At 33.4% G+C, this 72,089-nt stretch overlaps 3 protein-coding genes and 1 long non-coding RNA gene across 7 annotated transcripts; 2 read left to right on the plus strand and 2 right to left on the minus strand.

Moving 5' to 3' along the window:
* Nucleotides 1–5,403: 5,403 nt before the first annotated feature.
* Nucleotides 5,404–26,626, plus strand: LOC132701075 (cytochrome P450 6a2-like). 3 transcript variants are annotated; one of them, XM_060668738.1, is made up of 6 exons: nt 5,803–5,917; nt 18,101–18,531; nt 21,456–22,151; nt 23,593–23,844; nt 23,900–24,089; nt 25,979–26,626. In XM_060668738.1, exons 1-5 carry the CDS (start codon nt 5,901–5,903, stop codon nt 24,067–24,069), a joined length of 1,566 nt encoding a protein of 521 aa, XP_060524721.1. In that variant the 5' UTR covers nt 5,803–5,900; the 3' UTR covers nt 24,070–24,089; nt 25,979–26,626. The 3 variants fall into 3 exon arrangements, with proteins under 3 accessions (XP_060524722.1, XP_060524721.1, XP_060524720.1); XM_060668739.1 differs by lacking the exons at nt 5,803–5,917; nt 25,979–26,626 and adding an exon at nt 5,404–5,570 and having other exon boundaries at nt 23,900–24,201; XM_060668737.1 differs by lacking the exon at nt 25,979–26,626 and having other exon boundaries at nt 23,900–24,201.
* Nucleotides 24,166–28,099, minus strand: LOC132701076 (uncharacterized). Its single transcript, XM_060668740.1, has 5 exons — nt 26,556–28,099; nt 25,364–25,510; nt 25,221–25,304; nt 24,904–25,162; nt 24,166–24,378 (listed from the first exon to the last, which is right to left on the minus strand). The coding sequence occupies exons 1-5, from the start codon at nt 26,757–26,759 to the stop codon at nt 24,215–24,217; spliced, it is 858 nt and encodes a 285-aa protein (XP_060524723.1). The 5' UTR covers nt 26,760–28,099; the 3' UTR covers nt 24,166–24,214.
* Nucleotides 28,100–28,281: 182 nt separating this feature from the next.
* Nucleotides 28,282–32,321, plus strand: LOC132701074 (glutamate dehydrogenase, mitochondrial-like). 2 transcript variants are annotated; one of them, XM_060668736.1, is made up of 2 exons: nt 28,282–29,896; nt 30,470–32,321. In XM_060668736.1, exon 2 carries the CDS (start codon nt 30,580–30,582, stop codon nt 31,900–31,902), a length of 1,323 nt encoding a protein of 440 aa, XP_060524719.1. In that variant the 5' UTR covers nt 28,282–29,896; nt 30,470–30,579; the 3' UTR covers nt 31,903–32,321. The 2 variants fall into 2 exon arrangements, with proteins under 2 accessions (XP_060524719.1, XP_060524718.1); XM_060668735.1 differs by lacking the exon at nt 28,282–29,896 and having other exon boundaries at nt 30,272–32,319.
* Nucleotides 32,322–44,365: 12,044 nt separating this feature from the next.
* LOC132701181 (uncharacterized) lies at nt 44,366–46,003 on the minus strand. Its single transcript, XR_009618724.1, has 3 exons — nt 44,793–46,003; nt 44,619–44,733; nt 44,366–44,555 (listed from the first exon to the last, which is right to left on the minus strand). It is a non-coding gene; the product is annotated as an uncharacterized LOC132701181 (long non-coding RNA).
* Between the last annotated feature and the right edge of the window lie 26,086 nt (nt 46,004–72,089).

Genomic DNA, 72,089 nt, shown 5'->3' on the forward strand with positions numbered 1-72,089 from the left:
AATTTGTTGAATATGGTAATAGCACTGCAGAATTTTTTTAGTACGTCTATATTAAAAAGTCTCAAGCGTTTTAAAGATGGTATCTATCAAAGTCCGCTCTTCAAACCCGTAATACAATGTCCTCATTCGAGACAGCAACGTATTTCTCGAGTGTCGATAAGCGATAAGCAATGAATTTTATTTTTGCAATGGTGCTCTGACTTGTTAAGTTGAAACACGAACCTCCTGTATGTTATCCTGGCCTCTAGTTGGCTGAAGTTGATCCTGAAATCATACCCCAAAAGAACAACAATTTGATCATTGAAACTGCGATTCTATAAAAAATAATTTTCTTAGATTCTTTTCAAGATATTTAATGTAAGATGTTTATGTATACACTCTAGGGTGCTTTATTTTTAGGCATTTTAGGCGTTTTTCTCTGTGCTACCTGAAAATCTGATACTTTATAGAAAATAAAAAATTATGCCGCCGGGTAAAAGGCTTTAAGTGCAATAGCGGCTTAGCTCATTTAAAAATTCCTATTTAAATAACAGAAAATTTTTTTATTTCAGTTTTCAGTCATAATATATAATTTCGAGAAAATCTGAACTTTTAGTTCTTATTTATTTTGGTAAAATTTTATCTTATCGTAAATTACCAACTAATTAGGAAGTTTTGGGTTTATTGATGTCCAATTATAAATCTCTTGGTAAAGCACTGAATCAAAGTTTAAAAATTGTTATCCATGAAGTGAATAGTGTTTGGAGTAAAACGAAAATGCCACTGATGCAAGTACGAAACAGTGTTGAAAAGTTACGAAATTTATATAATAAATAGAATAAAATAAAAAAAATCATCAAGTACTAAATCAGTTGCTCAAAAAGTTAAGGAAAATTATTTAAAGCTTTTGTCTAAAAAAACTATTAGACATTGCTCGTCTTGCTTGCTTGCATTGCTTGACGTAAAAAAAACGTATTCTGACTCTGAAGAATCAGAAACATTTTGTCATTTTTTGTTATAGAATTAAGTAAATCTTTATCAAACTGCACCATCTCATTTGAATCCCGCATTCTGAGTTCACATTCTTTGAAACGAACGCCATCGAATTTTGAAGATGAACTTTCTGCAAGCTCGGCCCTTTAAAAACGAAATATTTGTACACCTGAGGTAACATTTGCTCTGGATCGTACGAATGTGACAGATAGAGATGCAACACTTACTATGTCAGCTGCTCTAGAAAGCTACGGTGTTCCTCTTGAAACTGTTAATATTTGGCCAAGTTTAGTTCGTAGGCAGAGAATTAAAAATAGAAAAAGGTTTGGAGAAAATTTGAAGAAAAATTTCAAAGCTCCGGATTCGATAACTCTTCATTGCGACGGGAAGCTTTTACCTCCTCAAAAGTTCCGAAATTAACTAAATTTTAATCAGACTGAGGTGATATTTAAATTGGTGCAGGAATGGAATTTAACTGATAAAGTTGGAGCGTTATGTTTTGACACTACTAGTGTCAATACTGGTATACTATTTTTGAGATAATCTTTTGCTTTGACACATTTATGTGAAACGTTCTAATTCTGATAGGTGTTAAAAGTGGTGTTTGTAGTCTTATTGAAAAGAAAATTGGAAGAAATTTGTTGAATTTAGAATGCAGGAATCATGTGTATGAACTGGTTCTACATTGTGTTTTTTTTTAATATATTATCCAGTAACTGCAGGTCCAAAAGTAAAATAAATCAATGAGTTTCAATGGAAATGACCAGAAATAAACAAAAATGATTATAAAACAGGCTTGGATGATCCTTTGATAGCTCCAGTTATAAATGACAAAAAAGATTGTATCCCACTTTTTATTTCTCATCAGTTGAGGGTACTTAAAAAAACACTTTTTTTATTCTTCTATAAATGCAAAATCATTAAAAAAAATACTTTTTTCTTGAATTGGCATCAGTGTCTTTGGGAAATCGTTTTTCAGGAAATAGAACTTATTTGTTTATCACTTTTCGATGATGGAGTCAGCTCAAAAATAAAAATCATAGAATGAATTAATCAAAAAAATAGCCAAATTACAAATTTCAAACGCGTCGAAGTTAAAAATATCAAGATTAGTTCTTTCATGACAAAAAATTTGTATGATTTTGCATCAAGGCAGTCAATAGTTTTATTTGATAGATTTAAGCTGCCGACTGAATTTTTAAAATTACATCCAAATGAGTGGAGATCTGATAAAGATTATGATAAGTGTTTAAAAGTTCTGAGAAGTTTACATGTCGTGAACGATGCTGCTGAAAGACAATGGATAGATACATTTAATCGGATGAAGAACAGAAACAATATTTATTACAAGTTGTGGCAATGCATAGAAAGCAATTTCCTAATGCTAATAAAAAACTTTAATGTCAACAGAAACTCCAAAATAACATAAAAATTACAATTCTACATATCATTATTTATTAATAAAAATTTATATTCGTTCACTAAATTTTAGAGTTGGTCACTGGATTACAAACATGAATAGTTTCTCAATGTCTATTATTATTTATTATTAATTAAACTTAATATTTTTTAATAATTGAATTTTCGTTTTCTCTACTTGATTCCAAAATAATTTTGGAAATTAGAAACTTGCATCTTCTGTTTATAATTAATTGCTATTTAATGTAAAAATAATAAATAATAATTTAGAAATGATTTGATATCAATTATAATGAACATTTATTTTCAGAGCTCTATAACTTAAAAGCTGTTGGTCGAGGAGAATGTCCGCATAGGAACTTTTTATAGCAAATTTTATGCTCTACAAAAGCTATACACGCGTTTGTCCCAAAAAAAAATTCTTCACTTCGAAAAATCAAGTGAAATCCGCAATTTTTTTTTCTGTGTTGTTTAAATAGGAAATTGAATTTGTAATGAACTTAAAGCCTTTTACCCGGCGGCATAATTTTTTATTTTCTATCACGTATCAGATTTTCAGGTAGCACAGAGAAAAAAAATATCGCCTAAAAATGAAGCACCCTAATACGCTCGTGTGAAATTTGTCATAATAATAATATGTAACAATAATAATAGCTTAATTGCTCAATAAAAAATAATCCATTTACTGAGCAATGTATAGAAATATTAAAACAAAAATAATATTTAGTAACCAAATTAACCAAATTTTCCAATAACAATATCACCTTGGTACACAATTAAGACAGCGCGCAATCGACGTTTAGATTGTACACAGCTAACGTGAAATTAAAACATATGTTGCCAATTCCAATTTATTCCATATTGCAGGCTTATATAATAAAATAAAATAAAAGCATTTATAAACAAAACAGAGATAAGGTAATAAATTTACAGATTTTTCTCATAAAACAAGGATAATTTGTATTCTAAATTTTACCGACTGAAATTTTACAACTGCTAGGCAAAACACAAATTTATAATCATGAAAATTTATATAAGATAGTAAGAAGCTATCCAAGAAAATATTTATTGGCACATAGGAATCCATAATATTTTTTGTATCTTGTATCTTTGTATCTTTTAACGTAAAAAAAAGTTTTCATTCGTCAGATGCGTATATCGAATGTAATACGGACTATGTTTCTAAGAACTTGCACCCATGCCTTGGCATTGCAAAAAAGTCAGTGATAATACTATTCGCGACGGTACTGGACATTTCGTACAATATATCGTAAAAAATCCGTTTATTTTTATAGTGAGCATCCCATATATTGGAAGCATTTCCAGACCTACGTTTACATGTTTTTTGACACATCTCCAACCTTTATCCTTATGTTAGATAATATCTTCATTTCGGTTGCCTGTCCCGGCCTTTCTAAGAGAAGGAAAAATTTCATCGAAAAGATTTCTTATAATTAATGCTTCAATTAAAAAATCCGGGTAAGGTGGCAGAAGATTAACGTTATGACGTGGAGCTTGTTCGAGTTAGCTCTGAACCATGAAGTACAAGACAGACTTCGACAGGCTATAAACGAAGTTTTGGAAAATAACAGCGTCTAAATGACATATGACCCAATCCAGGATATGATATACTTAGAAAATATGATCAACGATAACCTAAATTTGTCATCTGCCATATTTATTTCATTAATTTCTAGCGCAGGCTATGCGAAAATATCATATATTGCCGTTCTTGCCAAGAAAATGTTGCAAAACTTACACGCACCTGACACTTGAGGCGGTGGCAGATTTACATTGTTATCCAGAATATTATCCGAATCCAGAGCAGTTTGGTTCAGATAGTTTTAATAAGAATAAGGTTTTAGATCGAATACAGTGTACTTACCTTTTAGTGAAGGTCCAAGAATGTATAGGTAAAATCCCAGTAATACAATAGTTATCAACTTTTGAAATTAGGCCTAAGATTCGGCCTATTACAAAGCAAAATTGACTTAGTTTCCATATTAAAGGATTATAGGGTCACGCTAAATGCAAAAACAACAGCGTCCATGGCATTTAAAGCAACTTTTTTAACCACCGCCAAATAAGACATTTATCTTAATTTTGAGACGATATAGGTAGTCGACATTTAATGCATTCTTTTGTTCGACTTAGTGTATGAAATTATGCTGCCTTACATTGTTTATCTCTGTTTCTGCTCTTATCTGCTATTATGGAATATTACTTTTTCGACCAACTTCTTTGTCCTATCGGTCTATATTGATAACTTCACACAAAAAAAAAATTATGCCATTTACATTTGGCGTGCTGTTTTTAAGTAAGGTTGTTATACGAGGTAGTTATATACGAGTGGTCGTTTAATGAGAGTGGTGACTAACAGAGGTTTTATTGTATATCTATTGATTTATCCAACTGAAAGCCTTTTTTATGTAATTTAGTTGTTTTCCTTACAGAAGTGGGTCCCTACTTTGGAAATATATTTTGAAATTTTAGAAATAAATCAATACAGAATGATCAAAATTTGAAAGGATTTTTTTAAATAGAAGCACTCTGTTTTTTTTATAAATATAAAAGCATGAAATTCACGGGACTAAATTGGTTAAAAACCTAGAAAAACTATAAAACATTTTTTTCTTTCGATGATGGTAATACAGGAATAGAGAAATTTCAACAAAATCTACTTTTTTCATGTTGCAACTTTTATATAGAAGCGGCAACACTGCACATACAGGTAGGTAGTTTCAATTAAAAAAAGAAAGTTGGTACTAACCCACGCAAATATAAGCATCTTTTTTAGTTAAATATGAACGTGTCCCGCGGTAGATAAACTAGCTCTACATTCCTTACAGGTTATAGGGAAGCCGTAAACGATGACCTCATTTCAATCGTCCTTAATAATTCTATCTATAGCAGTCGACAACCAGGCCTGGTCAGTTTTTATCTCGCTTGTACAAATTCAAATTGTACGAGAAGTATGAGAAAATTGCTGTAATTTTCCTGCGAATTAATCAATATTGCAGCGCAGAAGTGGCTACGCCGGTGAAATGACTCGATAAATTCACGGTCACTGTTCATTCCAAAGTGTGTTTATTCCGCTCGTATCCACGTTGCACCAATTTGGAATATAGAAAACCGCGTGGAGTAGTTTGGGCTTCATTCCACACCCCATTGAAGAAAAGGTATTGTCACTAAGATAATCTTGTTTTCCAATTCACTATAATAAAATTATTATTATTGTGTACTAGCTTTATGGACGCACAAAAAATGTCGGCGTCATTTATTACTCCTACAGATAAATTTGTTGACGCACACAAATTCCAAGTGCATTGAAATCATTTATCTAGGCAACCGACTTCAAATCCTGGTCGCAATTTATAATAATCATTCCTATATTTATTTTGTTAAATCATAAACATACAAAAACGCATTACTAAATTTCAAATTATCACCGGTTTGATATGACTTGTGTGTGAATACGGTTTTTCAACGATATGGTCTTCCTTCTTTGAATGCTGCAAGGTAGAATGTGAGTAAAAAAAATAATTTCATGCAATTATTTACCATAAAGGTTGCATTTGCTTATATCGACTTAAACTTTGGTTTGAATGTTAGTGCTGTGCTTTATGTCGAACTGCCAAATAGCGTAGAGAAATTTTAGACATAGAGAGATATTTAAGTTCTCGAGGAGAATTGCTGTACATTGCCAATATATACCACGGAGTATTCAAAGTAAGGATCTGGCAAACAACTTGAGATATTTGCAAAGCACGTTTTGCACGTAGACATATTTGCTCTGTTCCAGTATGAAGTCAAATAACGTCAAACTTTATGAACAAAAAATTATAAAAATTAATTAGAGTTCATCATTAAGTATGAAAAGACGCACTAGGTTAATTTAACACTTATTATACCATTACCGTGTTTGAGATTCTCAGCCTAAAAAATATTACTTATCACACTAAATTTTGATATTACTTTTAGCTCTCTAGTATGACATATATATGGCACTATATTCATTGAACAACTCTTCTTATATGAAATACATCTAGACTTATCGAGGAAATAAAAATGGTATATTATGCAACAAGTGCGATAAACGGCATTTGGCTCACGAGTTTATTTGACACGAGCTGAGCGCAGCGGAGAGAGTGTTTAATAAACGAGTGAGTTAAAAAGTTTACCGAACATGTTGCATACTATAAACGAATTCATTCACTGATATGATCGTCAGAATTGACAAACGTCAAAATTCAAACCGTGTGGTAAAATCTCCGAAAGCATCCGTTGCTGAAATGTCCGAAATGGCTCGGAGCCGTGGGAAAAGAAAGTGTGTTCTAAAGTTTAAAATACAGTCATCAGATACGAAACTTCTCGATTCTTCCTGCGTTCGTTGTTGTTGAATCGAACTTGCTGACGTTTCGCCAATCGTCCTGTTGGCTTCTCAGAGCTAAACTGAAACTGGCTTGCATCCTTCCCTGTGCCTGCTTATATATTGTTTGAGGGAGGGCGAAGCTAAAGGAGAGGCATGAATATTGTCTCGGAGTCGCGGTGAAGTTTATTTGGTTGCTTACAGATTTCTATAAATTCTCGGATTTTTCGTTGAAAGAAGAATTGATTGCATGCAAGAATTTTAGTTTTATGGAATAGAATTTGATGTCCCGTTTTGTTATTGTATTCGGCAACTGCTAATGAGTTTATTTATGGTTGCCTTAAGGCTCGTTCATGTTCTCTAAGCCTAGTTTATATTTTTCGTCCGGTCTCTCCAATGTATTCTTTGCAGCATATGCATGGAAATCTGTAAACTGCTGGTATCTCAAACGGAATTTTTGTCTTGCAGGGATCGAAGACGTTGAGAGATTTTTGGACAAGTGGTAAATCTGGTTTTGGTTAGTTTTGTTTAGTTTTATTTCTAAGGAACTTTTGACATGTGTTAGGTGATGTTTTCAATGTACAGAAGGACAACAGTGACCAGTGTGGGGTGGCTTTCGGACTTATTGCCTTTGGTTGTTGTGAAGTGTATTTTGCGATGGAACACTTAAAATCTCTAACGTGGAAATTATTAGAGAGAAGAGCTCTTCGAATCAGCCATCTGAGACAGACATCTTTTAGCTTCGTCTCCCTCTAACAATATATTAGGTGGTACAGGCTAGAATACGAGCCAGTTTCAGTTGAGCAATGAAGAAGCCAAGAAGATTATTGGCGAAACGTCAGCAAGTCCGATTCATCAACTAACCGACCCAGGCGGAATCCAGTAGGTAGCCACCGTAACTCTATACACCATTACGTTTTACGATTGAAATGGAATTGAATGGAAAAATTGGAGATTAATAATCTCCAATTTTTAGATGTTAATTATCAATAGAAAAACAGACCTAACATTGGGTCATTCTTAATGCATTGTCACATCACCATTCGGCTCCTAAATAATCTGTTATCAACTCTTTTGTTTACAAAGCCACAACACTATCCCAACCCGGTCACTAGACCCAGAATTAAAACACCTTACGTCTGCTTTTCTCTCTAATAATTTAAACATTCGATATATTAAGCGTTCCATTACAAAATACACTTTACACCTTCTAAATACAATGAGTCCGAAAGGAACCCCCACACTTGCGATGGTTGTCCTTCCTTAGGTCAAAACCAGATTAACCACTTGTCCAAAAATCTTTTAACATCTTCGATCTCTCAAAGACAAAATTTTATTCAGCGAAATTAAAATTCTTGCATGTCATTAATTATTCTACCAACGAAAAATACGAGAATCTATGGAAATCTATAAACAACCAAACAATCCTAATAGCGACTAAGGTCTTTACCCTTCACCGATAAGGAAATCAGTCATCTCAGACAATGTTCAAGCCCCTCCTTTAGTTCGGGCTCCTCCTTAAAGAATATGTAAGTAGGTACAGAGTAGAATGCAGTTTAACTCAGAACAACAACCGACGCAGAAGGAATCCAGAAGTTTTGTAAATAGTATTACAGTAGCCTATGATGTTTGCAAAAAATAGCAATTTTACTCAAGCTTCATCAGGGCCCTATATAATACGGAGAAAAACATTTCATCAGAGTTCAACAATGAAAATATGTATGAAAAACTTAAACAACGTGCCTCTTTCAACCTCTACACCAGAGAGATGACAAGAAATTTGAAATTAAATTATAAATGTACATGCTGTCGGCACATAACCTCCAACAAATAATCCAGGCAAAACAGTCTACTCATGTTATTATACGAAAATAATTACACCGATATAACATTAACACGGACCAAGTCAAACACAAGACGTAAAAATTATTAAAAAATCATTAATGGTAAAAAAATATTCTTTCCTAAAAATCGCCCATTTTGATGATAAAACCATAGATAGCCAAGGCAAAAAATGCTACCAACCCAGAAACATGAACATCCCAAAAATGTCTATGTTCTGTGCCGACAACAGACAAGCAATATTCAATGAAGTTAAAAATCAATTTAGCTGTGGAACTGAGAAGACTGTAATTAAAGTCGAAAAAGAAAAATTATTAAATAATGAAGGCACAATATATATATATATATATATATATATATATATATATATATATATATATATATATATATATATATATATATATATATATATATATATATATATATATATATATATATATATATATATATATATATATATATATATATATATATATATATATATATATATATATGCCTGGATTATTTGTTGGAGGTTATGTGCCGACAGCATGTACATTTATAATTTAATTTCAAATTTCTTGTCATCTCTCTGGTGTAGAGGTTGAAAGAGGCACGTTGTTTAAGTTTTTCATACATATTTTCATTGTTGAACTCTGATGAAATGTTTTTCTCCGTATTATATAGGGCCCTGATGAAGCTTGAGTAAAATTGCTATTTTTTGCAAACATCATAGGCTACTGTAATACTATTTACAAAACTTCTGGATTCCTTCTGCGTCGGTTGTTGTTCTGAGTTAAACTGCATTCTACTCTGTACCTACTTACATATTCTTTAAGGAGGAGCCCGAACTAAAGGAGGGGCTTGAACATTGTCTGAGATGACTGATTTCCTTATCGGTGAAGGGTAAAGACCTTAGTCGCTATTAGGATTGTTTGGTTGTTTATAGATTTCCATAGATTCTCGTATTTTTCGTTGGTAGAATAATTAATGACATGCAAGAATTTTAATTTCGCTGAATAAAATTTTGTCTTTGAGAGATCGAAGATGTTAAAAGATTTTTGGACAAGTGGTTAATCTGGTTTTGACCTAAGGAAGGACAACCATCGCAAGTGTGGGGGTTCCTTTCGGACTCATTGTATTTAGAAGGTGTAAAGTGTATTTTGTAATGGAACGCTTAATATATCGAATGTTTAAATTATTAGAGAGAAAAGCAGACGTAAGGTGTTTTAATTCTGGGTCTAGTGACCGGGTTGGGATAGTGTTGTGGCTTTGTAAACAAAAGAGTTGATAACAGATTATTTAGGAGCCGAATGGTGATGTGACAATGCATTAAGAATGACCCAATGTTAGGTCTGTTTTTCTATTGATAATTAACATCTAAAAATTGGAGATTATTAATCTCCAATTTTTCCATTCAATTCCATTTCAATCGTAAAACGTAATGGTGTATAGAGTTACGGTGGCTACCTACTGGATTCCGCCTGGGTCGGTTAGTTGATGAATCGGACTTGCTGACGTTTCGCCAATAATCTTCTTGGCTTCTTCATTGCTCAACTGAAACTGGCTCGTATTCTAGCCTGTACCACCTAATATATTGTTAGAGGGAGACGAAGCTAAAAGATGTCTGTCTCAGATGGCTGATTCGAAGAGCTCTTCTCTCTAATAATTTCCACGTTAGAGATTTTAAGTGTTCCATCGCAAAATACACTTCACAACAACCAAAGGCAATAAGTCCGAAAGTCACCCCACACTGGTCACTGTTGTCCTTCTGTACATTGAAAACATCACCTAACACATGTCAAAAGTTCCTTAGAAATAAAACTAAACAAAACTAACCAAAACCAGATTTACCACTTGTCCAAAAATCTCTCAACGTCTTCGATCCCTGCAAGACAAAAATTCCGTTTGAGATACCAGCAGTTTACAGATTTCCATGCATATGCTGCAAAGAATACATTGGAGAGACCGGACGAAAAATATAAACTAGGCTTAGAGAACATGAACGAGCCTTAAGGCAACCATAAATAAACTCATTAGCAGTTGCCGAATACAATAACAAAACGGGACATCAAATTCTATTCCATAAAACTAAAATTCTTGCATGCAATCAATTCTTCTTTCAACGAAAAATCCGAGAATTTATAGAAATCTGTAAGCAACCAAATAAACTTCACCGCGACTCCGAGACAATATTCATGCCTCTCCTTTAGCTTCGCCCTCCCTCAAACAATATATAAGCAGGCACAGGGAAGGATGCAAGCCAGTTTCAAATCATTAATGGTAAAAAAATATTCTTTCCTAAAAATCGCCCATTTTGATGATAAAACCATAGATAGCCAAGGCAAAAAATGCTACCAACCCAGAAACATGAACATCCCAAAAATGTCTATGTTCTGTGCCGACAACAGACAAGCAATATTCAATGAAGTTAAAAATCAATTTAGCTGTGGAACTGAGAAGACTGTAATTAAAGTCGAAAAAGAAAAATTATTAAATAATGAAGGCACATATATATATATATATATATATATATATATATATATATATATATATATATATATATATATATATATATATATATATATATATATATATATATATATATATATATATATATATATATATATATATATATATATACATACCGTTTATACAGTCCAACTTCGCTATACTCAGTAAACAGACCAAAGTCGACGTTACCAGTAACGTTTTTAATGGTTTTCACAAGCCTTGTGTAATACACCGTGTCAAATTTCGAGGTATGTTAAAATGCTCTGAAAAATCGGTAAAATCGCGCGTTTTATACAGTCTGGACGGCGCTCGAGGCAGCCGAAATCTGTGTATAAGTACAGATAAATGAGTCCGACGTTGTGTAACCGGAGATTTGGCAACTGTGGATTCTATTTTTAGAATGTCGACGGAATTTAATAATTTAACATCTTTTGTTATTTTTGCTAAGCAGTTGATTTTTGGCGCGTTTTTTAATTTGGGAAATTGAAGTTATGGTAAACGCGAGGTCAAAAATGCTTCGTTTTCGAGATACAGTTTTTTTTTCAGGTCATTAATATTTGTAGCTAGTAAGTAATAGCTAAATTAAAGCAACTTTTAATAAAACTGCAAGCACCAAGTATCAGCAATTTATGCAGAAGAAAGAAAAATATCTACAAATGAAATTGTGACTCCCTGTATTTAGCAATTTAGGCCAAGCTTCTGCATCTTTTTGTTTGTAACTTTTCAACAAAACAAAGAAGCTAAGAAAATTTTAAATATTAGCAAATTCTTTTTTTTTTTTTCATATTTTTCAATAGAACAAAGTATACTTAAAGGATGGTTACATTTTGGCAGGTAAAACAATTGAATAACATCTCCGGTTTTCCTGGAATTACTCTATGTTTTTCTATTTTTATATTCTGCGGGCAAATTCAAGCCGAAAATGTTCTTCGACAAAACCGGAAATGCCATCAACTTTCTTTTTGTACTCTACGGAAAAAAATAATTAGCACATGTTTATCTTTTTTCGATAGCTCTAGTAATTTACGAGAAAATGTTTATCAAAAATTATAATATGTAATTTTTTCCAGTCAATCTACATAAAAAGACATATATTCTAACCAAAAAATCGACAGATAGACTACTTTTTATACAAAACCATGTCATAAATGTAAGAAAAACCTCCGCTTTTACCAGAAGTACACGCTGAACTTCGTAAAGCCACATTCATCCGAAAAATAGAATTGAACATTTTCAAAAATTAAAAAAACATTTCCAACATTTATATCCATAGAATAAAAATTACAGAATAATTCCAATAAAAACCAGGAATGCTATTCAATTGTTTTATATGTCGAAATTTAGCCAAGCGTTATATAGAACATCCCTAAATGTCAAATTTATTCATTTTTTTACATATACTTACATACTGGCTAGTAAATTCATTAACACATTGTATTATTATAATTTGACAGATATATTCTTGAAACATGATTTTTTTGTTACTCCAAATGTAAATGTCATTTGTTGTATTGACAAATATGAAAAAAAAAAGAATTTACTATTTACTGCGAGGTTTGGAACTTGTCTCTGAGCGCATCGCCATTCAATTATATTGTGACTATAGAAACAAATATTAGTATAGCGGTGATTTAATAAGTACTTGATATTTCACAGTGTCATTTTTTACAGGTATTTCTGAGATGAAAAATTACAATCAGAAAGTTACAAACACGTGGTCTAAATTTTTATTTTTGTCAGTAAGTAAGATCTCCTAAAACATCCGATTGCTCCCAAACCCAAACCCGTGCGGCAATATCCCGGAAATATACGAGGGGGTTCGAATCAGTGGGACACGAAACTGACTCTGTAAGATGACACTTTCCACAAGCAAGATCGCCGTATAATTAGCTATTTTACATAAGGAAGTAAAGAAATAGTAATTACCATGGAAATTTTCGTTGTATTTAATAATTTAACGTCTGTCAGAACGCGATGTATCTCTTAAATAATAGCTGAAGAAAATCAGTTTTATTAAGATGCCATTGATATGTCTAATACCATTTGTTTTAAATATAAACTCTAAAAACTGTTGACATAATGCAACAGAGGGTGTTTAAATAATCAATGCGAAAAACTCGGGGGTGATTCCTTGCTGAACAAAAGTACTATGCTATATAAACGTTAGGGCAAAAAATAACTATTAAGGTTTATCCCGCTACAAATATGACGGAAAAGAAATAGATAGAACAATAAAATATTATGAATGCATAACCATTATAAAGTGGCACATTTTGAGAGAGATTGAATTACAGTACCCCTATCAGTCTTTATAACTAAATATAAAGAAAAAAATACGCCATGACACAATAAATATATATTTTTAATATGTCATTTAGAATCTATTCTCTTCTACAATTTGAAGAGAAGTGTACTTCACTACACTTTTATCGCGCCACACTTGAACAAAACTATGTGGCAACTGCGCGTGGTTCGGTAACGTCGGTGCAATATGTGAATTTGTGTAAAGAACGGTCTGAAAAAGGAGTTCAACTTTGTTTGGTTTTATTTTCCGCTTAAGAAGTTATAGTCATTTAGAGTATTTTTTCATCTTATATACTCCATTTCCTTATTTATTACTATATTACTAGGTGGTCTGAGTTTGCCTGTGGCATGTATCTGGTCCGGAAACGATGGTCGTGTAATATATATATATATATATATATATATATATATATATATATATATATATATATATATATATATATATATATATATATATATATATATATATATATATATATATATATATATATATATATATATATATATATATATATATATATATATATATATATATATATATATATATATATATATATATATATATATATATATATATATATATATATATATATATATATATATATATATATATATATATATATATATATATATAGGGTCAAGGTGGCAACAATGGATCAACTTTTGTTTGACACGCTGTAGCACAAAAGTTATGAAAGTTATAACTTTTCATTTTATTTTCAACAAACTATCGCTCCACTACTTTAATTACCCACAATTACTTTTTGACATAATAGGTTGGTTGCATCATGACGACCATTTTTTTTTAAGTTTGCAAATGATCCATTGTGTACTAAGGTTAGTGTACAATGGCTCACCCCTAAGTAAACAATGGATCACTGGAGTACACAATGGATAATTATTTTTATATGTTTTAAAGAATGGACATACTAAAATGGATATAATTTTTTATTTATATTTATAAAAATAAAACAAATTCAGGTATATAAGTAATTGGTTGACAAATCCCTTATTCGCTAGATTATAATTAGCAACTATATTTTGAGACTAGGTACTAATAAGTCAAGTACGAATAGGTAAATGATAACTCACTCTTTTAGTAATAACAAAATAATAGATGGACTCAAAAATGATTTATGACGACAATATTAATAATATTGTAACAAACTCAATATCAGGCAATCAAAAGTTTTTGCGCCTGATAGGGCTCTGTCAACGCTCCATATCTCATTCATTCTAAGCAAACTCAGCTCTCACTCTTCTCTCCGGAACTCGCGTTATCAAACATATATTGAATATTTAGAAAACGTACAAAGTAATTATTTAACATATCTCTCACAAAAAACACAAATGGTGATTATGACTCTTCTTTTCTTGCAGTTACTTTACGGTTTGATAAACAGTTCATAGCTTTTATCAAGCGGAAGTTTTTGGTTTCTTCAACGACAGCGCCATCAGCAAACCTTTTTCATTACAGATCAACAAACTCAGGACTAAATTCTGTTTTAGTGAAAATGGCAAGACTTTATAACGAGCATGCAACAATATAGATATATTTAACTTAAGTCTAAATTGTTAAGTTTTTCTTTCGTATTGATAGCTGTACTTCCACATTATTTTCTTCCTATTTTGGTTAAGTTTAATTTAAGCATATTGAAGCTAATAGCGGATACTTGTTATGGATTTTTGTTATACGTTAGTATTGCAAATAAATAAATAAATAAGAAAAATAAATGTTCACCATCTTGTTCAATGCATGTATTGGTTACATTGGCCAATTGACATATTATATTCCCTATCACTTCTGGTGAAATTTACTGGCTTCTTTCTGAAATTAAACGGCTCTTTGTGGTAAAGTTTTTGTTTCAAGTAGCCCCACAGAAAGTAATCAAAAAGGATAAGGTCAGGGGATTTAGCAGGTCACAAAAGATAAGAATATATGTTGATAGCATTTTCACGGAACATGTGTTGGAGATATTTGCTAACATTCGCTGTCTTGTTGGTACCAAATAAAATGAGTTCGTTGCTAAGGTTAGTCTTAAATGGGAGGTTGTGAACCCTATCTCTCCATGGTTGTAAAAAAAAGCACCTTTCATTAATCTATTTTTATAAATGCCAACTGCTGACATTAAATTAGCTATTTACAAATAATTTTGTAATATGATGCAATCATTTCGAATTTCTGATAGTAATAGACACTTTTTATAACAAAATTAGTGAATACAACTATACCGTAATAATTATGCCATAAAATAATATCCTGCTATATAGAGCGTTAATGTGTGTGCAAAATAACGCTTAAAAACAGGCAGAAACCTAAATAAAAAAGCTAAAAACGGTTAAAATCTGCTCTTTTTTTAAAAACAGTTTTTTAAATACCTATATATGAGAAAATGTGTCTTAATATGGCGCTAAATGAATAAATTAAATTTTCATTGAGACTTGTGGTTTGTGAGTAAATTAACTAAAGTAACTGTAAAGGAAGCACAAATGTGGCTAGTATATTTGAATTATCTCCGGCGCATATTTGCTTTGCCTTCTACTTCCAACAGAATTGATGCTGATCTAATAAGTTTTGTAATGGTACTTTAACTTTAGCATTTCCATACTTTTGATATATGTAGGAAACAAACATATTAATCCTTTATTAACAACTAAATCCCTTAATACCTAGATATTGGTGGCGAGTAAATTTAAAACTTACAAATAAAGCTAATGCCCTTTCTGGCGAAAATACCACTAGCTAATGCTTTTCCTACTTGTACTCTATCTGCTTAAGGCGAGTTGCGCTATTCGGTAAACATCTTATTTTTTTCAGTATATTTGCAGATTGGCGATCTTTATTTTCCCGTAACTTCATGTCAGCCACTGAACAAACTTTGTCTTCTGTTTTTTTTTAACAAGTCTTGTTGCAGGCGTCTGCGTTTTGTCTGCAAAGACGCTTCAGAAAACTCCAACACCATTTTTTTTTGCAGCCTCGAACTTTTTTTATTTTTAAAAAGTTATCAATTACTTTTAAAATTAATTTCTTTTAGTCAATTTTCCTGGTTCACCAACGTTCACCAAGTTCACCATATTAATAATCACGGCGTTCTCTAAAAAAATAAAATTTTATCTAAAGGGTGGCGAGATGAAAATTCTTCTAACTGTCGTTGGGAAGTACATTAGATCACAAGACATAACAATTTCGAAGCCCTTCGAGGTCCAGCAAAATCTTTTTTTAATTTAATCATATATACATATATGATTTCCTTTAGCTTAGCGTTACGCGATTTCGTATTTTTGTAATTCAGTGATATATCTAACTGCGCATCCTGTTCAACTGAATCCATTACGGCCAATCAGTTCCCTCAAAATTCAAAATTTTCTAAATTTTTGAACTGCGTGTCTTGACCTTGACGTTAAGCCATTCGATGTTTGAAAATGATAATTATTTAGAGAGAGATTTCAATTTTAATGTCAATACGCGGACAGTGTGCTTAAATGCAATTGTTTAATTATAAAAAAATCAACGTTAATTTATCAAAATTTAATAAATGTCTCAGTCTAGATAAAAAAAAGCTTTTGCCAACTTTTAGGTCTAAAATTGAGAAGCTGCCCGAAAACTAGTTTGGTCAAACGAAAAAACCATAGAAATCTTTGTTTTGACAATAATAAGAGCTGACTTCGGACAAGAGCATTTCTGTTGACGTTAATTGCAAAATATTCTTCCAAACTAATAATATAATTATCGATCCCAAAGTTTAAATTTAAATTGCAAGAAACTGCCAGGAGAAAATGACATTTAACCGGTATCTTGTTTCAAAACAACTTAAGAGAACTTTCAGGGAATAAAACTGAAGCGCATTTTTAACAAAAGGGAACGGGATAAAAAGCGGAGAACGCACAGCACTGGCGTCAAATATTCCTAGCCAATCGGTGATTACTGATTACTTATGTTGTAATAGTCTTGAACTTTTAACTTTTTTCGATGACGGAAAAACGAAAAAGGTCTTCCCATTGCGTTCTCACTAAAATGAGTTAGTTATGTTTGATTTAATCAATTTACGAAGAGAAATGTTCTTGACAATCATTTGGGTAAAGTTGACCAATATTTCAGATGTCGATCTAAAGAATGTGAAGTTTATTATCTCTTTTGGCATGTTTTTTATATTTTGAATGGGTTCATCAGTAAAGTTAGGACCCCTTTGAATTTTTTGGTTTTGAAAATAATCGATGCACCGCAGTTCCTAATGGATAAAATCAGATATATACATATATATATATATATATATATATATATATATATATATATATATATATATATATATATATATATATATATATATATATATATGTATATATATATATATGTATATATATACTATACTAAACTATATTCCGGGATATCATCCGTTCGCTTGTTGAACTCCGACTGGAATCCTGCATCCGACTGGAATCCTGGAGACGTTTCGCCAAAATCTCACTTTGCATCTTCAATGCTCGCGCTCCGAAAACACTTCGAACACTGGGCCCAAAACGCACGTTTTCAATATATTTAGTATGTATTGTTGTAGGCTTAACACCATATAAATGAAAAATAAGGCGTTAACAATATTGATTGACTTTCATTCTATCGAGATCAAGGATAAGGGTCGGGGACCATCCCAATCCTTTAATCCTTATGAGAGTACTGTAAAAAAACTGTGATGTCTGTTTCAGATCATTTACGACAATGTTCGTAATCTTAGCCATCATATTGGTTATTCTCGTCGTGATTTACGTAAAATGGACGAGGAATTATTGGAGAAGACACAACGTACAACAACTCAGTTCTACGCACATACTTTTTGGCGACTTCAAACCCATCATATTCCAAACGCAGCCGTTATTCGATTATTCTCGACATATTTACAATTATTTTAAAGAAAAAAACGTCAGATATGGTGGACTGTATTCGATTTCCAGGAAAATATTTTTCACTGTTGATCCTGAATTAGTGAAACACGTACTGGTCAAAGACTTCGATTATTTTATGGATCACGGATTGCAGCACAACGAGCAGCTAGAGCCACTATCTGCCAACTTGTTTAACCTGGAAGGAGCCCGATGGAAAGCGATGAGGCAAAAACTTACTCCGACATTTACGTCAGGTTAATTTTAATAATTACATGATGACACTCATTTAGTAATTTATGAAGTGGATGAAATGCATAGAATATTTGTGTTTGTAAAACGTCTTTTAAATATTAGGTTGCCCTTGCCCTCCATTAGTTCTGAGCCCGTTCGACATAATATGAATCAGTTTTGTAGTGAACAATATTGGAATATTATCTTATCCATTTGAATATGACTGAGGAGGGATACGCAGTTGTTGCCTAACTTTAGATATCGGCATATGATAGGGGTAGTTCAAATTCAAAAGTAGTAACTACACATAAAGTATACACTTTAAAAAAAGAGTGAGAATTCGATGACTGTGGATTATTGGGTTAGGCGAAGTTGAAATGCCAAATTGACAAAATATTTGTCAAGCTTCCTTATAACTTTTTTACATGTTTGAGGATAATGATGAACTCGTCTTCTTTTCCGTCTTTTTCAAGTGCCTATTCATTTCAAATATTGGCGATTATTCTTGTTAAAGTGATCTTGTTTCCGGCTGCAACTTCTTTCATGATATCCTACGCGTCAGATATTCAAGTTTTCTTCTATTTATAGTATTTATCACTTTCCTTCCTTTGTTCATTCTTTCCAATACTGATTTCTCAGACACACTGTTCGTCAACGTCCATGACTCTATTGAGTAGAAGAGCGTCAAAAGAAAGTAACGTCTAATGATTATTAAGGTTTAAATTGCGACTTTTAAAATGTTTTGACATTTTGATAAAAAATTGTCTTGCCTTGCTATTCTACATCAGCGGAAAGAGACCAGAGATTACAACCCTGCCTAATTTCAAGTGGTGTGGCTTTACCCTGTTCCTCTGTATTCAGCTTTATGGTTCACAACTCAGGTCGCGGCATCGCTGAAACAGAACTTGCAAACTAAACATACTAAAACAAGGCTTTAGTAGGTACTCAAGAAAAATCGAAATCACTCAGTAATACAAAACTAATTTTTCAAAATCTAAAGAAAAAATCTCAGAAAGAAAAAACTAATTAGCGCGATGTAATTTAAGTTTTATTAAGTTTTTTTGTCCTCCTAAAAAAATAAGATTAAGTGTTGGTGTTAATTATTCCTTTGTCAGTGCATCCGTATGTTTTGGATCATTACCAACAAGGTGATCCCTGATGCCATCTATAAAAGTGAGATTCGCATAGAAGATGCTGACATGCATCCGAAATTAAGACGCTGGATTCATCATGTCCTATCGTGGGGCCATACTTTTTCGCAAAATCCAATTCTTGTTTAAAAATCAAATGTTTTTTTGACTATTGCGCCCAGCTTTGTTTAAACTTCTTCTCACGGTTTGACCACCTTTAAGAAATTATCCCTTCGTGGCACCGACAGGCCTTTATTTTTTACGAATGTGATGTTAAATTGCTTTTCGATGTAGTGAATTGGTAGACATGTTTTACGGTAAGTTATAGCAGTTGTGTCCATCGGTCCAAAACAATATTTCGCAGTGGTTTTGGAATTTCACAGTTTCTTTCACTCATTTTCGATTAATTCGTTTTTACTATTGACAACTACTAATTAAACGACACATAACAAACGGAGAATTTTAATTTTTGTTACAAAAATGGGTGACAAGCTTAATAGCCCTAATTGATAAATTGCTAGATGCCGCAATAATGGTATCCCGATTTTTTGTTATAATTTAATTTATTATTTTTATTTTATTTATTTTTTTTTTTATTTTATTATTTTTATAATTTGTGCAAAAAAAACGCTAATTTTACATGATTACATTTACTCACTATAGAACCAGTTACCGCAATTCATTCTAATTGTTTGTCAAAGAAAGTAAAAGTTTTTTGATATATGGTAAATAAATCCAATGTGACACAAAATTTTTTGTAAAATGGACGAGGAGAGGACACAACGTACAACAACTCAGTTCTACGCACATGCTTTTTGGCGACTCTCGACATATTTACAATTATTTTAAAGAAAAAAACGTCAAATATGGCGGATTATATTCGATTTCCAACTAACTGAAAAAAACTTCGAAGTTCGACTTTCGATAGAAAATATGGAAGAAAAAATAACCAAAAGTAATCAAAATTTCGAAAATATTCAAGAAAATTACAAACTGCTGCGACATGATATTTTTTTTCATATCAGAAGCTTGATATTATTTATGCTTTTGCTCAAGCAAATTTTGGACCTGTGACATCCCAAACACAACTATGCCCAAATCGAAGGCAACCTATCTTCAACTTTCTAGAAATTCTTACAACCATTTAGGTGAAATTGAGTCATTTCGCCCTAAATGAAATAATAGTGCTCAATTCTAACATTTGAATTACTATTACTATTGCCAAAATTATTATTGCTTTTACATTTTAAGTATTTATAAAAAAAAAAACACAAAAAGTACTATCAACTTTTTAAATAAAAATAACTCAAAACCCGACAGAGTTAGACCTGAAAAATTGAATATTCTTTCAGATTCTCAACAATATCTCGACAGATATAAAATATGATTCGTTTCAAAATGGTAATGTCATATCAGAAACCATACATTACATACAGTTTCTCAAGTAAGTCAGAATAAAATTTAAATTTGAACGGCTTCCATCTCCATTCCTTCCATCCCAAAATGTAGCATTCCTTATGATTCACTCTGTATATAAAATAAGACTTCTTCAAGGATAATAAATAATATATGAGGAGTTAAAAAAAGTGACTCCCGGTATATTGACATCTCAAAAATATTTTTGTCCCACACAAAATTTTGAAATTTTCGCTGTTTAATATCTTTTCCATGATAAATTAACGAATTTTCCGATGGGAAACAAAATTAAACAAGAATATTAAAGAAAGTGTTCATAATAAAACTTTTTTTCGAAAATTTAGGAAAAGCACTAAACTGACCTATTATAAATTAAAGCGAATTGATTGTAAATGTTTAAGGAAAAATGAAGATGATGTTCCCAACAGTTATGTCTTGTGCGGCCGGACTGAAGAACATTATTGAAGAACATGCGGTATCCCGAGAACCAATAGAGATCAAAGATGTGCTCGCGAGGTTCACGACGGATATAATAGGCAACTGCGCATTCGGTATCGAATGCAACAGTATGAAAGATCCCAACTCCGAATTCAGGATGTTTGGGAAAAAGATATTTGAGAGAAGTCTGTTTCATTCCATTAAAGCGTCTTTGGTGCAAGCATTTCCCCAAAGCGTGGCCACCTCTTTGGGTATACGAATCATGGACCACAATGTCGAAAAATTCTTCCTTGACATGGTTATAAATAACGCCGAGTACAGGGAGAAAAATCAAATATTTCGGAAAGACTTTTTCCAGCTAATGCTACAGTTGAAGAATCTAGGAAAAGTCACTGACGACGAGACGATTACTTCACCTAATAAGTCTGGCGAATCCTTTTTGAGTATGAACGAGGTAGCGGCTCAATGCTTCGTCTTTTTCGCCGGAGGATTTGAGACGTCGTCTAACGTTATGGCTTTCACTTTGTATGAATTAGCTCTCAATCAAGAAATACAGAGCAAAGTAAGAGAGACTGTCAACAAAGTATTGGACGGCCACAACGGTGAAATTACATATGAATCTATTCAAGAGATGACATATTTGGAAAACGCAATCAATGGTAATTTTCACTTCCCCGTATTAAAAGGAGAACTGACATGCTGTAATAGAAATTTTTGATTAATATGCGGGACCATCTAAACTTTTAATGCATTGACGTTTCTTTAAAATTTAATAACATATTGCAGCCCATATGCGAAATGAAACGTACCAACCAGAAACGTTTGTATTTACCAGAAAAATTAGATAAATTTAGCAGCCGAAAAAAGTAGTTAACTAATTAGTATTTAATCTTTCTCTTCCTTACTTATATAAATGAAATGATTTAAACTTTATCATTTGGTGATCAAAATAGAATGTTCTTTAAATATTTGAATAAATTATTATTTAATTATTTTTTAATATTTGATTTTATTTTATTAAATTAATTAGTTAAAGAGCTTTCAAAATATTTAACTTTTTAACAGCAATTAATGGTTAGAACTTAGCAGAATATTTAGTATTCTAGTGAAGTTTAAAAAAGGCTTAAATTCTCATTAATTTAGATTTGAAAAAGAAAAAGAAACTAAATGAACAGGTGACTACCAAAAAAAACCTGTTATTATTTCTCTTTATTATCTTCTTTAATATGTTCATAGGGCACTAATTACACCGGTACATGACAGATATTGACATGCTTAGCTTCTTAAATATTTATTATTAACCGCTAACTCGGTTGTGGCACATTTTATTAATAATTGATTTATTTAAGTAATAAAATGCTGTTTTCTCAAGGTGGTCTTTATTTTACTATCTAATGATATAGAAGTTGAAGTTGCAAAATTCAATATAACAACTAAGCCTTATGGAAACCATTTTAGATAGTTCAAAATAATTTCCATTATTTTCTCTTGGCCTATTTTTTTCCCAAATTTGTAAGTCCTTAATATCAAACGTATCGTATCGTACGGCCCTTATTCTGAAACTGGTTATAAATGACTGTAACCGTGTGAAATTATGAATAGATTACATACAAGGTTGTCACCCCGGAAATATCAAAAATTCCACAACTACTTTGTTCAAATAAGGTTAAAGGATTAAAATTATTTCCCAACCCTGTAACAAATTATTTACTCCTGAAAAACAATTAAAAAAATGAAAAACAATACAAACAATCTGCTTATTACTGTTACCTCCCATTATAATTAATAACAACGTGTATGAGATATATTTATTATTTTTCTTAATTATTTCAATTCGAGTTTGTGTATCAAAACGAATTTAGCAACTGACCTTTTGAGAACGCCTGAATCTGCTTAATGAGAAATTCATCCTCTGTAAAAAGAAAATCACGGAATAAGCACCGTTGGTCACTATTAATGGTTGGTTCAGACTATAAAAGTTGAGATTTTGTAAATTGTTCTCATTTTATCAATGAAACGTCCGGTCTCCTTTATGTATAATGTTGGCAATCCGTTCCATCGAATGTTACGTAGTTAGATGATCATTTTGTTTCTGGACAGAGGCTATGAGAAAATACCCAGTATTGCCGATACTGCCCAGAATATCGACCAAACGTTACAAGATTCCAGATAGCGACTTGGTGCTTGAGGCAGGTACCAGGGTTTGGATACCAGTTGCTGGTTTACATTGGGATCCGAACATTTATCCGGATCCAGAACGATATGATCCAGACCGATTCAGCGAACAAAACCAGGCCCTCAAATCCAACCCCGTGTATCTGCCGTTCGGAGAAGGTCCTAGACAATGTATTGGTATGTTGTTACATTTTTAATTAGATATTTAATAATACGTTGTCTGTTTTCTTAGGATTGAGGTTTGGCATGCTGCAAAGTAAGATTGGACTTGCTTCCATATTGAGAAACTTCAAGGTCACTTTAAATGCACAAACGGCGACCCCTCTTGCGATCAAACCTGTTTTCCTTACTACTGCTAGAGACGACATTTATCTCGACTTTGAAAAAATTGAGTTAAACTAAACTAAAATAATATGTTTAGTGTAAGTTTTGAAAGAGAATATATCAACTAAGTTTTATTGAATGCGGGAAAGTATTTTGGAACAACTAAGAATAATAATCAAGCATAAAATACCAAAGTTAAATAAACACTTCATAAACAAAAAGTTTATAAAAATCTCTTCTGCAACAGGTCGCAGTATCTATTTATTGCCCTAGAAACTGTCATTAATGATGAGCTGATCTGGATTAGCCCCTCTGGAACGTGCTCATTGGAATTTTGGCGGCACGTTTGGACTGAGGCATCGCGATTTTTAAAATATCTGTCACCATCTAAAAGCAATGGAAAAGAGAAAAATTAAACGGCCACACAACGGTTATTTCAAAACTAGTGAACGTATAGCTGAACCGGCAAAAATAAAATTTCTCTACGTCAGGAAATCTTGAAAATTTGGCAAATTAAAAAAAAAACTACTAAACTATTTACAAAATACAAAATGTGCATGATACATTAAATTTACAATCGATGCCGTTTTAGAATTATAAGGATGCGAAGTAGCTTTCATTTATTTTTGAAAAATCTAACACTGCTTTCCTTTTCACCTGCTCAATCGTTACTCTGGGGATCCAAGTTTGCTAACATTTGATAAAGACACGATTGTCATGTAAAAATATATAATTTCATGAAAATCTGAACTTCTAGTTCTTATTTATTTTGATAAATGGATTTTCATCAAGTAAGAGCCACGTCAGTTCAATTTAAGATAACAATTACTCCCCCTGGTGACCATTTGAGAACCTCGAGTGTCCATAATATCGTACCTCGTTGCCCTTACTAGGGCGACCTGTATATGATACCTTTTTCGAAAAATTTATCTTTCTCCTTGAAGCTTAAACTGTTTTGCTGTTCATTTATATTTTTTCCGGGAATAACGTTTTGTGTTGAAAGCCGTTGTTCCTCGCAGTTTGGCGTTTCTTCGCTTGATGTGGAATTTTCTTCTTCCGTAATATCATTGTCCTCTGCCTCATCGACGTTTTCGTGTTTTATCATTATCTCGTTACTTAAAAAATTCACGTCGGTCGATTTCGCCTTCTTTGATCGACTCAGATCCTGTAACTAAACATTACGACCATATCAATATTAACTTCAAAATTAGCTATAGCTTGGAACGCACAATGACAATCGATGGCTTGCCTCTGATCGAGGGACGCAGATTGTGGTTCACCACTGGTTTGGACTCCTCTTTCTCCATGAAATGCTGCAAAATAAATCATTGTAAAATTGTTCAAACGTACATTTCGTAATAAAAACGCTCACAAAACGAGTCAATCCATTTCCTGTTGGGCTCTTCGGATTATCGAAAATGGAGAGCTTCATCACCTCTAATAATTGCTTTTCGATGTCGCTTAGACACTTGTTCGTCTTCACCTTTCTTCGGGTATGGGATTTCCATTCTGTAAACACCTACAAACATCACCAATATTATGCTAGCGAAATATGCAATGCAACCTTTTAGTTAAAATGTTGAGGTTTAGTTATTATTCTAGAAATTGCGCGCAACAAGAAAAAGGTAAAATAGATTATTTATTATTATTAATGATATTAACATATATATGCAGCAAACTCACTTGCCATTAACCCTTTGCTAATTAGATGGATTCAGCGCTGGGGGAAAGAAGAGATCAAAATCTATAAAGTTATCTGGCAAAACCCTTCTATGTGTGCATTTTTAAGAAAACCATGTTTTTGGCTACTGTAATAATACCAAAGTAGCAAAAAAATACAAGAAATTCTATATTCTAATCGATCATCCTATATTTGATATTCTAACCCTTAAAATTCGGCGCCGTAGCAGTTAAAAAATAAAGCATAAATTATAACTTTGTTTCTATAACTATCCATATAGCAGCCAATAAAATATAAATTTTTTAGGCAGATATTATGTCCAGACTAATACTGACCTGAATTGGAAGAATTTGGGTTCCAATCTACATGACTATTGGACCTATGCTCTGCTTGTGCCTATTCTATGTTACCACAAAGGACAACAAAAACTAAATTCAAACCCAAAACCAGCTTAGCTATAACGATGAAAGATATATAAAAAAAAGTAGATCAAATTGTAAAGCTTGCAAGATGTAAAGAACTTCACCACAACTTTCAGGATAATAGTCGAAAGATAAAATAAAAAAAATTGGTAAGATTGGCTTAAATCAACTGTTTAAAAACCGCTATAATTTGTTCACAGTAACTTAACTTAAATAAGCGTTTCCTAAGAAACAGTTTTTTGATTTCCTGTAAAATCTGAATTTTAGTACATAAATTATTTTACCGTTACAGCCATAATATGTACGGTAAAAAATATGTGAACTATCTAAAGCAGCTGCTTCAAATTATTTTGAAATTCTCATCATCATACTGTCAAATGCATTTAATACCTATCCAATATTAATTTGGGTACGAATTTTATCTACTCTCTCTAACTGTCAACTATTTAAATCCGATTTACCTTTTTCCAATGAGATACGTCCCTGACAGGTCCATTGGACTTATTTAGCTCCGTGCACATCCTGGCCCAAACTTCATTCAATTCATTCAAGTGACTTCGCTGATAAACCCAGTTCATTCTGAGTATGTTGTGCCTCCTGGCGAATTCTAAATACACCTCGAATTGCCTTTTGGCGGTTTTTTTGTGCTTGTCTTGCAAGTCCATCGAGAAACTGATATCGGAAGCGTTGCCGCAGGAATATTAATCAACTGGAAATTGGCGTCTACTTTTTTTGTTTATAGAAACGTGGTTGTCACGAAACGTTCACAATTGACAGGTGATCGAATCGAAGAGGTCTGTGACAGCTCATCGCTTATTAGGCGGTGTAACATTTTAGTCCAAACGAGAGGAAAACCGTTGTGTTTATCCAGCAAAAAAAATTTGTGACGATATTTTATATTATTATGTTATTAATTTGCCGATTCAAAGTGGATACGAGGTATTATATTTTATTTATATTTTTATGCAACTTAAATATTTTACGGGCGGGAAGCCGCTTTTAAAAACATTTGCTTCACAAAGCAAATAAAGTTTGGGTTGCCAAAAAGAAAGAAAACTCACGGCGTTTATCTATCAAGAACATTATGTGACGAGAGATTATATTTTATTTATGTTTTTGTCATATAGGTACTATAGAAATTTTGAGAAGGTCCATTTAAAATCTGATTTATAGCCATTGACCTTGCGGCAAGTTTGAATGCGGCTTCCTTGAGGCTGTATTTTCTTAAAATATGCCTAGATCTCATTAAAATCGGGAAAATTGCTGTTTAAAAAGAGAATGGCACAAAGTTCAGGTTAATGATGTGCCGAAAATCAGTTCCTCCTCTACGAAAATATCAAAGTCGCCTGTAGGATCACTATATCATCAAATAGGTTGCAACGTAAATGTTGCACGAGCGTGAAACCATTTTCTTCACGAACGAATAAAGCTTTAGTTACCACGAAGACTGCATAATGGTGGACGCTAGAGGTGGCTATACAAAAGATTTGCGCTGTTTTTAGATGTACAGGATGGCTCAAATTCGACGCTCATCATTGGGATTTCGGAAATTCGAAGAGATACAGAATCGGTTAAATGGAGGCAAAGTTGCGCAATTTGTTGCTCGATAAAATGCCGTTTTGCATTTAAAAAAAATTAGAAATATTGGAAAAAAACCGGAATTTTGAATTTTGGTTTCTATTGTCTACTGGTTCTGTTTGTTAACATAATTTCAAATGACAAACACATTTTCATGGCCACTTTTTCTGATCTATAACTCGGTATGATTAAATATTGAATCTGACGTTTCGGCTTCTGGCAACCATCATAAAATATAAATTTTTTGAAATGCGGACCTGATTTTGTTTTCAATTTAATTTAGTTCTTTCATCACTCTTAAAACACTATATATCGTCACTTTGATATTTGCCTACGGTTCGTACAGAAAATTTCATCACCAGAAAATTTTATATTTATTAAACCATAATATGGCCCTGAACTACATTTTTAGGTGAATTTTCGTGTTGTTTCATTGATATCTATTAGCGGAAATTGCTTTATTAACATCAACTTTTATGGAATTACACATAAGATACAAAGAAAGTAGACAAGAAATCAGTATACATAAAAAACTTGTGCTATACTATCTTTATTAAATTATATATTAAATTTAAAAATAAACATTACTTTTTATAAAACTTCTGGATTCCTCCTGCGAAGTAGTAGTAGTAGTAGTAGCCCGTGGAAGTTTCTTTGAAAAATGAAAAATAGAGATTAATAATAAAAAGATTTAATCTGATTTCTAAAATATTTTTGCTGAAAACCGTTAAAAAAAAATTATTAATAAGAAAGTTTTAGAATGCTGTTCAACCCAGGTTCTAGGTGTAAGATTATTCAGTTTCTCCACACCTTTAAACAGGATAATTCTTACTTCGTTATTCTTACGTGAAATAGAGTTTCGTTTTCGTGGAGATTATGGTTGAATTTATATGACAAACCTTTACACGTGAGTTTTGTGAAATGATTATTCGTTAGTCTAAGTTGACCTAGAATCCTGGTTGTGTGGAGTGGTAAATTACAGCTAAGAAATTTTAGAAAACAGGCACTAATTGTTAAACATAATATCGTGAGAACTTCGAGATCAGTCTGAAAGCAAATTTCTTTGTATTTAATAAGGATGTTAGGTAAAGTGCGTTTTAGACTTAGATTTTGTCACAGATAAGAAAATCCAAGTTCATAAATCAGCCCACTTGCCCAATCTACTTATATTAATATAGCGTTACTTTGGGTGTTTGTGGGTGTCCATTGTAAGCAACTTGATGAGAAAGTTTAGACACATTTTAAGTTTAAATTACAATATTCCAATCGCAAGAGAGCAGAAGAAGTGGATTTCATCAACATTAATAATCGTTTGAAGAAGTTATATTTGGCTTTTTCAGTAATATCAGAATAACGTAAACCCCAGACAGCAATGTTACTAGAAAAACAACTAAAAATGGTACTAATAGAAACCCGCATTAATGCTGTCCAGGAGATAAGTTTAATTTTTATGCTAAGAGCAGGAACTATGGTTACAGAAGATTTTGCCATTTCTCTAAAAAATTAAGAAGAACAGAATTATGTCGATTAACTTCTTCAAAAGATTGTTATTTAGAAAAAAGCATCTTTCGATTTGGTCTACCTCGCTTAAATGAAATCGTTTTAGTTTTTCAGAGAGACTTCTAATTTGTTTAAGAGACACCAAGTATAATGATGTCATCAGCATAGAGCAGAATAAGAAGTTCGTTGGTGGTGTCGATTGATACGCGCATCCTGTTGCTTTAGGAAGTCAGTCAGTAGAGTATAAATGTTGTCAATATAACCAATTTCTTCGCGAAAGCCGGACAGCAGACTCTCCATGTCATAAGCCTTCTAAAGAGTATGCTAGCAAATACCTTCACTACCGTTTCACCAAAGCAATTGTGTCGCACAAGCTCGAGGGTACTTTAGTTTTAATTAAGATATTAGAAAAAAGGGAGCAACGTTATAAGAGCCAGTTTTGTGGCAAGTTCTGAAAGAAATCATAAGGAATAACTCAGGAGATACTATTTTTTCTAAGAACGGATTTAATTTCGTATAGCGAGATGTCTGCAAAAAAAGGACTAACTCGAAAGGAATGCAATGACACCTCGGGATTGAAAACAGATCTCTCAAAAAAATACAGATGCTGACGATAGAGTCCGGACAAGGCCAGACATGTAATATTAAGGGTTGTACAGATGAGAAAATGATCGGAGCCAAGCAAAATATTATTGAGAACACAGAAATTTTCGGGAATGTCAAGGTGGGTACTGTTTAGGAATCGAAAATCAATTATACTAACCCCAATTACACCACAAAAAGTGAACTGTCCAGGGCTGTCATCGCATGTTCATCAGTTGATAACAACGGAACTATTTATTTTTTCAAAGAAAGTTCGAAAAATCTTCTGGATTCCTCACCAATCATCCTGTTGGCTTCTTCAGCAAGTTCGATTCATCAACAACCGAACCAAGAGGAATCTAGAAGATTTGTAAATAGTAACCAAACTATTTCTCCATTCATCCAACTTTCATCCTCTAGAGTTAATTGTTTGGTCTTAAACCTTCGATGACAAGTTGATTGTTGCAACAATTCAAAATTGCTTAGGGCTGTATGACAGCCAATACTTCACAAAAAAGTGAATTGTCAAATATGCTTAAACATATGTCGAAACTTTGTACTATAAAACAATTTATCTCTCGAAAAGCGACGGGGGCATATCAATTTCGCTACAAACATGAAATCCCCGATCATCTCAAAGACATTGAAGAAAATCCAAAACCCAAATTTTCGGACATGGTGGACTATTTTTTTCACAAGGCGTGTATTCTTGTAGAGGACAAACTGGTGGAGGATTTGGGTAAAATCAGGGGAAATAAGGAGACAAAGGAACAAAGACAAGCCAAAGTGAAAGGAATATTTAATCAGATATCGTCCTGCGAGGGAATGCTTGCCGTTTCCTTCCCGATTAAGCGAGATAATGGACAGTACGAGGTTATTGAAGGTTACCGGGCTCAACACAGCGCGCACAAGTTGCCTTGCAAAGGCGGTATGCGGTATTCAATGGACGTGTGCGCTGACGAAGTCCGCGCTTTATCTACGATAATGACCTTCAAGTGTGCAGCTGTTGATGTGCCATTTGGAGGGGCTAAAGCGGGCGTTAAAATTGATCCGAGAAAGTATTCCCAGCTGGAGTTGGAGAGAATTACTAGAAGGTTTAGCCTCGAGCTAATCAAGAAAGGTTTTCTGGGACCAGCTATTGATGTGCCGGCACCTGACATGGGTACGGGAGCTCGCGAGATGTCGTGGATGTCAGATACTTACGCAAAAACTTTGGGTTACAAAGACATGAACGCTCATGCGTGTGTCACCGGAAAGCCTATCAATCAAGGAGGTATTCACGGGAGAGAGTCCGCTACTGGTCGGGGATTGTTCCACGCCACCGAGCATTTCGTTAATAACGAATGTTACATGGATTATGTCGGCTTGAAACCAGGACTAAAAGATAAAACGTTAATTATACAGGGTTACGGGAACGTGGGTTCCCATACTCACCGATACTTCCACAGAGTGGGTGCCAAATGTATCGGAATAATTGAGGAGGACGGATCTATATTCAACGAGAATGGAATCAACCCTTCCGAACTGGAAGAATATAAACTGAGTAAAGGCACCATAATGGGTTTTCCAGGGGCTCAGAAGTTTGATGGCGATCTTATGACTCACGAATGTGACATACTGGTACCGGCCGCGGTAGAACAAGTGATAACCAAAGACAATGCGGTTAACATAAAAGCCAAAGTGATCGCGGAGGGGGCTAATGGCCCTACCACTCCAGCCGCAGACACCATTCTGCGTAAGAAAAAAATAATCGTAATTCCAGATCTTTTGGCGAACGCTGGCGGTGTTACGGTGTCATATTTTGAATGGTTAAAGAATATAAACCATGTTTCTTATGGAAGGCTTACGTTTAAGTATGAGAGAGAGTCAAACTACCACCTGTTGCAGTCAGTTCAGGAGTCTCTCCAAAACGCCCTGGGTAAGGATATTCCCATACATCCGTCAAAGGCGTTTAGAACTAGAATAGCTGGAGCATCCGAGAAGGATATAGTTCATTCCGGATTGTCATTTACTATGGAACGATCATCACGCGCCATTCAAGATACAGCATTGCAACTTGACTTGGGTATAGATTTTAGGTTGGCAGGTTATGCCAACGCACTCGTTAAGATTTTTAATATTTACTCGACAGCTGGATTTGCATACTAATGTGGTTGTATTTTGTTTTGTGCAGAACGATAAATTACATAAATATTGCTAAAAGTTTACTTGCATTTCTTAAAATCATTATATACCCCACAAATATCATCTAACCATTAATCAGTCGTAAACTTCTTTTATAGAAATGCTGTCGCAATGTATCGAAATGATACACCTCAGTTTTAATGAAAAGTTTAGTAAAAACAATAGTTTTTGTATGAACCTACATTAAATTACATCCAATAATTCATTATGCCCCTATTTTTTTTCATTTTCTTGAATCTCCTAAGACCTTCAGAAAGATAACGTTTCTTAACAAAGTGGTAAAACAACAGAATACTCCTGCGATATGCAGCAATTTATCAATACGATAAAACAGGCTCATGAATTGTAATACATTCTGATTATTATTGTTATTTTCTTTAATACTTAACATTTCGTCAATTTATTTGTTGACTTCTTCAGGAGTGATCTGAAAGTCAATGAAAACAACATATATCGCGACAAATACTTAAAAAAAATAGTGTTTATAACATTGTTCTTCAACACAATACTCTACAGTTAAGATTTAATGAAGCAACATAACGAAACAAACAGACAAACATTCAGTCCACAATTTTGAATAATGGTAGGCAAAAGTTGTGTTATTATAAGTGTTAACATTGATGATGCGTTTTTATCAAGTGATTGGACAACTCTATGGTATTCACTCCGTACAGTTGATCAACCAGTCGGCAAATTTGAAGATAAGTTTAGCAAGAAGCATTAATAGAAGAGATTGACACCTAGACACATTCAAGAGAGTGGAAAAAACATCCATAATTATTCGTAACGACGTATCGACAGCAAACAGGGTAGACAGGTTTATATCTGACATCAGTTTGAAAATATTGTCACTTGAAATAAAAACGACTTGGAACATTATTTCGAAAATTAACAAATTAATCCATAATATAAAACAATCTATAAATATAACATGATATGTATCAATTTTATATAAGAATTCAATAGTAGATTAGAACTCATGTACAACAAGGTTTTTCAATTCAAAAGATATTATGAGGACAATTGCAGGCTGGCAAGGGGGAGTTTTACTTTTGCTATGGATAAAACAACATTCAAAAAACAATGACAGCGAATGTAAACAACCATTGTTCTATAATTCATCCTTTCCAAAGTTGTACTGTTTGTGCAAGATCCATAAAACAGATATTCTTCTGCGACTAGAGTTAGCTCGATCGACTTTGTTACGTACAACATATCGAGATTTATGGCTAATATTCTTAAAACTGCTTTTGCAAATAGAAATGACTATAATATAAATATTCATTTACCTTTGCCAACATGATCAACGGTTAGGTACTACCTGACAATTATGTTTTGATTTCATTAGATGTGGTATCGCTGTTTATTAATATTCCGCTCGAATTGGTAAAACTGAAATAATTTTAATTCGTAATTTTATAAACAAATTTATGGTATCCCAATGGCAATCCAATAATCGCTACTACAGTATTGGGCCATTTACTTGATCAAATTATAACCAAATTACTTTTCAATTTACCCTTTATTTTTACATATGTTGACGATCTTTTTTGCGTGGTACCAAATATATAACAGATATAACCTTGAATATTTTTAATTCTTCCAACGCCACAATTCACAATTGAACTTGTCTTCTTAGACACTAAGGTTATTAGAACTAACAAAAATGAAATTATTTTGGATTGGTACCAGAAAGAAACAGCCTCAGGTAGATTTATCAATTATTATTCCTCTCATCCATTATAGGCATAAATAACAGAGTTACACATTTCAGCCAAGAAACTTTTGCTCAAGAAAACCTACAAAAATAATGGATACCTAAAACATATACTTACGAGATTAATCAATAACTGCAACATTCGGCGTTCGGATGTTTTGCCTTACATTAAAAAATTCATAAATTTTCAAAGAATTCATAGAAATAAAAATTGCCAAATATAAAACTGAAAAAGTCTCAAAACTTTATTCTAAAGTCAAAGGTCTAACTCCCCTATTATGCAACTCTAATGTCATGTATCAATTGTCGTTTTTGGGTTGTCGTATTCATAAAAATGCTTGTGCATAAAGGAAGGACATGAATTTGACTATAACAATCCCAAAATATTGCAACGTGTCAAGAATTATAAAGGCCGTTTGTTTCTTGAAATGTGCCATATCAACAAAAACAAAAATTCAATTAACTATAAGTCTGATACACACAGCAAATAAGCATTATATACTGTAAGATTTCCCTCTTTAACAATAGATAACATAATATTCGGCTACCAATTATTTTATTCGCGTTTCCTCGTTATTGGTGGTCTACAATTATACAGAAATGTAGACTGTCGTTAGGTCGCTTAATTTATTTTTATTTATCTTAACTGTAGAGTATTGTTTTGGGAAACTATGTGCTAAACTTTAATTTTGTAAGTATTTCTCACGATATTGGTGTTTTGATTGTCATATATTGTTTGACCGATTGCTTTTATTGATTTTTAGTTCACTCAAATAAATTGATGAAATATTTAGTACATCAGGACATACATATAAATAGCATGAAATAAGCCAGTTTCATACCTAGACGCCAAACCTGAGTGCCATCATATTTAGGTTAGGTTGGTTTTTGCTCCTTATAAATTGACTTGGGTTTAGACAAATTGCTGCGGTGTCTCACAAGAAACGGCTTTGAGGCCCATTTTGTTCTCAATTAGCATCAATAACTTTAAATATAGATCAATTAAGATTTATTACTTAAACAAATGATTTGCCTCAGGTGTGCGTGTTATATTTCACGAACTAGGAATGGAGATTGCATTAAATATTGCATTATTAAATTCCCAGAAATATGCCCCACGTTCCTAATCATCAGGCGGTGATTAGCAACCCGCAACCGTTATCAATTTTTCATAGCAATCAGGTTCCAGTAGCAAACCGCATATTTGTATATAGTTATTTATTACAGGTAATGGTTAAACATCGCGAATTAAGAAAACTAAATTGTATTTCACGAAAATGCAATTGAAATACGCTAAACTGGCTTACAATTAGATCGCCATGTAATAAACAAAAATGGCGTGACGTTAAGCCATTATTGTCCATTGGAAATTACAGTTTCGGAAAGTGCTTTAATTTATTGTGGTGCATTAAAATGTGAAAGATTAAATTTAGGATTTCGCAGTTGCCTCTTTGAAATGACTGATGTATATAGTTTTCGAACTCCTATTCATCGACTAAAAGTAGTATTCCGTTTCTCGTCCGAACGGAAATGCTCATATAATCGACTTGACCTCCGGTAATTAATTGAATGTCGTATTTTGTAAGTAAGCAGAGCGAGTTCTGAGCGCCCGAAAACCTGAGATGATTATTAGGAGCATACTGCTTCATTTGACTAAAACTAATTCGGCAAGAGTCTGGAGCGACTCGAATGCATCGTTGTTATGGAATAGGCAGAAATTTATATGTTTGTTGTCACCTACAATGTTTAATATTTATGTTGAGTATATTTTTCAGAGGGCATTTGAAAACAAGACCAAGGTTTCTAAAGAACCAATAACCAATATTCATTTCGCAGATGACACCGCTTTATTGACAAACAACAACAAATCACATGAGCTTTTACAATAGCCTAAAAATGAAAAATATTCTAGGGTCAGATGCTTGTAGCATTACCCTATATGTAATTGGATATTAATTCTAAGCCATTAAAATATTTTTATTTTAAAAGACAATTTGAATTTGAATTTTCAACTGCAAATAAGTATATTAAAATTAGTTTACCTGTCAACTTAACTTAATTTGACCACTTATAAGTACAATAGTAAACAAAGTCGAAAAGCATTAACTGCTATTTTTCTCTTTTTGATTTTTCGCAATAAAAATTCCCTAAGTTTTTACTCATTCAGTATGATGGTCAATCATTAGGATATGTTTATTTTGAACCTTCATTATTATATATTGTTGAAACTGTCTTTTAATGCTAAATAGAACTGTAAAGTAATGTATAGTGTTCCCCGTTCAATACAATTAAATAAATTTACAAAACGGAACTCTTTATTGTTTTATTTGTCAAATATGTCAAATACATATCGCAATGACGGTTTGTGTTTATGTCAGAACGGCGTTGAAAATATTGTTGAACTCGTCTTGAAGCGCACTCTCCGAATGTGTTTCAATTTACAGGGTGTTTAGTTTCAAACAAAAAGTTTGTATCTGCAGAAAAAAACTCTCTTTATACACTTCAGAAGTTTTAATCAGTATAAGATACTTTTGTATTAACTTTTTCTTGTAAATCTTACCATTTCTCAGATCGGATGTTCGGTCGTCTTCCGTGAACCACGCTGTATCTATTTCTAAAGTAATACGTTTAAAATTTTTCCAATAACACAGAGCAAAAAAACTGTCGCTTTATCAGTCGATTAAAATTTTTGTTTAAAGCAAACAGTGATTTGAATTTATTTAAGAAAAGACAAAGCCAAACAATGGTGGCGGCGATATCGTCTGTTGTTTTTCCGGCTTGGTAAAACCGTAACCGGGAGACTCATTAATGCAGTTGTTTTCTCAGCTGCAAATGTGCCAATTAATTCCGTATTTCAGTGGTGTAACGAGTCGAAGCTTTTGACGTTTCGTAGGGTTTGCGTTTACAAATATCCCAGGCCTCGCGGTATAATTTCGAAACGATTCCGTTTAATTTCGATAGCAGCGCCTTTTCCGCGGACTTAAATGTTTTAGACCGGGGAACGAAATATTCGAACCGTACTCATTCAAATTATGAGCGACAGTTAACCCCGGAGGCGCGGTGCTGTAATATTTGAAAGCTTTATTCTGTACCTAATCCTGCGCAGATTGACTATAAAGAAATTATTTACTGCCTTCTTTCATTTTAGTCCGGGTGGAAAGAAATTGTCTTAATTAATTTTAATTACTATTCGGTGATATTTCAATTTTTTTCTTCAAATGAAAGTGCTAACGTTTTTTATGAGAATCTGCGAGTTCATCCGCTAATGCTCTGCTGTATGTGTAGGTTGAAAAATATTTAGGCCTGAGACATTCTAAATTTCACACGTTTTCATATCGAGTTGTTAGTAGTGAAATCTATATATATTTCGGCAGTGCATAACACTCGAATTGGTATTAAAACAGCTCCAATCTTCAAGAAATTACAAAAATGAAACGGAAACAAAGTTGAATATTTCTAAATCGAACTTTGCAATATGCATTAGTTTTAATTAAATGAAGCATTCTTCATTATCAGACCATCAGACCTTCAGCTAAAGAAGAACTGTAGAGGTCTTTAATTAATTAATTATTGAAATGAAAATGAAGTCGATGCCAAATCCCCCGCTGTGATTATTATGAAAGTTGGGTGGTTCATGGTATGTGAAAATAGTTCGTTAAACAAACAATCTATATTTAATAATATTAAGCAGGGTCGAGTTAAACGTTAATGTTTAATTGCAAAACAATTAACCTCTTGTTGTTTGTATAAGTGACAGGCACGGAGGATGTTTAGGAGTGTGAATTTAGCATTGATGGATATACTGCCATTGTTTCATTATTCAGACATACTGCTGGTTGCATACTATACATTAGAAATGCTATCAACTTTAAACTTGGATTTACAGACGCAGTGGACTACAGCTACTGGGCAGCTGCTACAACGATGCTTTTTGAAAGATAGTCGGTAGAATTGGACCTGGTCAATTGACCACTTCTGAATAGTCAAAAAATGTTTTAAATAACTTCTTGCAATCATTATTTAAGAATAATAGATATTTCATATTAAATTATCATGCGGTTGTAATGTCCAATTTACCTATAACTCTCTTAAAATATAATATAAATTTAATGGTATTTTTAAAATTATTTCGGTAAATCAATCAAATCAATTGACAGGTCAATTCCACAACCCTAGAAGTTGGTGTTTATAGGATCATCATATAGATGACCGAATGGATCTGTGAAAGAGTTTACAAATTATCTTGAAGAAAGATTAATTGACCTGAAACAAAGGGTATATTTTTTGGGAGATTTAAATATCGATTATTTGAAAAATAGTAATGACTCCAAAAAACTTAAAACCGTTGTTAATTCGACTGGTTTTAAACACATAGTAACAAAGGAAATACGAATCACAGTAAGTTTAGCTACACATAATAACAAATAATTTCAATGCAGCGGAGGTCCCAAGAAACTTTCCTGTCATCAGTGACCACGAAGCTATTGACGTTCAACTGAAAATTCGACGCGCAACACTAGTAAATGAGGGCGTTTATATTAAAAATTTGAGTTCTCAAAATATTAATACAATACGAGAAGCGCTTATTGGGGAAAATTGAAAATTAGACATCCACGGATGTTAACAAAATATATGTCGATTTTATAGAAATTGTACAGGGAGCCGGTTGATATAGCTCAGCTCTGCAAGACCGAACCAAGAAAATATCCGTAGTTTTCATATGCGATAGGATCCTGTAACCAAAATATTGATTATTCATTGCAAGGGAAATGTGGCTGATATTAAAAGGACTTGTGGGAAATAAGAATAAAAGAGCAGATTTCACAAATATAGCTTAAATGAAGCTGAAGAAAGTATAGAAAAGAAACAATGGAACATTGTCTGTGACATTACCAGTTGCAGTTTATCTTGCTTTAAAAAAATAAGTATATTAGAGCTTAAAAAAAACTGTAAATAACTTAAAACACAGAAGCGCAAGTTCTTAAGAGATTTATTTTGTGTAATAGATTATCCGTTGTTATATTTGGTGAATGCTTCTTTGAGTGACTTAAGTGTCAAAGCCGAACACACCGGGTTATTTTCGACCAATTAACTGTTGGGAGACTACCTGGAGCGGAACATTGCCTATTCTATGGAGGAGAGTCTGGTTTTTGGAGCAAACAGTCGTGTGAACCTGCTTTGCAATATGTGTGAGCAGTGCGACTGAAAGGCGTAAACGAATCAAAACTAGCTGTGAGTGTTTTTGTAGATTTTAAAAGTGCAATTGAGACTATTGACAGGGACATTCTTATGAAAATTAGGTTTATATGGCATTAAAGACTCTGTACTAGAATGGATAAAGGACTTTTTAACTGATAGATCTCATCAGACTAAAATTAATAATAATGTTTCTTAGTCATATGGACAACAGTTGGGGTGTACCGCAGGCAAGCGTGTTCGGTCCGCTTTTATCTATTGTTTATATAAATGACATACATTAAGTTTTCAAAACCTCATTTGTTAACTTATTTGCCGATGACACGCTTATCTCAGTCTCTTGATACTAGAATGCAGTATGACTGGCTTTGCCAAAATAAACTGAAATGAAATAGCTCCAAAACCAAATCGATTCTAAAGTTAACTGTTAAAATTCAATGACTATGAGTTTGTTTCCGGAATTACATATCCACATTGATGTTTTGGTAAACATGTTGAATACGTATGCAAAAAGATTGGTAAGAAAATAGGGCTTTTTAATTGTGTATCGCGGTTTTCATCACAGTGAACTAAGATATTAGCGTATAATAGTATAATTTTGCCTCATTTTTCTCATGTTTGTTCATTGCTTATATCTTGTACAAAAGAAGTTTTAAATAAGTTACAGCTACAACAAAATAGGATTATAAGAACCATACTGAATTGTGATAGATATACTCATATTAGACTCATGTTAGACCAGCTAAATTGGCTAAATGAGTAAGTTTAATGTTGGCTTATGGAATTGCGCGCGCTCACCAAATGAAGGTCGGAAAAAAAGTACTATTTTTATGAGAGTAATATACGTTCGAAGCACAACTTCAATGTTTCTTTGGTAAAAACTACAAATTTACGGAAAACTCTATTCTACGATGGTGTTCGTAATTTTAATGAACAGATAATATTAAAAACGCGCCTTAGCTAAGACTATTCAAAGAGAGGCTTGCGAAGTATTTGCGAAGTTCATAGTTTATTTATGTAATTAGCCAAGTGCTAAATAAATTTGTCATTATTATTATTATTGTAATTAAAATATAGATTTAATGAACAACAGATAAAATGATCAAATAGTAACTGACTAGTACATTATACATTAAAAGCGATATTCTCTTAGTAACTTCTTGTTCATGCCTTGTCTATAAACTGATAAACTTATATACTGCCTAACTTACGCTTACTTACTAGTTGCATTATGCTTACTTTTACAGTAATAATGTAAAAATCAACTGACTACATACCATTAGTGTTTTAAATCTACCGAAAAACATCGGAAACGCTCATAGTGACTCACTACAATAAGTTGAATAGGGAGCAGAAAAAATAATTCGTATGCCTAAGGGTCAGTGTATCTTGGATAGTGGATTTATTCTAACATTACCTTCCACTGACTTATCAATATTCTTGATATGTAATAGTAATAACAAAAATGATTCTGCGGTTATCATGTGTCCCTTGCGCCCTGTTGCACACCTCATTACGTACTGCTTCCGTTACTAGGATAGGATATTTGGCTGTTTTGTACAAGACTTTCTTGTGTACTTGTTACTCATTTTTTGTAGAATTGCTTCATCCAGTTGAGTAGTAGGCATCCTTTAACACATCCTACTGAATCTCATGATGTTTTGTGAATGTAACTTCTGGAGTCAATAGGAACATTTTGTGTCTACCTTATAGATAAATTTCCTTAATTTTATTGTTAAGTTATGTTAAATGCGCTAATGTTCTAGTGAATGCAGGGCATTTAGTATCCCATCGTCTATTTTTAGCCGCCACCCTATGATCCTTGTAAGTCAAAATGAAGTTTCGCGCTAAATTTTCTTTATCGATATTGACCCCCCATATAACCTCTGCTAATATTTCAATTATTTTAATTGCTGGAATTGTTACATACCTCGGGAAATGATTAATTCATCTTAATTGTATGCGTTGCATTCGTCCAACACGTTTTCCATGGTTACCTATCATGACTAAATCAAAAGAAGCAATCAGAATAAAGATATAAATTTGAACAAATTGGTGACAAACTTATTTAAAGTTAAAAATTTTAAATTTGTAATTCGTAAAAATGGTAATAATATTTTATTGAGTATATTACGTAAAAATTGTAAGGAATGGAACAGCCAAAACAAGATCAGTTTACCAACAGACACCCAAAAACAATAAAAGTATTTCTTCAATAGCATAAGCAAAATTTTTAAGAAAAAGAATTTACGATTTGCCTTAAAATTATTAAATTTTCAAACCTCTACCCCGGTTAGGAGCTTTTTGTCCAACTTAACATTTGAGGAATTAACCTTTTATTTGACATAGTTGCTAGGTGTGATCTCATATCATTGATTTTTTTATTAGGAAGATTAATCATCTTTAATAATGTGAATTTCAATTGCAAAGGCTTTATTCTCTGGGCTAGAACTAATGGCCTATAAATTCGAATCAACCTTTTTAGAAAAGAACGGAACTACATTGATTCTGGCGATAAACAACAAAAGTTGCAAACTCGGTTTGTATTTTTTAGTTTATTAAAAAGTATAGTAATAGTGTATTATGCAACAAATGGGTACATTTTTGTATAACAAAACGGACACTTTCACTGACATGACTGTCACAATTGAGCAACGTCAATATTCCGAAGTGGCTCTCAGCCGTAGGTAACGAATCAATAATGAAATTGTCGTACATAGAATGGGCAAAAAACGAATACTGTAATACTTGAATTGGGGAATTAGAGAATCCCTTAGTATATTTTGGTGTGAAAATATTCTTGCCACGTTTCACGTTTCATGATACAGAAAATAACCTTTGTGTACGCCACTGCGTTATACAAAATCCAAAACCAAAGTGGCAGTTTTCCATTGCTTTGTTCATCGCTCGTCCGCAAATGTATTCACAATGGGAGTGAAAATTTCATCCAAGTTTATAGTACTGTCTTATTCCGTCTCGCTTTATGTCTTTCTCCTTCTATTTTGGATTGTTCCAGATACGCTATCGCAATTAAGCCTTTATCAGGACCCTTTTGTGACGCATAAAAGAAATAGTTTCATTACAAATTTAGTTGGATTTTATTTTCTGCTGATTCCCTAAAAGTAGAACAAAATAGGAAAACGTCCCGGGAAATCCGGTTTCGTTTTAAATGGTCGGTTTCGCGTATAAACGTTGATTATGCTTCACAAGATAATGGGGTCTCCGATTTCTAGGCAAATTTAATAATCGTATAGACATGTTGATTGCAAGTAATTGCGGAATCTGTGTCAAACGAAACGGCTCTTATACAAATACATAAAATGGTGAAATTATGACTCGAGGCAAGGGAATAATTCATTTCGCGCCGGGATACCTAAAACTTTAGTACCGAGTGGGTAATAATGAAATAAAGAGGGTATTCCTTAGGGTGCGGATAGCCCTTAAGCTAACGCAGAATTTTTTTAACGTTAATCAATAATGAAATGTAATAATAGTTGAGCGAACATGCGAAATAAGCCAAATATGAAGCCAGACTTTTGTTCCCTTTTATAGAAAGACTGTAACAGTAGATTTGTTAATTGTTCGGATTCAAAGCTATCTAATTGTTTGTCAATAGGATATAAATCGTTAGTAGGAGAAAAGATTTGACTAAAACCTTAATATATTTGATATAACTCTCTATAGTCAACTTGTGTTTCATTTCTTTTTAAGTTCATTGAATGTAGGAATTAGGTTAACAGCTATTCTTTTTTCTAAGCTTGCGCGTACAGATTTTCTTGTCATTTAAGAGAAATATTAAGTACATTTTGCTTTTTATGTAGCTATGCTGTGTTTCTTATTGCCTTAAACGTAAGTGTATGTGCATGGTAAAAATATATTCTAGACAAGCATTTTTTAACTAAGATGAGAAAGTTTGCTTCCGGATTCTCTCATTTTAATATATCTGACATTATGTTCTGAGTTTCAGCAATAGGGACTTTAGCGAAAAGGGATTCTATGTCGAAACTAACCAGAGTAACCTGTGGATCTAATGTTATGCTTTTTTATTGTTCAATGAAATGAAGGAAATTAAGTACGAAACTATCAGTTCGAACTTAATTTCCATATGTTGAAGACCCGATGGTGGTGAAAATGGGCCGAAGGGGTAATCTTGATTTGTCAATCTTATTGAGTCCGTAAGTATAGTTGTGATGGGTGACTTTTTCACGGATTCTAATAGAGAAGAAGCCTTAATAACAGATTTCAGGTTGCGTCCTATAGAATAAGTAAGATGTTTGAGATGTAAGATGTAAGAAGATAAGTAAGATGTTTTTTAAGTTGACAATAACATCCTTCTGTAAAATATTTCTTAGTTGTCTTGATGATCACAGTTTAGTTCGTTCAGGCTATACCAGTTTTGGTTAATTTGTTTTTGGTAGACTTAAAATTTGAAACGATTTCCTTCTTTCGGATAATACATGGGGCAAGGGCGAAGTTGAAACGTTTTGCATTAACTGATTTGAAAGCGCGTTTAATTTTACCATGGCGTTCACCGAACACGAACAATTGTTGTCAATTTATAAACGTACAATCAACAGTATCTTTTTTGGAAAATTTGTAGCCGTCATGTACGACGCAGGGTAGATAATTAATTGGTACCTCGGTGCTGTGCTTTTGAAACTTCAAACCTTTTCTCAAAATTATTTTCAGTAAATATTTGCAAAAAAGGAGCAGAATTAATTGCTATTATATAATAATTAAATGTTGGTATACGGCTATTTTCATTTGCTTCGCTCCGTCAAACAACAACAAGACAAGCTGAATAAAAGAATAAAAATATGAGAGTAGTTTCCTCTGAATTACTTTATAAATTTTTGAGGGACCGGAAAATTAAACCAGTAATCATGATGTGACGGCAACGACGCAACCACTGTACAAAAAATTAATTAAACTTTAAATATAAATTAATTTATTCATTTTAATTAACGGAATCTAATTGCTTCATTTCTTTTGTGAGGCCTTAACTTTTTTATTTACTTTAGTTAACGGAGTTACGTTCGGTGTACAACGGAGGGGAGGTAAGAATTGTTTGCTTAAACCCCAAATAACCCCAAAACCAGTAATATGTTCAACCAGAGCACATTTTTATGGAAAATTGTTTAAAAAATATCATTTCGGGCTAAAAAATTAAAAACATTCCCCCCTTCTGCAACGTTCCTGTACAAAATAATACAATTTTGTGAGCAGTAACTTTAATTACCCAATTTAAACTTTTTAAAAATCTTGATACTCTTGTTCTCTCCATGTTTAACAACTGGGATGTCATATAAGGGCCTTGTTTGACGGCCACAATTACGACCTACCTCAACTATATAATGATCTACACTATTCCCTCAATGTGGATAAGAATAACAAGTGTATTGTGTTGGACTACTTGAGTGAGACTGTGTCGACTACCAAGAGTGAGAGACGGTTAATTATTATATTATTTTCTTTCTATTTGGAGGACGTATCGACCTTATTTATTCTGACTACGGAACCAACTTTGTTAAGGCTAACAAGACTGTCACCAAATACGCCGCACAAGCAGCTGCAAAGGTATCGATCATCGGCATCATCGGCATTTCAGTTCACCTTCCGCTTCCCGTTTTTGTGGGCTGTGGGAATCCAACATAAAATCTGTCAAATCTCATTTAACCCGTGTTCCAGAAAAGCACCTTCTAACCTACGAAAAACGTTACAGGGTTTTTACACAAATCTAAGCAATTGTTAATTCTCAAACCCTTACGCCCACTGTAATGACCCAAACGATTTTGCTGCTTTAACGCCGGATTATTCGTTGATCTGTGCCTCCAGAATCGAATGTTTAAATGGCTCCAATTAATCAACTCACGCGATGGCAGCTGTAAACAAAGTTGCAACAGCATTTTTGGACTCATTGGTCTATTGAGAATTTGCATACCCTTCACCAAAAAAAAATGGCACGTGTCGTCTTCAAATCTGGCGCTTGGTAAATTAATCGTTATTAAGCAAGAAAACGTTCCGCCTCTAACATAGCCGATGGGTAGAATAGTGGAAATCTTTCCGGGTACCGACGACATTTTCAAACTACCAGCGATCAAGCTGTACGATACCAATTGACGAGGGCTAAAATGCTGCGCATTTGGTGGGCGGCTATAGTCCGGCCACAAAGTCTGTGTGTCCTCCAACGTGTATATTTTATTATCTTATTATTTATTTATTAATTTCCACTTTATCTAAATTTATAAATTATTAAACTAATTGAACTACGTTCGATAGCTTAGATATATTTCAATTTAAAACCAAGCGGGTATGTTTAACAAAATGTAACAAAAATACGCGATCGACGGAAAGTGCGAAGCCGCACGTCGATTGAGATGGTGTTAGTACAGTTATCCAATGCCATCAATTTTTTACCTTAAAGTGAGAACCAAACTATTGAACAAGAGGATATGGGACTTAAAGGAAGCGGTTTCTTTCTTCTTAAATTTTACAACAAGTTACAACACATGTATCTATAAAACCATTTGAATCAAAAATTAATATTATATGGCCCACTGCGCGCCGTCAAATCTATAGTTAGGCAATTTTAACGTCGAATATTAATTTGAGAAATATAGTTTACGAGACCGGTCCTTAAAGTCCGATTTAATTACAGGATTCCTTCCGCGTTATACATGACTTGTCCTTAATTGAAATTTTCTCTGCGAGAACAAAGGTTCGCGTCGCTATTTTTCCTTTTGCCGTTTCTTTCTGAATTTCGTACTAGACATTTTACCAGCCACCCTTAAATTATTAAAGCAATTAAGGCTCTTTAAAAATCATAATTAGTAAAAATTATTTACGTTGGGGGCAAAGTTCTGGAAATGTTTTGTTTCGCACAAGATTCATAAGCGGAATGATAAATCTTTAATTTAGCTCGGGGATTTTTAATTGCGCACTGTTGCTTACAGAAGCGTTGAAATTTCGTAGTTTTCGGTAATACCGCATCGACGTATCGCTAACGAAACTCGATAACGGTAAAGAAAACGTTGAAGTGAAGTTGCAAGGGTGGTGTCGAAAGAATTTTTGTACACAGTGATTTTAATTAGTCGGTTAATTTCGACAAGAAAAATTATAAGAAAAGACGGGCATGCAGCGCCCAGATGAATCTTTTTGATGATTTCTACACTTATCTTTACAAAAAACAGAAGACGTTACAAAATTCCCCTGTGGTTTAAACTTTACTTTCATATTCGTCGACTACCTATCTACATATAGAAAGAAAAAAAAACTAAAACTACCCCTCAAACAAAACTAAACAGCTAAAAAGAACAGTTAATTTAAAAAAAAAAATTGAAAGTAACCAGGTTTTTAGTTTATTTAGGTACTTATCCTTACAAAAACCCGAAGAAAACGCAAAGTTCCCATATGGTTTAAACTAAACTTTCATATTAGTTCAGTACCTATCTACATATACAAAGAAAAGAGAAAAGAAACCTAAACCCCTCTTACAAAACCAAACAGCTGAAAAGGCTAGTACATTTTTTTTACATTTTTGAAAGTAACTAGGTTTTTAGTTTATTTAGAAAATAATTTTTTCTACTCCCGTCTGTAAAATACCTAATTAAACACCGATCTATCGCGCAGGAAGCGTCACTTTACCAAGTCAATTTCGTTTCCCACGAATCCAAGCCACTTCGGACATTTCCGGGATTTTACCCCACTGGTTTAGGAACAATCGGAGATATTTCCCATGCCTTCAAATTTGACGTTTGTCAATTCTGACGGTCATTTCAGTGAATTGGTTAGTGGTGTTGTCCCCAAAAACTAACAGTCGTAGAAAAGGTATAGTATGCAACACGTTTGGTTTTTAAGTCACTCGTGAGTCAAATGCCGTTTCCGGCACTTGTTGCAAAATGTCATTTTACCAGGTCAGTTTTATCTCCCACGGACCAAAGCCACTTCGCCTATTTTTGGGAAATTATCGCAAGGGTTTGGAAGAAATCGGACGTTTTCGTAGATTTTGTGAATTCTGACAATTATGATCGTGAATGTATTCGTGTTGTTTTGCAAAAATTTATCTAAAAAATAAGGGTAGTATAAAAGCTATACTATGCAACAGGTTTGACAAATATACTCGTGGAACATACTATATTCTGAACATAGTATATTCTGAAGGATAGTCAAGAATAGCCAAGTCGTAAATGAAGGGTCTTTCAAATATAGCGCATCGATGACGAGGGATAATGTCCCCTTCATATCTTAGACTTAAGTTGTCCTAAAAGTTATTTTTTAAGTCGTTTTAATAATTTTGAAATACCTGCATTGTTCAGCTTTGGGGTATTCCACTACGATTGATGTAAATGAACCTGAGGCAGCATTTTTGATTTTTTTTCAATACGTTACGAAGAGTTACCAATGCCCATACACAACGTTGCATAACGCTTTTTTAAATTTCTTGTTACAAAATGCCTTGAGCTATACAATCTTTTTCGACGAACAATAGCCTTTTGTGTACAAGCCTCGATGTATTTTGCAAAGGCAAGTTTTGTATCTAAAAGTAACCCGAATTTTTTTGTTCGTTTTCTAATGTCTATTGTCTATGGTTATGACCATTTCAGAAACAAGACACTTATCATTCACCGGTTGACCGAAAAATATTACCTTAAATTTTCTTGGGATCCAAGCTGTAAGCGAGAGGGGCAAAAACATGGTAAAATAAGAAACAGAACAGGAGCTGAAATGGAGCAGACTGAACACCGTTCAAGATCACATTTTGATTTCTCCCTGTCAAGTAGTTTTTTAGGAAATTCACGAATAACTTCCTAAAACACAGATATTTATTAATAGTGAACAGAATAAAAACTAATAGTAAAAACCCCGAAGTAGTCGAGTTGGACCAGAACGTACCTTCATCAATCCCTCTAATGTTGTCATATGTCACATTAAGAAAAGCAATTTACTACTTCAGTTTATGGGACACCTTTTATAACCTTAGATAATATTAGCAGAATCAAATTGGGTCTTAAATCACTAAACGACTTCGAGTTGTCAATTTTAGGAAGAGTCTGTCATGATCCCCGCTCTAGGTTGAATTTGAGTGGGAGATTGTGCAATTTCTGATTCAGAAACCACAGAATACTGAAATTTGTCTTAGTTTAATGTTCTATATATGCTTTTGTCTAAGCTCTCTATAACCGACCTCATTTACAGTTTTGTTAGTTTTGTACATACATTCGGCTTTGCTGCTTAATTTTATGAAAAACTACTTTTAAGCGATATAGAGCAAAATCGACTTGACTGTTATAAAAAAAATTATGAATTTCAGATAGATGGGTCCTACTGTACGAGAATATGTGAGAACAAATAGCATGAACTGGATAAAATGGGTGTATATTAAAGTCTGAGAAGTTGTGCAGTTACGTCATGTATAGTGACGTAATCAAAAATGATCCGCATGTCTTAGCTATATGGCTACCATAACAGAAAGACAAATAAAATTCCTGTGTCAATTTACGACATACAAAAATGAACAAAATATAGGTGTCATGCTATGACGTAACTGACGTAAATAAAACATTAAAAAGGCAAATAATTTATTAAAGTAGATTTTTCTTAAGGGCAGCTTTAGTCAGTAATGACTGGAGAAGGTTATCAACGTATTGCATACTCTAATTTTTCTAAGCACATTTACGGTAAATTTTTGCAATACACCACGATTACACTCACTGTAACAGTATCTAGCCCGTGACTAAAGTACGGGAAACGCCCGAAGTGCCTGTGTGACAGTGACGAATGCTTATAAAAAATCTCTTTATTTTCTTCGAAATTATCGCAATGTTTGAAGCATTTTTTTGTGATTCAAAGTTTCTTATGACGGTTTAAATTAATTCTCATTAAATAAAACAAGAAAATGTATGAAAACTTGAATTACTTATTCTGTTTCAATGTTCTTGCTTTATATTTTTGATATAAGACCCAAAAAAGTTTACGTTCACGAAAGCACGAATCTGGATAACCGTTCTTCTTTTTTGAGTTGTTCAGCAACCCGGTCGGCTTACCTGGAGAATCCTTTGCAGTTTATGATACGGCCATATCGATAAAATCAAATAATATATCGTCAAAAAATCGATTCTCCGGTCATAAATCGTAGTCCTATATAGTGACGTTTATTGTTAAGCACCAATATCTCTTTATCTGGCGCGTTACGGGATTTAGCCGAAACAATGCCTCCATAATTTAAAACCTGGTCGATGCGCGTTTATAGCAGCAACACTGAAGTGTGTCACTGTAAAAAAGTGGAATGCTTAGTGTGTTTAATTAAAAACTGGGTTTGCAACCGCAACTGATGTTACGTTCGTTTTGGACATTTGTTTCGCCGATCAGATGAGATTCATCAACAGATAATATAGACCGCTTTAATGGCAATTAATTTAATAGTAATAACATCCCGTAACAAAGGTAGATTTTCAATGATCGGGGCTGCGATTGGCAATCAATCTGTAACCGCTTTTCCAGAACGGCGACTTTTTGAGATCTGAGGCAGTCGGAGTTCTAATAATAACAATAATACTTTATTGATATTAACAATTTATATACATACATAAATATAAAATACTATAAAACTAGGGAAAAACATTAACATTGACGAATAATTAAGCAGAGAAGCTTTCACTTTATTGCAAAATTGCCTTTCGGACCTGGCTGTAGATCACTACCTAGTAGCCGATTAAGAGTACTAGGAGCTCAATTTATTGAGCATGACTATCCAAATTCCCCATGAAAATGGTAATGTACTTTCTTGAAAGTATAGGGCTCTTCTAGGGGAGGAAGCGAAGAATTGCGGGCATAATGGATAGGAAAGTCTGAATGTATCTTCCTGGCCGCTAGCAGATTATAATTTTGGACAAAATGCGTTATAAAGTTCCACGTTCGCAAATTATATCTTTTCGTTAATTTATTCAGGTTGAAATTATTATTTTCCTTGTTAAGTCTTCCTGAATGATTGTGTGATGCAGCGTGAAACGTGAAAAGAATAGGCGATATTAAGATAGAAAATGGAATAACCGCATCTTTTATTAGAAGAGAAATGATCCAGAAAAGATTAGGAGTTTTTCGATATCCTTTCAAAAATTTTACTTTTCTGCGGCTTTTCTGTTGTAATTTATCAAACTTCCCTACTTTGTCATTAGTTAAGCAAAACTGCATCTCTTAATATCTTCAATCTTTATAATTACAAATTAACTGAGCATAATTTTAATAATTCGTTGATATTTTACTGTTTTTTTTTATTTCTGATTGAAACTTTCGGAATACAATTTAGTTCAGTGCAGTATCTGTCGCAAAAATTTCTATTCATTAATTCATTTATGGGGAAATATACATCGAAAACCACTTTTGAAACACATTATCGTTAATTATTTTATATAACTAAATAAAATTTGGATGGCCATCTGTTATTTAAAACCTGACAGTTTTCAAATAAATAACAAAATATTTTGTCGTTATATTCTGAGAACCTAAAAAGTCCGTTTAAAAAAAAGTGAGAAATATGGTGCATATTACATTTTGGGAAGAATTTTTTGATTCACTATTTAGCAAATTCCGAGATAAAATATCTAAAATATATATCTATAGCATAGTTGTTGCCTGGGAAAACTATGACATTGTTCGACCTTATTACAAAGGCAGTTTATTTGAGGTAATTTTAATATATTTACTTTATTTTAAAATCCTTTTAATGTTATTAATCATATGAAATTTATCATAATCTTTGAACATGTTTTGTGATTCCTTAAGTAAGTGCACAGAAGATTTTTCAATTCAGAAATTAAACACTCTGGTTAGGTTAAGATAAGCATTAATTTAAAAAGATCACGTTGCAACATGGTATTGTAAGTATATTAACATTTTACTAAAATTGTTTTTTTATGTAATTTTTCTGAAAACGGCATTAAATTGGATGTTCCATCTCTTGAAGCGGTTCGACATATTTATAGTTGATCATTTTGTTTAAAAGAAGCAAAATTAGTCAATCCACAATAAAAAACATCATTTTTTTTAATTAATTAAAATAAAAAAAATAAAATCTAATTTTTTCGACATGCTGAATTTCGAAAACTAAGCGAAATTCCAATTTTTCTCAAAATTCGTTTTGTCAGAGAAATTAGGAAAAGTATATATAATTAACATGCGCCTTTACAATAAGAAAATTGGTTTTTAATCGACGAAACCACAGTAGGAATTCACTCACCCCTTTTTCTCGTAGCTTCGCGATAATCAAATGACGGTTCCTTCGATAGGGTTTGCACAGGACTGGGTGATTTTCCCCGGGCACTATATTTGTCATGTTAAAAAGGGAATTTACTAAAGCAAAAGCAAAGGTGGCGGTTAAGTGTCGCTTAGCATCCATCTATGTTTACCTGATATTGCGAACTGTTTTTGGATTTCATGGAACACTGGCTGGATGGCGAAGGCCTATTGTGGCTATTCGCGACCGTAATGCACTACACGACTAATTAAAAATTAACAATGTGATTTGTTGCATTTTACCCCCCCAAAATTAGCACGTGAAAAATAATCTAAATAAATTGCTGCACAACAAACCAACAGAGTTTAACAGCGGGTCTCTGGAAAACTCCTTGTGTCGTCCTTACCGTTGCCACGCGAGCTATACCATCTATGCGGATGAAGTTTTATACCGTAAAGGTCGGTTTTGCTCGTCTTTGACGAGAACGAACATATCAGGCCGGAATTGTTCAGTAGCTTGATTCCACTTTCGTCGCTGTTGTAAGCTATGTAAGTAATCAGAGTCAAAATCCTGATGCATGCGTTGCAGGAGTTGTCATCGTGATAAGTGGTTCAGTTTAAGATTTATCATGTCGTGAGAAGGCACAGAGGTCATGGGTTCTAAGGTAAGAAAGAAAGATCGCGCTGATCAGAACTGGATTCACACACAGGTCTGGAATTTAAAGTGGCCTCTATTTGTACCATAACAGTATAAAATTTTTCGAAATACAAAAGTTGTTCACCTATAACTCGAGTTAACTGCATTTTAAAACTTTTTATATTAGATTCTCACAAACCGCCAAAATGTGGGGCTCAAAGAGGGTTGAAAGACCATTGTATAGCTTCCGTGGATGCCAGAGTTGACGGTTGGCCCCTACGAAATTAGTTCCTCTTCTCGCAACGAAACCTCCAGGAGCTGCTAAAAAGGTCTCTGATGTCATTTCGGGAACTATTTCCAAGTAAATAGCTTTGTTACCCATATAAATTGGCAAGACCATTTGGTGCTTCTGAACATAAGTTAAGCTATTGGTAAACCCGCCGCCCATAGAGGTTGTCTGTAGAGGAGCAACTTTGGAGCGAGCTGATATAAAAAATATGCTAAGAGATTTATCGGGATTGGTCGTTCGGAAATAGGCCACAGCAGCTGTACCCTTCTGGCTTGCATCGTAGTAGCCATGTAGTTCACAAGGGAACGAATTTTCGTGGAGCAGAAGGAGAAAGAATTTTTAAATTTATCAATAGTTCAAGCTTGGATTTGTACTTTTTCCAGAGTTCGATAATATGACTTGGTGGTGTTTTGTCTCAGCCCAGAAAAAAGGTTCAGTGGAGTTAAGAATCCGATTGGATAGTATATTTTGGCGATTTCTGATAAAACGTTTCTTTTGGTACAAGGGCGATCAAAAACATCGACTTTAAATAAAAAACAATCTGAAGAAGCACACCACTGTAATCCTAATATTTTTCCAGCTGGTTTTTCTGTATCAAAGGATGACGGATTTAAGTTTCTTAATGACTCTGGCAAATTAAGAACCATCTCTGGTCTTTTCCTTAATTCAAATCCTCCCCTTTTTCATGGATCAATTACAAGTTTGTGCCAGAGACGATATCATCGACTTAGATGTCGTTGTTAAGGATGAAAGCGCCTTGAGGCAACCTACGCTTCTAGAGAGTTGGATGAAGAAACCCTCCAAAAAAATCGTTGAAAGTCACAATGACAATATTTAACGAAAATAAACGTATTTTTGTGACTGGTGACTTTAACATTGAAACTCTGCAAAATAATAAAGTTGGGACTGAGTTTGTAACATTGATGAAATCTTTCGATTTATCTCGGATTGTGTTTCAAAATACTCGAATAACTTCTACTTCAGGAAGTTGTATCTACTAACTCAGATTCGGTTAAAACAATTGCATTAGAGCATTACATTTCTGATCACGCGGCACAAAAATTTTTTTTTGTAACACAATCAAAACTCCTGAGCTCCCTGTGTATAGACGTGTTTTCTCACAGGGAGGCAGGGATGATTTTTGTGTGTGAACTAAAAAACCAAGGCTGGACTATGTTATGCGAATGTAACAAAAAAGATGTAAATAAGCACTTGTCAATATTTATAAGTACGTATAAAATTCTTTTTAATCAGAAATTCCCTTTTAGATTAATATCACATAGCTTCAAAAAAACTAAAACAAATCCGGAATTAAAGGAAATTAAAAAAAGGCTAGACATTCTCTTAACCGTAAGTAACAACAATAATAAATATAAAGATGCTTACAAGCAAACTAAAAAAGAATTCGACAGTAAGCTAAAATATATTGAAACAAAAAGCTATCAAGACGGAATTATGAAATCTGATAATAAAATGAAATGTATGTGGACAATAACTAAAGATATTACAGGAAATACTAGAAATGATGATATTCAACTAGAGGGAAATTCTGAGCATATAGCTAACAAATATAATAAATATCTAACATGAATAGTCCCAAATATTCTTAAAAACATAAAGCAAAATCCGTACCAATTTAGTATAATACCTAACAACCAGTCAATGTACCTAAAACCTGTCACTCCTGAAGAAATTTGTCAGCTAGGCTCTGAAATAAAAAATAAACATAGCAGTGGCATAGACGAAATACCAAATAGTATTATTAAACATTCTGTAAATGAGTTAAAAGATATATTGTGCCTTTTAATTAATAATTCATTTAAAAATGGAGAATTTCCAGACGGGTTGAAAATATCACTAGTGAAACTATTATTTAAGAAGGGTGACCCCCAAGACTTGGAGAGTTATAGACCCATCAGTTTATTGCCTGGATTCTCTGAACTCTTTAAGCTGGCTATGTATAACCACCTAATTAACTTCCTCACAAATTGTAAGTTACTACACAATAATCAATATGGGATTTTAAAAGGAAAATCGACTCAAACAGCAATCTTCCAATTTATTAAAATAGTGTTGCAATTTTGTGAAAAAGGAGAAGTAGCAACGGAGATATTTTTGGATCTAACCAAGGCCTATGACTGTCTGGACAGAGATTTACTGTTAAGGAAATTGGAAAGATATGGGGTTAGGGCACTTAAGTGGTTACAATCCTACCTTAAGGGTAGTATTTTAGGGCCACTTTTGTTTGTCATTTTCATAAATGATCTGTATATCGAAGCAGAACACCCCTGTCACACAATACTTAATTATGCGGACGACACAAATTTGATAACTGTCACCAAAACATGGCAGCGATAGTGGTAGTCTTTTCGTACAGGTAAAACAATGGTTTAATCAAAATAAACTTATTCTTAATACAAATAAAATGAACCTAATAATCTTCAAAACAAAAAAATCAAAATTAAAAAATATAACCAAACTAGAAATCGCGGAGAATTTCTTTCGACATTTCGGAAAGTGTCAAGTTTTTGATCGTTTTCGTTGATGCAAATTTGGGCTGGACATTTCATATAAATCACTTACTAAACAAACTAAATTCAATATGTTATGGAATTAGAGTTCATGGCAAGTATTTGGATAATAAAACCTTAAAAATAGTTTATTTTGCAAACTTCGAATTTGTACTTAAATATGGAATAAAATTCTTATTGTCTTAATGACTACCTTAATATGTAATATGTAATAGGCTAGTTAATTTATTTGTGACAGACTTGTTTGACGTCATTTCACTTTGTTATAATATGTAACAAATTTGAAATATACAATATTATTATTATTATTATTATTATTATTATTATTATTATTATTATTATTATTGTTATTATCATGTATTTAAAAGAACTTTTGAAGCAAAAAGATCTTGTTATCGAGAATCAAGCCATAGCCATTACCGCTCTAAAAGAACAGGTGAGCCTACTAAAAAGCAGCAGACTCCTTGAAGGGCAAACTCTGGATTCTGCAAATAGGGCTAAATCATCACAGACAGGTCCAATTAAGCAAAACGCCCCCAAGTCGGAGCACCTGAATAAAATTACAAATAAAGAACTATCTAGTGCACTCAGTGAGGCTGTCACGTCAGATATGCTCTGAAATAATAGAACTGGATGGTGGGTCCAAACGCAAAAGTTCCAGAGTCCTAAACGATAGGGTCAAACCGCTTAAAGGATCTCTTAGCGATAACTCTAAATGTGCACTTCGAGTTGCTGAACGTAAAATCAGTTTTCACATTACTAAACTGCATCCGAATACCAAAGCTGAGGAGGTCCGACAATATCTAGCACCGATAGTTAGTGGAGTAGAAGTGTTCCAGGTCCCATCAATGTATCCTGAGAGTTACTCCTCATTTAGAGTATCGGCCATGGATCACGAAGCGCAAAAAATTCTGGATACTTCCATCTGGCCCACGGGTGTGTTGATAAATAATTTTTTCCCCAGGCGTCTGACAAGAGGAAAAACCGATCCAATTCCAGTATCAACAGAGAGACGTCTAGTGAGGGAGAATCCCGACCCAAGACTGGAGGTAGGAACAGCATTAATATATTGAGCTACAATGTGCAGGGTCTCCTAAGTAAACTCGATGTGGTTACTGAATATCTAAATTCTATTGGTTTTGACATTGTATGTTTCTGTGAACATTTTGTAAATGGTGAGGAGTTGCTTAATATTATTAAGTTTCACAATTATAAATTATTTGGATATTATTGTCGTCTCAGTACCTCCAGAGGAGGAACTGCTATATATGTTAAAAATAATATTGCCTGTAGCAGTCTTAATCTGAGTAACTATTGTCTGGATCTTCACGCAGAGTTTGGTGGTGTGGAGATACCAGTGCTTAATCTTATTTTAATCAATGTTTATCGCTCTGGCTCTAGAGGCAATTTTTCTATATTTGTAGAAAAACTTGAACTCTTACTCGCTGAAAGCTTAATATTTTGACCTTACCATCACTATTTATTTACTATACAGTCACTCTCATACATGAGCTAAAGAGCGATATGCATTGAGCACTGTGATCGCCACAATCACTACACCAGGGGATCTGAATTAATTGTCCAGGACCATTCTAGGCTGCGCACACCCGAGTTAAATAAATTGTACATTAATTACTACAATGTTCTACCAACCGTTGTCAAGGATCTGCCATTCACTAAATTTTGTAATATAATAAAACAATTTCTATTGGAGAACGCATTCTATACTGCAGATGAGTACATCCGTGTTGCGTCACGAGTGTCTCCATAATACTAATTGGGAATTTATTTATTTATTTATTTACTTTTTTTTTACCTAATTTTTGTTTCAATGTTTGGTGTTTGTCTATCTGATAATTATGTTGCTCTCTATGAATGTTATTAGAATGTGTTTGATATTGTGACTTGCGATTTGTTGTTCTTGTAATGTATTTAATGGCCAATAAAGTCTAAAGTCTAAAGTATTATTATTATTATTATTATTATTATTATAAAAGGTAAGATACAAATTGGAGGTGGGCTGGTGCAATATGTCCTGCATGGTCCGAGAATAGTGATTATGTAAATTAGGGTTTTGTCAAAGGCGCCTTCCTTATAACAGAAATCTTCGAACAGCGACTGAGCGAGATTCAACAGAAAATTTAGGATCTGGCACGTTGCAAGGGAGATTTATCCAAGACCTATTGTGCCTATTCGCGTCCGTAATGCATTTTACCCCTCAAAATTAGAACGTGAAAAATAATCTAAATTAATTGCTACCCAACCAACAAAAATAAAAGGAAGTGGAACTGACCAAGTACTAGTTACTTTCAAGAAACATAAATAAAATGTAGAAAATATTGTTCCAAAAATAGAAAAAGGTGAAAATAATTATTTAAAATTAAAATGTGGGGTACTTCAGTTCATGCACGTAGTGTGTGCTTTATAGCTAAGTTATCGAGTGGAACAAAATGCACATTATATTTCCAACCCATCTCTTTTCACTGTGTATGCGTAGATTCGAATTTTAAAATAGAACGCATATTAATAATAAATATTCGTCTCTCTCTCTCCTTCATTCCACGGTTGTCTCATCTATTTCAAAATGAGTGAATTAAACTGGAGTCGTCGACGTCTCAACATGTAAAATATTAAATTTTAAATAAAGTCCGGAGTTTCGCTCCAATTTTACGATCCGATTTTTCTCTCTGCCACCGGAAATTCTTAATTCATTTTTACGAGCTCGAGCGAAAGTTTTTGTAAAAGGACGGCGATGTCTCGGTAATAGACTTGCGAGATATGCGAACGAAGTTTCGTTGTTCTTTAAAAGATTGGCTATGATTAAAAGTTTCCTAATGAGAAAGAGTTTTTCCTTTGTAGCAAATACACATAGGAGCAGCGTGTACCATTTGGCAATTGTGTGCTCACGAGAATCGTTGGTACGCTGACAAGTGTACCATCTGTTGAGCGTATTGGAGCTGTTATCCTGGCTGTTACTTCCGTGACGGTGAATTGTGAGAGGTTTGCTACTTGAGATCTTATCTGAGTACCCGCTCATGTGGGTAATGAAGGTAACGAGATGGCTGACAGAAAGTGGGCTGAATGGAAATTAGGTAACAGATAACAACTTATTCATTCTTTCGGCTGCACTGTATAGGAGTTAGGACAGGTTAACACTTATATCATTATAGTTATTATATAATATTAAGTAACAACAACGTGGTATAACAGTTTATTTCCGAAAAATGCGAAGAATTGCAATGTGGCAAACTTGGTTGTATCTGGTGGAGCTTCTCTGTCTGTCAACTTTTTGTATTTCGGTCTGTTCTAGTTTTGTTTTTTGGCCTTGAAATACTCGGCAAAACATTGATCTGCGTTTGATGCTGCTGACTTATTCCTCAATGTGATTTTTTTCTTTAATGGAATTGATGGTGAAAAGTGTACTGATGAGTCATTATTTTGTTTTTCTGAAGTACTAGGTTTAGCCTGTGAAAGAACTGTGGAGTTGCAGGACGATAGTTGTTTCGAAGATGCTTGTGCGGATTTCACCGGAACTCTCCATGGAGTCACTCGTACAAGTACAATATTTCTTCAACATTTCCAACATTACCATCAGTTGAGGAAATTGTTACTAGCTGCAAGTTTTCTGCTAAAGGAGAAGCGCAGGTCTTCTTAAATAGCAAAGAAAACTGCATGGCTGTTTCCAAATAGTATGCTTTTTTCTTAATTTCTGATTGACCTGGTAGAGGTTTCATTTTAGGCGTGAAAACGGTGCGAAGACTGCACCATTTCTATTTGCACTAGACAGATGAAATAAAAATTATCTTTAAACAATAATATCGTCACAAGTAATATTTATTTAACGGCTTTTAGGTTTTAAATGTATTAACAATGATGATTTATTCTTTTGTTTTTTTATTCATTTGTATTTGGTTACTGATGCAACATTTGTGTCACTTTCGTTATATTGTGCAAAAGATGATTGTACAGTGATAAAAATTATTAAAGAAACTACGTCAGTTATATGGGACGTATTGGAAAAAATTTATATGTTGGTACCTAAACGAGAAAAATCTAAACATAAACTGATCGTTTTAAGAATCTTCCCAATTCCATAGGAGCTCTAGATGGGACACGCATTGCAATTGAAAAATTTCGAAATTCGAAATTTCCATTCTACCATACTACTGGCAAGCTGTGATGCTAATGGCCGATTCAGTATGATAGAACCAGGGTTTGCTGGTCGTGACAGTGATGGGCGTATTTTCAGAGCCTCTGCTAATCCACGGCGGTTTTGATCTTTACCTGCTCCTTTGCGATTTGATGAAACAGCCTCTCCGTTTCAACTAGAACCCTTGACAATGATATTCAATTATAGACTGAGCCGAGGAAGAAAAACTATTGAATGCGTTTTTGGCGGTATTAAATGGGCCTATACGATGTCGTGATCAAGCAGTAGTCAATAATATAATAAAAGCTGCCTGCATCCTTTATAACTTCGTAAGGAAACGAGAAGGAATTTAGTACACGCCCGAAGGAGAAATAAATGAGACCGTGGAAATACCGAATCATATAGAAATACAAAATTTGTTCACACACGAAGATTTTTCAGCCTCTAGCGTGAGAAATTATTTTTTAAACTATGCAATAGGGAATAACATAATTTATTTTAAAGTATAATTGCCATGCCTGTCACACCTTTTCTTGAGAACCCTGGAGGTTTATAATTGTACAGTTCCTTGTGTTTTTCCACTTCTCCCACAAATTTTAGGCTAATTTCTTGATCAGTTAGTTATTGAAAAAAACATAATAAACAAGTGATAAACAAATTTTCTTTAACAATTTCCAATCTATATAATTTTTATTCACAAAACTTCTGAATTCCACCTGCGTTGTTGTTGAGTCTAACTTGCCAACATTTCGCCAATCATCCTGTTGGCTTGTTCAGAACAGCAGTTAGCAAATTCGACTGAACAACAACCGATGCAGGAGGAATCCAGAAGTTTTGTAAATAGTATTACAGCCTGTGGAAGTTTCTTTGAAAGATATATAATTTTTATTTTCAAATAGCCCACATATGGTCCTTGAGCAATTACTTGCAATTATTTTGTAATCTAGCCAAATTTCAAAAATGCAAGAAAAAAACGAGCGTAGTAACTCAGATTATACTGTAAAAAAATTCGCGAACACTTCAAACATTTTCGGTACTTTAATCACGGGTTTGGGAGCGAACTGACGATCAGTGAGCGTGAATGAATTCGCGTGGTTTTCCAAAAATGTACCCAAAAGCCCAAAAGGTCGCAGAATAGTATGCAACATGTTGACAAATTATATTTCCCCAGAAGAAATAAATTTCCAATATTTCAAAAGGTCGTCGTGGTGAAGTCGTCCCTATTTAAACTTTAAGTGGAAAATCATTTTTTACTATTCTAGGATTAAGGTCTATTAGGTTTTGTCAATTAAATATGACAGAATTTTAAATAGACCTCAAAATAGCTAAAGTAATAAATGTTAAAGTATGCACGAATAGAGGTTTCAGCATCCGGATCCATTTTTTTAAGGAAACTTATTTGTCAGTCCTAGGAACAAAATTCCAAAAATTGATTTCGCATTAAAAAGAGGCCTAAATAATATATCAAATGAGATACCGCCTCGATTCCTCGACCCAACAAGTTTTGGCAAAGAGGTTGAAAAATATTCGCACTTTATTTTCCCTTCGAAAACAAACTTTCAGCGCTTGACCTTCTAAAACACAAAATGGCTCCAAATTGAATTGATGCGTTTTCGCTGGGACGCTGTATCTGTGTGTAAATTATTGTCCAACGACGAAAATTTTAAAGGATCGTTATTTTACGTGGACTATAAGAGGCGATTGACATATCTAGGCGGATCAAACAAAACTTAATCGCAAAAGTTTTACGCCGACTTCTCTGACTGCTATAAAAGTAACGAATTATAAAGAAAAGAAGCTTGTAATTACTTTGAATTCCACAGACATGAAGGTATTTTGTAATTAATTCTAATTTTCAGTTTTGAGGGTATGCGGAAAACCTAAGATCATATAAAAAATCTATTGTTACCAAAAGGAAGGCAAAGGGAGTCAGAATATGATGGAAACCCCAGACAAAATAGCTACTGCTCGTGAAACTATTCATCGGATATCCTTTGAACTTAATTTTAATATGTATGTAATGATTTTATAAACTATCTACCGAAATAGCTGATGAGTAGCAATACACTCATCCAGCAGCCAATGCTACCCTAATTTCAGAAATAATATTGTTGCTGTTTCAGCATGGACTATTTTTAATAATCTAGATATCTTGGAATTATATTATAAATCAAGACCCTAGTACTACTACAATGCTGAGAATTCTTCAGCCCAAAGTACAAGTAGCTCGTCCACTACTTTAAAAGTATAATAGCTTTTATATCATGGTAGTTCGATTCAATGACCACTGAAGTAAGAGACCATATAAGCAAAATAAAATCTTTGTTGCTTTTAGATAAGTATCTATATCATAATTTAGAAGTGAATCACCCCCTTCGAATTGACGAGAATATGTGTAATTTTGTAATTTTATAATATTATCGTTTCTTCATGGGTTTTGCTTTGAATTCGTCTTTGGTATGGTTATATATATGTGATTTGCTTTACTAGAGATCGCCTACATAGTCATCACTCCAGTTTAGTTGGAGTGCACTTTACTTTTGTTGGGAAGTTAATACCTGGCTCTGTGCATGGAACCAAACATTAGGCGTTCAGAGCTTTGTTTTCTGCGCATACTGTGTTAATTAAGAATTGAAAATTGAAAGAATTGAAAATGAATTCCAAGAGTCTGAGGAGCAGAGCTCATTTCGAGTGGGCCTCTCCGGTATAGCTAATATCTATGTGCACTGATAAGCAATAGGCTAATAATAAAAATGTCCACCTGAAATTTGTAGAATTGAAAAAATCACACCATAGCACCCTATTTACCAAACTCAGCATTGTATTACGAAAGCAATGTGTAAACGAATTTAATATCACAGCAGTACAAAATCAATACCTGCGTGCAACAAACTGTATCAAAATAGGCAACAGAGAAAGAGACAAAGACAATGAAACAAACAAGAGACAGAGTTTGAGGTTTCAAAATGTCTGGGGCAAGAATAATGCATGGCTCCCATATTATTCAAGATATACCTACGTGCGTGGGAAAGTAATTGCTATAATATGGGATAGCTATTGATAATACATCTGTCTACATTCTTCTATTCGCTAACCATCAGGTAGTACATGATGAGTAAAAAAAACATTAAAAAAGCTGAAGGCCTGGTTCTCAATGAATAAGAACAGAAATTAGATCTGGGGACCACATTATCGAAAAACCGCAATAACTTAAGATATCTAGGATTTACTTTCTCTAACGTAGGCACAACAGAAGCGGATGAGAACAATAAATCAGCTAAACTCAGTTTTACGGAATGATAAAATAACTCGAGAAACAAAATCCACCATCTACCAAAACTATGGATACTGAACAAAAGCCATAAACATGAACTTAAAGATTTTTTTCGAAGCAATTGTGGTCCGTTTAGACTGTAAAAGATCAAAAATGGCAGCGCATGAATGTGAAAATTACTGTCACTTCCAGCGAATAAAAGAAGCAAAGTGGCCAAAATGGATCTTGCCCTGGAATTGTATTCAATTGATCTATGACTTTGATTGGTTATATTTTTCGCTAAATTCAATTAAACTAAATTTCAAGATAAGGAAACTAATATATGTGCAACTATTAAATAATGAGTATTAATTAACTATTGATAAAATATTAGATATGATATTTGATTTGATTAATAGCTCATACCTTGTGCGCATCACTGTATACGAATTGCTGTTTGTTTCTATTCTCATCTCAACAACAAATGAGCGAACGTTATAAGTCACCTTTTAATAAAAGATTAATGCACCGGCTTGACATTAAATCAGTGGAGATCGATATTATTCCCACTACGGCAAAGTTTAATGCCGTCTCTGGAGGCACAGACGGTGAATAAACCAACTAAGATCCAGACAAGGCCTAATCTGTTATTAATTGCCTTGTTCCCACTGCACTGTTGCCTCTAATTACGATGCTAATTTTGCACCGGCCGGGCTTTGTGCGGCATATAATAATATAGTTATTAATGATTTTAACATCTCCAATTATTGAAATTACCGTTTGAGTAACGAAATAACTCCAGATTGTTATGTGTGACATTTGCATTAATTTTGCCATACGTATACCCTATATTGATAATATATTATGCAACAAATATGATAAACGCCATTTTAGTCATAAGTTCCGCACGAGTGTGGTGAGTGCTTAATAAACTTGTTACTGAAGATCACGCGTTGTATAAAATACCAGCAATACATGATGCACCGTCCTGTAAAAACTACACAAACTGTTTTATATACAGGATATTTGTTTTTTGGCGGACAAAAAATCACGTTCTAATTTTAAATTAAGCATCCTGAATATTGAGGCAATTTTGAATTCCTCTTATAATACTATACCTAATATACTATATAATGTCCTATACCTAAGTCTTAAGTACCTGTACCTAACTAAGATGAAATCTACTGACTAGATGTTGAGGTCATAACCGCCAGTTGCGCAGATTTGTTACCTGACTCTCGATGTATGAAAGGCAATTCGGTATTTAAGGCTCAATTATTTTTTTGTGCATAACGGGATTGGTTGCCCTCAGCTACTGGCTGAACTTAGCTTTCATGTACATCTTATAGGCGATAGACATAGTACTACATTGAACATTGGCACGGCTTCCAGTGTCCCTTAAATTATATCTGAATTTGCACATTCGATCTAAATGCGAATTCACGAGTTAAAATATAGCATTTACGATTTAAAAAAAGTTTTAGAATTAGGAATATGGAACGTGAAACAAAAACGTGATTTCAATATTCCCATAATTTCTTAATACTCCATAATTTAAAGTCAAAAGCATTCTGAAATGTGTATGAGAGAGAAAAAGAGAGAGTATGTTACAAAGCGTATGATTGGAAATCAGAAAAGTAACTGTAACTTAAATAACATAATAAATAAATAACTAAAATAACATTTTTATAGCAATATGTCGAAATATTTACCCGCTTGATTACGAAATACAGCAGAGTAATGCGTGATTGTATTCAGACTCTTTAAACAAAAAAATGGTATCGAATTAACTAAATAATAGTGTACAAATAAAATACAAACAGTAGCTAATTTTCTAAAATTTTAATAAACATATTAAACATAAAACATTTTAATAAATATATTTTATAATAACATATAAATGTATTAACATTTTTTTGCTTTTTTAATTACAGTTTATTTTCTTTGTGTTGTACGGATATCATTAATATGACTATGTCTATTATGGGACCCTTCTGGGTCTTAATATGAGCTAAGGCCCATATTTGGACCACTGCTAATTACATTTTTCACTTGCAGTTGCAATGGCTATTGGTGTACGAAATATTTAGATGACATACGTTTTACCATTAAATTAGAAACTAATAATAATCTCCTATTCTAGGTCATTTGCAGAAGATGGAGTCCACTCTACCAGTGGATGCGATCATAACATCGTTATGTGAGAAGAGCAATTCAGTCTATAGTCCACGTCACATTGAAAATATAGTGTGGTTAGCATTTCAAGTGGAGAAAGCGGCACAGCGGTGTTTAGAATCGTATAGCAGTCCCAGAGGAGGATCAGCCCAAAAGATACCTGTGTGTGATGCAAATACAAAATATCATTTTAAACACATATAAATAAACGTATTCAATAGCTTACAATAACATGTTTTCAATTTGTTTGTAAAATACGTAATATAGGTATTTAAGAATCTTCTGGATTTCTTTTGCGTCGGTTGTTGTTGAATCGAACTTTCTGACGTCTCGGCAATCATCTTGTTGACTTCTTCGTGGATGAACTGAAACTGACACGTATTCTACTCTATATCTACTTATACATTGTTTGAGGGGAGCGGAGCTAAAGGACCTCGTGACAGGTGAAGACCTGAGTCGCGATTAAGATTGTTTGGTTGCTTATGGATCTCAATTGATTCTTGATTTTTTCGTACATAGAAATTTTATATTCGTTTTCGTTATTGTGTTTGGAAAGTCCGGATAAATTTATTTGTCTGAGTCTTAAGGCTCTTTCATGTTTTTTGAATCTAGTTGATATTTTTCATCCGGAATGTAAACAAGAGAGTAGATAACCGATGATTTCTGAGCCGGATAGTGATGTGAAAATCCATTAAGGTATTTGTCTGTGTGCGCAGGTTTTTGTAAACAGAATGACCCAACGTTAGGTCTGATTTTTTATTGAAAAGAATATCTAAGAATGGGAGATTATTATCAGTTTGTAATTACATGATAAAATGTATATTAGGGGGTATGAAGTTTAAATTGCTGAGAAAATCTAATAGTGATTCTTGACCATGAGTCCAAATAACAAAAGTATCATCAACGTAGCGTTTCCGTAATTTTTGTTTTAGGTGGGAAGTGTGGACGAATTTTTTCTCAAAAACTTCTATAATTATATTATCTGACTATGTCACCCCTCATGATTTTAAAATTTCTTGCCTCTTTCTAGCTTCTATATTAAAACTCTTTACAGGAAAAACTACTAGTTTCTTACTTAACTCATTTTATTTAAAAAGTTACATCACAATACATACAATACAATACATAGGATCTCTTTTTACTGAAATCCCGAATCCTGAACCTCTCAACATGATTTCAGATATATCACATCCCAGAATTTGGAACCAAACCTCCTCATCTTAAATGCTTATCTAGAACATATTTTTCTTATAAGGGTCAAATTTTTGAACAACGTCAAGAACAGCTATGGGTTCTCCATTGTCACCAGTCATCGCAAATATATTTATGGAAGCCTTTGAGAAAAGAAAACCCTCGACATCTTCCATCTGAAAACAAAATTATGGAAACGCTAACGTTGACGATGCTTTTGTTATTTGGCTTCACAGTCAAGAATCCCTACTAGATTTTCTTAGCCATTTAAACCCTAATATACGCCTACTGGTCTAAGAAATATTTACATAACATGCGTTTTACTATTGAATTAGAAACTAATAATAATCTCCTGTTCTTAGATATTCTTAGCAATAGAACATAAAACTTAACATTGTGTCATTTTATTTACAGCAAACCCACCCAACTCTCTTGTTTGCAGACCCGCAAAACTGACCACATATCAAAAGTTCTTAGGAAATATAGCTTCGAAACCAGATTTACCACTTGCCCAAAAATCTCTCAAGATTTTCGATCGGTCAAAGACAAAATTCCGTTTGAGATATCAGAAGTATGCAGCATATGGGACAAAGAATACATTGGAGAGTCCGGACAAAAAATATCAACTAACCCCAAAGAACATGAAAGAGCCTTAAGACTAAGACAAAGAAAGTCATCAGCAGTTGCCGATCACAATCACGAAACCGAACATAAAATTTTATTCGATGAAACTAAGCTGTTGCCGAACACACTCATGAAACCGGGCATAAAATTTTATTTGATAAAACTAAAATTCTTGCATGTAATCAATTCTTCTACCAACGAAAAATCCGAGAGTCTATAAAAATCTATAAGCAACCAAACAATCTTGCCCGCGACTCAGGTCTCTACTTGTCACCAATATGGTCAGTCAGACAATCAGACAATGTTCATGCCCCTCCTGTAGCTCGGCCCCCTCAAACAATATGTATGCAAGTACAGAGTAGAATGCGAGCGAGTTTTAGTTAAGCTCGATTCGATTCAACAACAACCCAGGCAGGAGGAATCCAGAAATTTTGTAAATATTATTACAGTAGCCTGTCGACGTTTCTTTGAATAAAAGATGAATAGTATGAACAATGTAGTAAGAAAACAATTTTTAATATCAATAAAGAAGCTTAACCGAGCAGTGACGAATTTGAAAAATCCTACTCCAAGAAAAAAGCGTGCAAATCATTCAAATTCTGACTATCATACATTTGATGAAGGTGAAGAGTTAATTCAGATAAATTATTCATAACGATTTTTTTTTAGAAAATATTCCGCCAACTTTAATTGAAATTTATAAAATGATTCGAGGGGAATATGAATTGTTTTTGTTCTTATCTCGATCAAGAAAAAGAAATTCACTGACGAACATAAAAATTAGGTGAAGTAAAAATGTTTAGATGAAGTTTGGAGCCGAGCGGCGAAATTTGTTTGAGACCGGACTCGATTGTTGCTTGACACCAGTTATGCTACGACTGACAACAGTACTCTCCATAATACTCCACACTGCATGCTCAGTGTGACTTCGACTGTATGTAGTTAATGTAGTTTTTGATGCACAATGGTGCACAATAAGATTGATTGCGCTCAGCTTCTAGCTGAACTCAGTTTTTATCTAAAACCTTGTATAGTTGCTAGACATACCACTACATTTCACTTTGGCACGGCTAACAATGTCGCTTCGATTTCATGTTTAGGTCATTCAATAAATTTCATTCGATTTTTTCTGCATGCATGCAACTTTTTGCCAGAAATATTTCCATATTTTTGTTTGGACAGAGGCATGGAAAAAAAAAAGAAAAACGATATGTTTACCCACGCGAACGATCTGCTTAATGCAAAATAGCGAATATAGGTTAACATATTCACCCTCCAACCAGTCCCAATACATCCCCGCGCGGCAAATGACAAAGATATCCAAAAAAATCCAATATGTATGATTGATTGCGTCAATGCGGGGGTTAAAAAAATCTAAGCAATATCCAAAAACATGGTTACCACCAATTTAAACTTAATTTACGTGTTTTATATATGAAAATCAATTCTACAGCAAACAAATTCTTTGAATCATCTATAGTATGAGCTTTGTTACTGCTGCTCATTTATTTGGGGAGTTCATTTAGCCTTTATGGTACGGCGTTCAAAATTGCGTTGCACTTTTCGTTTCCACGTCCCCAAGGACTAAGAAATCAGGATTAACAGCGTCTTAAGTTGATTTTCCCGCTTTCCCTGATTCCGTTTTTCTCGCCGAGTTGCATTGTAATTTACTTATTATGCTAAGGACCGAAAATGATCTACATAATGTTATGCACCTTCAAAGAGAGAAATTGATACCTAGAGTTATACATGAATTTTTGGAAAAAGGACATATACACGGTGATTTTAGTTTTACTAGAATAACTATTTATTATAAACTACAAACTTAAAATGCTTCCGCTTGGAGTAAAATTATTGCTTGGTTTTTATTTTATTGCTCATAAGCTCATCTAAACACGCAACCTCGTAGAACTCTTGTCGCACATCACTAGTTTCTATTTTTTTACTAACTTTTTCTGTTCTTAATTTTTTTTGATATGTCGCTTAGTTTTCAAGATATATCACAAAATTCCGAACACAGTTTTTAAGTCTGTAGGGTCTATTGAGGGTTAGTATTTTAACCTTACGGTCGAGGAGTTGTCTTAACAGCCAGGATCCCAGAATGCTGACTCAGCGAAGTCATATTTCGTGATAAAAAAACGCTGGTATATCATTTTTCCAAAAGACAAGGTGGGTTCTCCTAGCGAATATCTTGTAAAATTATAATTAAAATAGTAATAATATAAAGTAACGATATCATGGTCTTAATTTTGGGTTAACTTTTTTTCTTTCAGTCTTTAGTGAGTTGAAAATCGGAAATTTTAACTGCAATAAAATACCAAATTGGTTAAAAGAACGCAATCAAATCTATTTTTACTTCTTTACAAATTTATCTGCTTAGATAAATGAGAAAAAATTTTGCAAAGAAAGGAGTAAAAGTTCGCCGTATGGCGTGGTAGATTCGCAAGGTGGAGAATAAATACGTATTTATCTTCCAGGCTAGACTTGGAATTATCGAAGAGGAAGCCGGGCATAAACAACTGGGATTAACAGTAGCGCAGCAGATCTCAGAGTGTTTAATCTAATACACCCAATGAACGAGTCTCATCGTATCGCTTCCGCATTAGGAAATACATCAAAATATTTGCGTGTTTTGATATCGAGGACAAAATTTCTTTTAGAAATATCTTGCTTACCTATTAATTGCATTCTGCTATGCGCGCCATTGAGTTTTACTAGAGCGAGGTTATTGTATTTGAAAAAAAAAACTTAAAAGAACCTCAGCTAAAGCGTCCCCTGAAATATCTAAACTTATGGGATTTATCTCTGGATTTACGGTGCAGAAATACCCCGAGATGTGATTTGCATATTCATTAGCTAGAACCAGCTGCGTGTTTCAAAGTTCAAGATTGCAGTAGTTGAAAGTTTTATTATGAGAAAATTATTCGGTTGAGTAAATATTGCGCTAAAGAGCGAGTTATATTTGAGTTTGTATTAAGGTCTCCCGGATTAAAGCAAAGAAGAATTAGATAGGAATTACAGGCAGGAATTTGGTTTATATGAATTTGTAGATCCATGTTATTGTTTAATCCGTACGTCTGCAACAGTAATGTTCTTAATTTCCGATATGTCACTCAACTGTTTATTCATAATTTCATAAGAGTTTTGTTTCCGATGATTCATGACGACAATCGAAGGGGAACTGCAAGAAAACCGCTCTCAGTAGTAATTAATATTTCATATACAGTATGAAATAAAAGTAAAATATTGTTACATGGGATTGAAACAGATTTCATTACTATTATATTAACTATTAAATTAAAATATTTTTTTTTAGATTTCTTGTTACAATAATTTAGCGAAGGTCTTTTTTGTTATTACTTTACTATAAACTAAAACTAAAAGAAATTAAAATGCTTTTAACCAAAGTATTGAAATTAATTTATTTAATTAGTCTTGATTGTAAAACCACTCTCACTTAACGGATATCTATTGTAAATAGCATCTACACATTTCAAATAACAAGTAAAAGTAAGCATGAAATAATAACAATAAAATAGGTACTTATCAAACTTTATTCGATAAAACTAAAATTCTTGCATGTAATCATTTGTTCTACCAACGAAAAATCCGAGAATGTATAGAAATCTATAACCAAATAAGTTTAACCGCGACTCAGGTTATTACCTTTCGCCCATATGGAAATCAGTCATCTGTTAGCTCCACCCACCGCAATCAATCCATAAGCAGGATGAATGCAGAAGATTTGTAAATGGTAATATGGAAATTGTTCCTGGTTTCTTCCTAAAGTCATTTTAGAAATGGTCTCCTTCATGTTACCGTTTTTTTTTATTTTTTATCTTTTATCCTTTTCCATATAGTACTCTTTTATTTAGACTAAGAGTTTGTTGATAATTGGGTTATCAAAATTAAAATATTTCAATTTGCCTGGAAGTAATTCTTGTGACAAGCAGTCAAATGCTTTGAACCTTCATGTGCGATAGTAGGTTAATATGTTTAATGTATGTGCATGCGAAAAAGATGAAAAAACGCCTGAGGTGTTTACAGTATTTATAGACTTCCATATCCCGTACTGTTATACTTCGAATACGTCAACAAAAACCACTTGGTGGTGAGGAAAATATATTTGAAAACATTAGGCTGGCCCATTTTGTCTGTTTCACGCACGAAAAATTCACTGAGGTCTTGGAACTAAACTCTAATAATGCAACTTTTTATTTTCAACGCCCTAGAAACTTCGTGTGGCTTGGATAACTTGAAATTTCTGTGCAAATTCCATTGAAAATTTGTATCTTTGTGTCCCAAACTAGGAACATTCAATTTGCTAATTCTTTAAAAAATGCACCAAAACAAAGGAATTCGTCCGCTGCAATACGCAAGCTTAATTAATTACGTGCATTGAACTTGTGGCATACAACTTCCACTTGATATGTAGAAATTAATTAACAAAGTGGTGCCGAAATTTCCTCTCCTCTTTAGTGCCGCACACCTTTAACAATACGTCATACTCAGTCACGTATGTCAGGGTTTTTGGCATATTAAACCCTCGACTTTATGCCGGGCGATATCCTGGATTCGCTTTCACTTGCCACCCCTTCTCTCTGTCCTCAGGCTATAAATCATACATTAAATGATTGATATGTCTCAGCGGACCCCCAAACAATTAGCTGTAGGCATTTAATGAATTTTTTTTTCTTTTTTTTGTCCGGGAAGGCCGAAATATGAATCAAAAAAGCGTTTTCGTTAATTGGAGTTCTACAAACTTTTGTAATGAAAATTTAATTTTATTGTACATGCTCACACTAACTTTCAAATCGCATCAAATATGAAGGGTTTTCCAGCGTACAGTAAAATTGTCGAAAAGGTTTTGAAAAAATTCCTTTAAAATGCTTCTTTAAAGGAACTCACGATGAGAATGTTACGACCTGGATTCGACCCTGCCTAAGGAGAACAAAATCAAACATCAAATCAACAATCAAGACTGAGGAACCAGTCTTGAGAAGCTGGAACGAAGTTAAGCAGACAGTCCGGAAAGGCTAGAAATGTTACATAAAGAGCACTTCAAGTCAGGTTTAAGTCTGAATCAGTTTCAATTAACGTGTCGTGAAGTAGTAGTGCTGTATGTTAGTAATCAGCGATTAGTATTCTAACGAAAAAATTTCTACTTTCCTTTTGTTTTTGTGACTCGGTTTTATTTTACCATCGCTGTTAAATTTACCCAATGAAAGTGATTCACGGTTGACGGAAGCAGTATAGGCTAATCTACCCAGAATACTTTAAGTTATACAACGTTATCACTTTTAAACGGTAGCATAGTAAAAGTAACATATGCAGTTATTTTCTATTGCTTTCGGAAATCTCGAACTGATGCTGGCAGTTTGTTGTTATGCTAGTCTAAAGTTACAACTAAATCTTATATCATTGTTTGGTTATGTCAGAATTTGTAAAAAATAAAAATGTTCAACAAGGCATATATATAAAATGAAAATGTTAACAAAGAAAAAAAAGACAAATAAATTAAAGACAAAAAAAAAGGAAATACATGTTATAAACAATGGCAATTGTCTGTTGTTATTTGTTTTCAGTTTTAGTTGGATTCTCACAATAACCATAATTTTCCATCTTAACAAAATTGGAGAAACGTCGACTAAAATAGAAATTAATTTTCTATAAGCCCAACCCAAAACCTATCATTTTCTTAAATTGAAGTATTTTGTGTTGTATCAGCTGTGATATTTTTATCGAATTTGGAAAATCCGTCATAAATACGTCATCTTACAAAGTCAATATTAGCGAATATCCAGACGGAATTCACTGAAATATTCCGACCTATTCAAAAACAAAATGCCGCCGAATGACATTATCATAAATCGATTTCGTCATATTATCCCGAAATTTTCTATATTCCATTTTCATTTCGTTTTAATATGGGCTCGTCTCTGGAAACCTATAAAAATTTCCATAGAGTCTGATACGAGAAGTGTTTGAATAACATAACCCTATTGAGGCGGTTGTTTTCATTTTATTTTGCGTACATGACTTGCTTAATATAATTTTCCGCGGGATCCACGAAGATATATTGCTCGCGCAAAGGTGATTAAATTTGTCGCTTTGATGCGCTGTCCAAATTTACTATTTTCAATTGAAGTCATTGTGT

This window comes from Cylas formicarius, unplaced genomic scaffold (assembly GCF_029955315.1).
Source record: "Cylas formicarius isolate icCylForm1 unplaced genomic scaffold, icCylForm1.1 PGA_scaffold_4__25_contigs__length_36172078, whole genome shotgun sequence".
Classification (NCBI taxonomy): Eukaryota; Metazoa; Arthropoda; class Insecta; order Coleoptera; family Brentidae; genus Cylas; species Cylas formicarius.

What these genes read in the sequence shown, in the direction of transcription:
- LOC132701074 (XM_060668735.1), top strand. Translation starts at nt 30,286, where the DNA reads ATGCTTAAACATATGTCGAAACTTTGTACTATAAAACAATTTATCTCT.
- LOC132701076 (XM_060668740.1), bottom strand. Translation starts at nt 26,759, where the DNA reads ATGGACTTGCAAGACAAGCACAAAAAAACCGCCAAAAGGCAATTCGAG. An exon ending in ACGTATCTCATTGGAAAAAG is followed by an intron (nt 25,511 to 26,555) that starts GTAAATCGGATT and finishes TGATGTTTGTAG; the next exon opens with GTGTTTACAGAATGGAAATC. An exon ending in GAAATGGATTGACTCGTTTT is followed by an intron (nt 25,305 to 25,363) that starts GTGAGCGTTTTT and finishes TTTATTTTGCAG; the next exon opens with CATTTCATGGAGAAAGAGGA.
- LOC132701075 (XM_060668738.1), top strand. An exon ending in TTTGGAAAACGCAATCAATG is followed by an intron (nt 22,152 to 23,592) that starts GTAATTTTCACT and finishes GTTTCTGGACAG; the next exon opens with AGGCTATGAGAAAATACCCA. An exon ending in AGGTCCTAGACAATGTATTG is followed by an intron (nt 23,845 to 23,899) that starts GTATGTTGTTAC and finishes CTGTTTTCTTAG; the next exon opens with GATTGAGGTTTGGCATGCTG.